The 71,250-nt window shown below is 39.5% G+C and overlaps 4 protein-coding genes and 1 non-coding gene across 12 annotated transcripts; 2 read left to right on the plus strand and 3 right to left on the minus strand.

The window, feature by feature from the left end:
* Positions 1 to 24,449: 24,449 nt before the first annotated feature.
* Positions 24,450 to 47,978, minus strand: brd1a (bromodomain containing 1a). 7 transcript variants are annotated; one of them, XM_034673031.1, is made up of 13 exons: positions 47,162 to 47,978; positions 39,995 to 41,402; positions 38,043 to 38,211; positions 37,641 to 37,772; positions 35,767 to 35,895; positions 33,243 to 33,555; positions 32,790 to 33,140; positions 30,297 to 30,893; positions 29,998 to 30,139; positions 29,763 to 29,896; positions 28,039 to 28,148; positions 27,425 to 27,579; positions 24,450 to 26,115 (listed from the first exon to the last, which is right to left on the minus strand). In XM_034673031.1, exons 2-13 carry the CDS (start codon positions 41,386 to 41,388, stop codon positions 25,932 to 25,934), a joined length of 3,810 nt encoding a protein of 1,269 aa, XP_034528922.1. In that variant the 5' UTR covers positions 41,389 to 41,402; positions 47,162 to 47,978; the 3' UTR covers positions 24,450 to 25,931. The 7 variants fall into 7 exon arrangements, with proteins under 7 accessions (XP_034528922.1, XP_034528926.1, XP_034528921.1 ...); XM_034673035.1 differs by having other exon boundaries at positions 38,055 to 38,211; positions 47,162 to 47,893; XM_034673030.1 differs by lacking the exon at positions 47,162 to 47,978 and adding an exon at positions 43,659 to 44,242.
* On the minus strand, positions 35,051 to 35,123 carry trnak-cuu. Its single transcript has one exon. It is a non-coding gene; the product is annotated as a tRNA-Lys (tRNA).
* On the plus strand, positions 47,188 to 55,766 carry zbed4 (zinc finger, BED-type containing 4). The gene is made up of 2 exons (XM_034673038.1): positions 47,188 to 47,385; positions 50,969 to 55,766. Exon 2 carries the CDS (start codon positions 51,161 to 51,163, stop codon positions 54,953 to 54,955), a length of 3,795 nt encoding a protein of 1,264 aa, XP_034528929.1. The 5' UTR covers positions 47,188 to 47,385; positions 50,969 to 51,160; the 3' UTR covers positions 54,956 to 55,766.
* Positions 55,767 to 57,335: 1,569 nt separating this feature from the next.
* alg12 (ALG12 alpha-1,6-mannosyltransferase) lies at positions 57,336 to 62,545 on the minus strand. The gene is made up of 9 exons (XM_034673508.1): positions 62,363 to 62,545; positions 60,214 to 60,346; positions 59,944 to 60,117; positions 59,668 to 59,862; positions 59,464 to 59,567; positions 59,138 to 59,361; positions 58,334 to 58,503; positions 57,877 to 57,952; positions 57,336 to 57,799 (listed from the first exon to the last, which is right to left on the minus strand). Exons 1-9 carry the CDS (start codon positions 62,519 to 62,521, stop codon positions 57,556 to 57,558), a joined length of 1,479 nt encoding a protein of 492 aa, XP_034529399.1. The 5' UTR covers positions 62,522 to 62,545; the 3' UTR covers positions 57,336 to 57,555.
* Positions 62,546 to 62,825: 280 nt separating this feature from the next.
* On the plus strand, positions 62,826 to 69,409 carry creld2 (cysteine-rich with EGF-like domains 2). 2 transcript variants are annotated; one of them, XM_034673510.1, is made up of 11 exons: positions 62,841 to 62,899; positions 63,131 to 63,192; positions 63,373 to 63,455; positions 63,870 to 63,980; positions 64,124 to 64,215; positions 64,347 to 64,523; positions 64,615 to 64,713; positions 66,150 to 66,233; positions 66,935 to 67,030; positions 67,277 to 67,417; positions 69,052 to 69,409. In XM_034673510.1, the coding sequence occupies exons 2-11, from the start codon at positions 63,172 to 63,174 to the stop codon at positions 69,105 to 69,107; spliced, it is 960 nt and encodes a 319-aa protein (XP_034529401.1). In that variant the 5' UTR covers positions 62,841 to 62,899; positions 63,131 to 63,171; the 3' UTR covers positions 69,108 to 69,409. The 2 variants fall into 2 exon arrangements, with proteins under 2 accessions (XP_034529400.1, XP_034529401.1); XM_034673509.1 differs by having other exon boundaries at positions 62,826 to 63,192.
* The last annotated feature ends 1,841 nt before the right edge of the window (positions 69,410 to 71,250 follow it).

The raw sequence follows: 71,250 nt of genomic DNA on the forward strand, positions 1-71,250 counted from the left end.
TGGTGCTAAAGGGCTGGGAGTGAGCCAGATCCTGTCAGACTGCAGATGGATGGGCACACAAGATGTTTCTCTGCCCAGCCTGGACTGGACTGAACTGGGCCGGCTTTTTAGAGAGCCATAGGAAGGCTAAGTGAGGCAACACGGCTGGGATTAAATCAAAATGCAAATGGGACAAGATTTAAATCACTTGTAATTACTTCAATTTGGGGCACAAAAATGTGTACCTATGTTTGTATAGCACTCATTAAAGATCCATGAATGGGCTGTAATGAATGCATGAGTAGGAACTTCAGGATGCAATCTTGAGAACTCAAAGAGTCTAAAACCTCCAGCTACTTGTCGAATGCAAAACAAAAATCAATACGGTATAAACAGAGAGTAAAAATATTTAGGCCTTCTGATCTTCCCGTGAAAAGAGAAAACTAATAAGATCCACGTGAGAGCTTCTTCTTCCCTCCTACAGCTCAAGAAGAAAGCAGAGGAAAGAAAAAACACTTTTTTTTTTTGTTCGACTGAGACATCATTTGTTGAAATTGGATGATGCAGCTCAATAACAGGGATGTAGTCTTTATATCACAAAGCCCTCGTAATATTTCTAAATATATTTCATCACCGGTGACATGTGTGGTATTATACTGTGCTAACTACAGAGCTAAATCTCATGCTGTTGTTTGTGAGAAGCCCTGATAAGAAGGGGGAAAAAAACAGTTCTGCTGTTATGTTCCCTTTGGAGGGCCAGCTAAATGGATTTTTTTTGTCTTTCTGCAGGAGGCAGTTACAAATTTCCAAACTGAACAATGAAACTGTCTGTGGCTGAGATGAGTTTCACACGTTCCTCACATTTCACACAGTGACATACAGCCGATCTTCAACAGTGGACAGCACAGCTGACGTGTTTGTTGAATTGGCTTGTAAGCGTCTTCTGCCAAATGTTTGCAACAACTTTGTTAAAAATTGAGACAGCAGAAAGCAGGAATCATATGATGGAAATGGCAGCGAGTCTGTGCTATTGATTTTCCCCTGAAAGGCCTAAAGTCTCGCCTTTTTTTTTTGCTGATGTTTCCACAGCTGCCGCGCTCTTCTACCTCGCAGCATATAAGCACATCAGATCAGAGCAGTCATCAGCCACCAGGAGCCACTCTGTCACTGAGAGCTTTTGTAAAGGAGTCATTTGCAGCACAGAAAATGTGCCACTGAAAGGTTTTGTGGGTGGGTGGGTGTGAGCTATGTTTTATAACCAAAGAAACACAGTCGTGAGGCTGGCGCCTACATAAGATTTTTTTTCAACAACACTTAAAAGGATGGAATGGAGTTTTGAGTGAGGCTGAATGAGGTATAGCTGGAAAACAGAAGCCCTCAGCCTGCGTAATGTACAGTGGCTGGAAATGACAGAGTAGCGGTCGACTGATGTCAGTCTTTCAATGGCTGATGCCTACGATTAGAGAGCAGGTCAGCTGGTGGCCGATACATAATGCAGATATATGACGAAAAAGAACAATTTAATAACATCCATTATTCCATCCACATTGAAAGCTAGTTGCAGTTTACTTAGCCAGCAGCATGTTTTAGATGCATTTTTAATTCATTCATGAAATAGAAAAATACATAAGGTTATGCTAGACTTCAGAACATGATTGATATTTATGTCAGAAGCAATATCAGTCTGCATTAATCTGTCCATCATAACATAATTTATATTAAACACTAGCCAATAAATGATTTAGAGTTGATGTGCTGTCCTTAACCAAAGGAAAATGTGCTTTCATTTAAAGAAGATGAGGAGGACTGGGGAAATATATTGCAGAACGCATAATTTAAAATGCTGAATAGTGGGGTGCTGGTGGCCTAGCGGTCTAAGCGCCCCACATATAGAGGCTATAGTCCTCGTCGCAGGGGTTGCCGGTTCGATTCCCGGCTGGTCGACCATTTCCTGCATGTCTTCCCCCGCTCTCTGCTCCCCACATTTCCTGTCTCTCTTCACTATCCTATCAAATAAAGGCAAAAAGCCCCAAAAATATAACTTTAAAATGCTGAATAGTAAAATGGACATAAGGGGAAGCGCCAACAGCAGCCATACTGACTATAAGCTGACTGCAATGGCTGCAGACATAATTTATTTATCTTTTTTTAATTGGCTTTGTGAGTTCAGACATCTGCCAATGTGGATTATTTATTTTAAAATGCCATTAATCGGTCTATCTCTACATTTAATCTGCCTAATAAAGATCAGCCTGGCAAAAACTGATCAATTTGAGTTTAGAGAAGATATTTTGACATAATATTTGCTGCCTTATGAACTGCAACACAGCCTTTTCCTTTCCTGCTATGTTTTCTTAACTTGTGTATTCCTCTGCATTCCAACCACCGTGTTTTACCAATAGACTGTACAATAAATGGAAGTAGTATCCGTGAGATCACCCATCTCTTTCTGAAGCGCTGTTTTGAAGGCGATCATCGGCGGGTGCCATATTGGAAATGCAGACATCAACCTACTATCTGTCGAGCTAGTGTGAGGTAGAGAGGCTCACCCCTCCCTACAGGATGTGCTGAAAGAGAAACAAGGTATCCAGACTACACACATTTTTTGTACCAGGCTGTAAACATGTTTATTTCTGCTGTAGAGATCAGCTTTTTTGAATGGGTGTGTATGTGGTTTCCGGTACTTCCAGAGCTAGCCTCAAGTGGACACTTGAGGAAATTCAGTTTTTAACTTACTGGACATGACTAAAACAAAAGACTTCTAGGATTTCATTGGCTTTTCCTTGAGACAAAAATTACCTGCAAACTTTTTAAAACGTTGCGCTGCAAGTCGGAGACGGAGAAGCGCACAGCGCAGGAGAAGGAGAACAGAGAGCAGAGAAAAGGACTCGTCTCTCTGAACCAGATGAGGGGCATGCATCCTCGTTGTCTGATATGTTCAATGAGATCCTTGATTTTAGTGAGGTTAGCACACAGTCAGAGCCACAAATGCAATGGTAGGGAAGACCAGGGACAGTTGTAACATTTTTGACATTTCTGTCTATAACTTTGAGCTCTTTTAACAGTGTTTTCAAACTGCTATACAAACTAGCTTCAAGTGTCTGCTAATAAATGGCCTAGAAAATGCCTGTGCAACACAAACAGAAAATGCATGGCCTACTCCCTACTAATAATTGGCATCATAATTTGTTTCGGTTTTCGGCAATGGTTTCCCCATTTTCGGTTTCGGCAAAGAATTTTCATTTCGGTGCATCCCTATAGATAATGTTACCCTTCCCCAGTTGCAGCCCTCCACTGCCACAGGTACAGCATCACCCTGCAGGACACACTGTTGATTTATGCATTACTTTCAGCTATTTCAACCTTATATTCTTCACTGTTACAACCTTAATATAAACATTATCCATACCTATTATTGATCCTTTGCAACTTATTTCTTCTGACTTTCCTCCTCATCTTCCATGCATTCCCATTGAGCTGTGTGTTAAAGCTTTCTCAGCATGGTAGGCGATGGTAAAATGAGGGAAAATCGCAGGCTGTGATCATGACTTTTTTAGTAACTTGGTAAAAATGCTTTCCCTCATTGCTGCGCTGCGGGATATTAATACACAATCTAGGAAGACCTCCCTCTGTGTCACCTTTAAACCCAGCCAATCCAATTCACACAACCACGCAAAACCCCATAAATCCATGAGCAAAGAGACCTCGAAGCCAAGAGTGCTTTCATTCCTTCTCGTGCAAAGTACTTGCAGGAGTTTAATCAGCTTTAATTAATTTTATGCAAGTATTTCTACTTAATGAGCTATAACATGCAAAACCACTACCCTTTTTCCCTCTTAAGGAATCAATATTTCCACTAAAGATTTTTCATTAGCTGATTTTCAATGGTCTCGCTCGACTTTTTCAAAGGATGCCATGATTGAAATTGTCGGGGAAGCCTATCTTATTCCCAAATATGGATTCTGATGCCGGGTAACATCTTCTGTTTCCTGTTTCAAGTGACAAGAGCCTCACTTAAAAAGAGCAGGGTGACGCCTCCAGGCAAGCACACGCAGACACACACACACACAACAGTATGCAGATGAAATCATAGCTGACATTAATAGTTAAACACACTAAAGTAAATAAACTCCATTAAAAAACTGACATGTTTAATTTAGCTGAGATTCCTGCCTTATCGGCTCGGCTGTGCTTTTGTATAAAGGAGAGAGGGAGCTGCGAGGAGAGAGCACTGCAGGTAATTATACTCCACATACACTCGTAATCTGGGGGTCAGCCTGAGTCCCTCCCCTTTGTTCGACAATCAATAGCCTCGGAGGAAGCGGTGGGAGAACAAGGAAGAGAGGCTGGGGGTGCGGGGAAGGGAAAGACAGAGGGAAGAGAAACTTGGTGGGTCTTTATATTCAGCATTAATCATTTAACAGCATGAGTGTGGGCAGGTGGGAGCGAAAAAACACACACAAAGAAAGCCAAACACTTAAGTAGTCAGGTGCAACAGGGAAATATCTGGTGGCATTAACGGGGCCCTGCAGGGAAAAACAGGGACTGTGCCGTGCAGAGGGATTGGTTGGAGGAAGGAGGCACATTAAAAGAGCTGAAGAGGACTGGAAAGAGAGAAAATAATCACTTTTACTTAATTCAGTGGTCTGTAGGGACCGGAACAGCAGTGACTTTATTGTCGCAATCCAGCAAGATAACTTAGTGGGTTTATTTGACAGGTGAACAGAGCCAGATCCAGTAAAAAGGAAAGGCGAGCAGGAAGGGAGAACATCAGTACTTCTCGTTTAACCTACTGGGGAGGCCATTCTTTATTTATCAACAATCCACCGTCTCCTACTTCTCCTCAAAATGAAGAATCCTGCTAAGTATTTAGTGTTGGAGTAATCCGACTGTATTTGAAATAGCTTAAATTATTTGGTGTTATTTTACACAATTGTGGCAAAATGCTGGGTTGTGTTTTCAAGTAATCAAATATTTGCTTGATAATAAAACATCGACGAGTTCATGTGGCTACTTTTCATCATAAAAATATGTTTCAGTCAGAAGCACTCTCATCCACTCCGACTTGGACCCCATATTTAAAATATTATGACAGCCGACAAGTCCCTCTGAATAGAAATGAACAATAGCAGAGTAGAAGAATGGATATCTTTTTTTTTTTTTTTTCCAACTTCAAATCAAATTCCAATTTCTTAAATTTTTAATTTTTTTTATTATTATTGTTATTTTTTCTTTTTAATTATTATTATTATTATTATTACTATTGGTTGTGTGTGTTTACTTATTTATTTTTGTTATTTATATTTTTACTAATGAATTATCTTATTTCCTTTTTGCTTACTTCGATATTATGTAAAATCTGGGATGTGGGGTTGAAGGGAGGGCTGGGGTGGGATTGGTTGGGACATGGAAGGGGAATGGCATCCTTAAATACTGCAGCAGCTGTTCTATGTTTTGGTTTTTTTTAGTATGTCTTAACCAGCAATGTATGCTGCAATCAAAATGTATCATGATTAAGTCTATATATGGAAAACTCAATAAAAAAAGTTAAAGAGAAGCACTCTCATTCAAAGAATTATTTACACACAATAAGCAATATTTGGAGGTATGGATCTTGTCTGTGTGCTCCCTGCCCTTCCATGTGCCCACGTGGAAGGGTAAAGCCTGAGGTGAGGAGAGCACACCTCCCTTCTTTTTCATGTGCTTACATGGAAGGCCGAGGCAGGGAGAGCAGCAGCAAAGAACCCCAGGGTGTACAGAACAGAGCAAGTATAGTATAGTGAAATGAGACACAGCAGAAAAGGAGGTGCCGGGGTGGAGGAAGGTTGCAAAGCAGTTTGCAGCAGTGTTAATTTCGTTAACGAAATTATGACGACAAATGTTCGTGAGTGACACATTTTTTCATGATGAAAACCAGACTATGACAAGCTGAAGTGCATCACTGATGATAAAAACTCTGACGAACATACAGTATGTTTGATTTTGTTGGCGGGACGAAAACATTGGTGGCCGATCGTCAGACATTCAAAATCCATGTTTTCCACGCCGTGCATCTTTAAAGATAAAAGTGATGACTTCCTGTGACAGGCTGAGTTATTATCTGAGGGGTGCAGTGTTAGCTTGATCACTACTTGCAGCAGGTGTGCTTTATGAACCATCTCTCATGACCTCCATGCATCTGTCTCATATTCACTGAGCATTTCTTACCCCTGGTGTGCGTTAGTGACAAAGACACAACCGGGCGACGTCTGTTTAATATTTCATATTTGCCGTTTTTTGCCACTATTACCGTCAAAAGCTCCGCGTCTTGAGCTTGATTTGTTCCACTTTGGTGAAACATCAGACACATTTAGTAAGTTTTGATCAACTCCTTGTCATCAAAGATGCAGATGCATTTCAGAGTGCCGTGAACTGTCTGTCCAGTGCGCCTTTCACTGCAGGTGCATTCAAGGACCGTCGTAAATGTGCAATGCAGTCCTTTCATGGCATTTTTCTGTGAATCAATAGAATCAAAATACAGTCCCAGTGGTCACATCAAGAATGTTTTGTTTTCTTGGTCTTGTTACACAAATAGAACACAGCACGGCGGCAACCCTCTGCGACCCAAGCTTCAGTAATGATTGTGGACACTAAGGGTTGCTTAATCATTAGTATCACCCCACGGATTTTTCTTTGGCATCATGGTGAGATGGTCCCTCTCCATCTAAGTGTGTTAGGTCTCTCTCTCCTTCTCTCTCCCTGTCCCTTTGTATATCCTTATGTAATCTTTCTTTCACTTTCTCTTATTTATTTATTTTTTTTGGCCCACCTAGGTGTGCACACCCTCTTTTACAGAACATGATATTAGCTGCCAATAAAAGATAGGCCAGAGTTCTAAGAGGGATGGTGATGGTTGCATGCACACAGTCACAAGCACAGAAGAAAAAGGTTTTCTTTCTTTTCTTTTGCTGCAAGAATAAATTGCATTAATATTTGACAGTTTGTGACAAACATGACACAAACCAGAAATATATATGCAGACAAGAGGAAGAAAAGAAAAAAAATAAAAATAAAAAAATAAAAAAAATTTTTTTAAAAAGAATGTTTTGTTTTGACATTTTAGCAGGGACAGGATGAATTATTTAACTTAAGATATTACAGAAGCAAAAGTGTTACTGTAAGGAGTGTTGACTATTTTAACACTTGGTATAACCCTGATACCAATATCTGATCGACTACATGAATTGTTTAAAGAGTGAAGATGTTTCGGCAAAAATCAAAGACTAAAATGTTTTGAGTTTTCATCGACTAAAACTTGACTAAAACCATAAAGGGCTGAAAAGAATAAACTTTGACTAAAACAGGCATTATCGTCTAAAGACTAAGACTAAATCTAAAATTAAATGAAGTTCAGGTGTTAACTTAAATTCGGGAGCAGGACCACACCTAAACCACACCCTCAATCACCTGACAAGCCTACTTAAACGTAGCCAGCCTACTCGACCATTCGTCTGTTACTGTTTAACCCACCCTCCCTCACCTTGCTCTGCTTCATTACCCTTTTTCTTATCCCTTACTACTCAACTTGTCTTCGCTCTTTTGTGCCCTTGTCTAATTCCAGGTACTGCCTGGGATCAAGATCAGCTCCGGCAGGATAACGCCGAGACGTAACCCCCACCCTGAGTCTCCATCTGCTGGGCTATATGACGCACAATAAATCATTACATGTTCAAACTCATATCCTTGTGTGGTGTGGTCCTTGCTAGTGAACACTGGTTTGCAGGGGGAGCAGCAAGAGTAGGCAGGCTGAAGCAGTTGAAATTGAAAACCCATTTTGCTATTTGCCAATTAGATGTGTAGATGTAATCAGCTGAGCTGTCAGCTGATAGGGGGCTGTCGTTAAGAGCAGCTGATTCACAGTCAGCCGAGCTTGACTTCATGGCCTCTCTGAAGTAACGCTCTGCTCTGTTTTTTCAGTTGTTTTCACTGGTTTTAATGCAGCCAGACAGTGGGTGTAGCACATATGAAAGCTGTGAAAAACAAAAGAAGAAGACAAAGAAAGCACAAAACCAGTGGAGGGAGTTGCAGAGACTTCTGCAGGCTTCAAAGATTTTTTTGTGGAACATCTTTTCCTCATAAAACTAGCTTATCTAGATCATAGCCACACAAATATCTGCAGTCATGGGTCTCTTCCTCTCTCTTTTTGTCTCTGAGTGCACATGGAGGGTACTACTGGTATAACCGTGGAATATATCCCAATAACTATCAAATAGTGTCCTTAATTTGGATCTCAGTGCCGCCCTGTTTAGGGGCAGAATTGTTGCCATTACAGTGTGTTATCAGCCAGCTTAAACTGCTTTTTTATTTCCTTTTCCTCTCTACATTGTGCATGAAAGGTGACCATGGGGCTTTTTAACTCACTGTACAGGCCTGCCAACAAGGTCCATAAACCAAATGGTACGTATTAAGGCCATAAGCAATTTTCATTGCAGATTTTCCAGACAATTACTCCCTGATTTGAGTTGTGTTTTCTTAAAACGGTGTAAAATGGCAATAAAAATTCCATCACGATTTCACAAGTGCGAGGTAATGTTTTAAAATCATGGCTGTCCTCAGTCCAAATATTTTAAATTTTCCGTGATAGATGACAAAGATGGACTGCTGATATTACAAACCATCAAACCGATACCAGAGAGTTCTTGGGACCTTACCCAAGAACAATTTATACAATATATAATTTCTTACCGATTAAGTTTTAATCAGACAATTAATTGGCTAATTGTTGCAGCTCTAGGTTGTTTTATTAGATTAGAGATGGCTCACTTATATCAAAAGCTTTGTTGGAGCTGTACACAGCCTGCAGGCAAACACCGCCTGAGGAGACAAGTTCTGGAGAGGCAAAACCCTCTCATCTGTAGTTAAAGAAACGTCTGTATCTACAGGATAATGCTTGTATTTCCTTTGACCTTTGGCTCATAAAAATGATTCTAAATTAGATTCATTTATTTTTAATTACTGTGTTTACTACTGAGACGTCTGCTATCTGACCTGTGTCCAAAGACATTTGATTTCAGGTTGGATTTCGGCTTTTATGGCCATGTATGGCTTTAGGCTGTGGTCGTGTTAGGTTATTTTTCAAATGTGATTTATTAATTAATTTCTGCATTTCTCTCTGACAGTGCAAATTGTCTGCATCCATGTGTGTCTTGTGTTGCAAGTAGATAAGCCTGGTGAGAGGAGGGAAAGAGACAGAGCGTGTCCAATTTAGCCTGCGAGGTAAACGGGCTGAGATGGCCCCAAAAAAGAAAGGTAAAAATGTAGTTTTAAGTTTTGTTGTGGGTCTTCGTTTTTGGATTGTGGATTGCTTTACAAAGTGTAGATATTAGCAAGTAATCTCCTCTTCTTCTTTTTTAAAGTCATATTTTTGGCCTTTTTTGCCTTTATTTGATAGGACAGCTGCAGAGAGACAGGAAATGTGGGGAGTAGAGAGTGGGTGAAGACATGCAGGAAATGGTCGAATGGCTGGGAATCAAACTGGCAACCCCTGCAACGACGACTGTAGCCTCTGTATGTGGGCTGCTTAGACTGCTAGGCCACCAGTGCCCTAGTAATCTTCTCTTTAAGGGGAAAAGTCATTAAAGAAAGGTAGATTTTGTAGCTAAAATTGTGTAATTGAAGACTGAAAGAGCTCCTTATATGTTCAAGCAATTTAAATAACGTGTCGAGCACTTTTAATAAACACGTTGATTACCAGGACCCTACAGAACACAAATACAAATGGCTTTTTGTGTATACTCTCCACACATGTATGAATGGATAAGAAGCCACTTCAGCTGTGCTTTCACATGAAACCAAGATAGATAGCCATTGTTTCCCTCCCAGCTGAAATGGGAATCTGTCTTGGTCTGCATTCTCCTCCTAAGCCTCCAAAACAGACAGAGATAAGGAGGGTTGCTATTGCAGTAATGTCAGTCTTCAGCCAAATGGATAAACTTGGATGGCAGGCTTTTCCCCGGCGATAAGGATGTTACTGCCACAGATCCGCGGGAGACAAGAGGCAGCTATCTAAAAGCCGGGGAGAATGTGGCTCACAGCTTCACAGCATGGAGCACGGAGAACCAATGCTCCAGTATTCAAACTTCTGAATGATATCGCTCTAACGACAAGCTCGAGGTATCTTTATTCTGGCTGTGTTAGGGATTGATAGTCGCTGGGTGTAAAATGCAGTCTCTTTATGTACACACTGACAGCTAATGTGAGTGTGGAGACCGCCTCAGACCCAGGCTCAGGTTGATTTCAGGCACTGTGCTGCCGTTTGTGGCTGTGATTTGGCCTTGATGTAAAAGAGGTGGGGAAAAAAAGTTTGCCTGTTACGCAACCGTGAGTTGCAATGCCACCCCCAACCCAGACAGAGCAAGGTGTGGCGCTTCTGACAAGCCCGCCACAAATCATTGTTTTGTTTCATCTCATCAGTGCTTTGAAGCATGAGGCCCCAGCAGGGGAAGTGCGATTATTCAGCTAAATTCTGCGAGGGAAATTACAGCTCTGTGGCAGCAGGTGCTTCTGCAATCACCCCTCTCTCATCCTCAGGCGTACAAACAGGCGCACAAATGTGGATGCATATGCTGCAACATACACCTGAACAAAAAATACATATGCACACATCAAAACGCGTGCACAGAGCTGCACCTGCTCTTTTTTTTTTCTCTGCTGTCTTCCACGAACATAAATCCTCCACTATACCCCGCCATCCCTGGGAGAAACACAGGCAGCACAATCACCAAGTGACACAGATCCGCACATGATCTCCTCTCAATGCAGCGTGCGAGCGGCAGGAGCTGCTCCACAAGAGGTAATTCTGTTTCTGTTTGTTCAACAGAGAAAAGGGAGGGGAAGATAGAAGTAAGGCGGGGGGTGTAAATCTAACATAGGGGCCCTGTGGCAGAGCCCCCAGGATAAAATCCAATTCTGGCAAGACACACATTAAGCCCCGTCAATCACAACTGTGTCCTTGGAATGCGGCAGAATGGTGATGAGAGCGGCGGGGGAGTCTCTTTTTCCACGAGAGCTGGGATGAAGCCACTTAAGACTCACATCTGTGCAGGCGCGCACAAAAAAGCTCACAACAGCCCGAGGGGGTCCCCGTATTTAAACCCGCACGCATACACAAAAGACGCACAAATGCAACAGTAGGACATGATCCACAAGCCTACATCTCAACTCAAGTATTTTTATACTGTGTATTTTTCTTTAACCACTTTAAGATGAAGATAAAAGAAGCCAGTGAGAAAGCTTTGCAACATTTTGACTGTAATGAAAAAATGTCAGAGAACAGAATTAAACAGTAAAAACAAATAAATATGAACATCTGAAAATAAAATAAATCTGACAATTTTTCAGACTTTTTTTTTGTGGTGTCTGTAAATTTAACAATCTTAATAATTTGAAACCATCAGATCATGTTAATAAGCAATTCTTTCAAAATGACCTTAAAGTTAGGCATGTCTGCGCTGTAACTCATTATCCCACACAGATAGTAAAGCTGGTATTGTTGTGATAACAAGATTATAATGAGAACCAAATCCTTCAGTAGAATATACAGAATATATCATCAGTTCAGCGCCGCAGATGTGGGGTTTTCTATGCCAACACCAAGGAGGAAAATGTACTAGTTGTTGCCAGGAAGCTCATAAAGTGAGCTGGAATAAAAATAGATCTGTAACATGTGGAGGGCACACTGATTTTATTATGGAAGGCTCGTTGTTATATCTAATACTATTAAAGCCACGGTAGTGAGTTTTCATGCTGTGTTGATTCTAGTGACCCCTTTGGTCAAAATTGGTAGCACAGGGTGCAGACGCTGGCTGTTTGCGAAACCGCCTACTATATAAGCAGTACATACTGATTTGGCTAAATTTAAGTAAGTAGTATGTGAAAAAGAGCAAAATCTGCAGTATGCCAAAACTCCCCGGATGTCTACTGATTAGGAAAAACTTCACAATATGCATCAGACCAGTCTACCTCGCGTACTGTTTCCCACAATGCACAGCGCTCGTTCCGCTTTTTGTTCTACTTCTTTTTTGACAGGGGCAATCAGTTTTTAGGTGCTGTGAAAATGATTAAATTCCAAACCACTTCTTAACTTTAAATCATAAGTGGATGCTAAGGAAGCAGTTTATCTATCAGCTTGATTACTTCCACTTTCTGAAATCGGAAATCCAGTGACGTCTGGCCCAGCATGCTGCAGACCAGATCCAACAGAACAGTCAGACTACATACTAAATTCAATGCAGTATGTAGAAGGCCATACCTACTGCCTACTACATTAGTAACTAGTATGTAGCAGGCCGTTTCGAAAACAGCCTTAGCCTAATGGTTAAGTTGCGCGCCCATGTAGGGAGCGGCCCCAGGTTTCGATTCCAGCCGGTGGTTCCTTTCCCGCATGTCATTTCCCCACTCTTTCCTAGTTTCCTACATTATCCACTGTCCTCTCCTCTATAAAGAAAAGTTTTAAAAGCCCCAAAAATATTTAAAAAATAAACAAATAAATTGGTAGCACTTTCCAGGACAAAGACTGCATTTCCCATGAGCAGCATCAACAACTTTGTGGCTTTTGCTAACATTTCTTTTAAAAGCCACAGATCTTTTTAATACTACTTACTTTGCTTGAGGGAACGCTGTGCAGGAAGGGATCAGGTCGTATCTATTTTTAGTTGTGTAAAATAACTAACTGTAACATAACTTTATGGACTTGGTTTTATTGGCATTAGTTAGCTAACAAAAGGTAACAAGTACATTTTGCTTTAAATGCCTAGGTTTCTCCGTCTAAAATGATACTTCAAAAGAAAACCTGTCTTTTTACTAATCCTGTTCCGATATTTGTGGTGATGAAAATTGTGAAAATTATCCAAAGAAAGAGAAACTCCTCCTGCTTGCTAGCTTACTTTTCACAACAAAAGTTTACCTGTGGAGTCCCGAACATTGGCACTTTGGGGTTTTCTATAGTATCAGTCCAGCTTCTTTTTTTCTTCTTCAGGAAATCCAACCTGAACACAGTGAGTGAAATTCAGAGTAAAAATATATCCAAACTTGTCACTGAAAATCTCATTTTACTATGTTGGTCATGTAGACTGGTTAGTATAAGAGTGAGACTATTTCATCAGACAAAAACTCCTCACCGTGCCTGTAATGTTATCAAGCAATCAAAGTGCTGCAGACAGTACTGACGACAGTGTTGAGAGCACTCTACACTCACCCTCCTCTTTGTTACATCATTCTAGATAACAATTTTAGGACAGCTAGTCATAAGGAATGTTTGCTTTTACTTCTTTGTATTTTATTTTGAAAGGGTGGTTTAGCATTGTCCGCCTTTAACGCCGATATCATTTTATTTTCAAACATCTTTCTTCCTTGTTCAAACCATAGACTGTATAGAATATGGACGTAGGATCTGTGACGTCACCCATCTGTTTCTGAAAAGGCCAATCGTCGGCGGCAGCCATATTGCTTCTGTCGAGCGATTGTGACGTAAAGAGGCGGAGCTTGAGCCTCCTAGCCAACAGCTACAGTTTTCCCGCAGTCAGCTGTGCCTCTCATTGGAAGACTCGTAAGCTCAATATCTTCAAAATTACCGAGTTAGAAAAAAATTCACCCCCCTCACAGTGTGTGCCGATCGAGAAATGACTACACTTGTCTTTTGTACCAGGCTGTAAACATGTTTATTTCTGCTGTAAAGATCGCCTTTTTCCCCATTCATGTGTATGTAACTTCCGGTACTTCCGGAGCCAGCCTCAAGCGGATCCTTGATGAACTGCAGCTTTTAGCACTTCCGCATTGGACTCATATTTTTAGACCAGAGGTTGCCGCTTGGTTAAAACCTGATGCCTTCATTACAAACTGATCACTGATCAGAGGAATTGAAAGTCGGCGTGTGTTGTGCTGGTAGCCTCAAATTACAAAGTAGGGCTGCGCAAATGATCCGAACTGTGTTATCGTGATGCGAGTGTGTAAATAGACAAAGCTTTCATGTGTGTATTTTCACAACATTTTGAAGCAGTCAGTGAGAGTTCAAGCTAGCTTTCAGGTATCCTTGGGTTAAATGGTGCTGATGTAAAGGGGAGAAAAAAACAAGTATTGTGGATGTATCTTGGATACATTTAACTGGGAGTCAAGGCTTTTCAATACACTCCTGGATCTTTTGTTTGTTTATTTATTTCACTTTTTATTATCATCTCAGTTATAAAAATGCTATAAGTGACATCACTGGCGGTAAGTAATCTCTTCTTTGTCTTCTTTGACCCTTTATAACTGTATTAAAACACAGACATCTCCACATGAATCCAAAGAGCAGACACACACAGTACATAAAGCAAACCTTTGCCCGAGTGCAACTCCTATATTCTAATTGAACCTTCAGCAAAGTGTAAAACTGCACGCTGTTTGGCTCACCGCTTGAGTTCATTCAGGCTACAGTGGAAGCGACAGCTAGCTTATTTACTTTTATTCTGGACTTTTGCTAATTATCTTAACTACACAAGTAATTATCTCTCACATCAAAGGGCCTCGCTCTGAGCCCTGCTGGTCCTCCCCCCAAGCAAGCAAGCAACCAACCAACCACCCCCTGACACACACACACACACACACACACACACACACACACACACACACACACACACACACACACACTACCACGTTTCCGGAGCCAGCTGAATCATGACATTAACAGATAATTAGACGCTCGCCTGGCTGCAGTTGATGGAGGCGCATGTGACAAGGAACGTTGAGTTCCTGAGTGAAAATCAGGAGATATATTATTCACAGATTTACAGTAGCTATTAGATCCCAGGTGTTAAGTTGCAGGCTGGGTGATAGGCTGTATACTTTGTTACAGATTAGCTGTAAATAAATGACATCCCAAGGGACCATTGATGATCTTTTCCTTTTTTTTTTTTTTTTGGCTTCCTGCGTGCTGAGCAGCTCTTTCATCTCATCCATTAGCAGTGCTCTTTCTGATCACAGTCCACTCTGATCAATGAGCTGCTGGCTTGATTGCTGCCCAATAGCCCTGACTTAATGGCCTGACTGTGAATACATAGCATATATTTGTGTGCATATGCTTTCATTCTCTACATCTGCTTAATTCACCGATGCCTCCGGGTTCCTGTTTCTGCAAACGCACAATAATCAGGTCATCTGGCATCAGGCGTGAATCCCTCATTAACAATCTAACGATAATCTCTGCAGAAACATGTGACTGTGGGAGAAAATTTACATGAACTGCATTTAAATTCCTTTGAAGTTGTTTGTTTTGCTCACCTTGGAAACACACTATTTCTATTTCTCCTCTGTGGTAAGAAGTAAACGCACCCCATAAATATGTATCTACCTAGGGCCTGTGCTATTCTGGCCCAGTGTTTTGAACATAGTCACTGGAGATTGGGCCTATCAGGGACCCACATAGAGGGAAGAGAGTGAGAGAGAGAAAGATGGAGGGGTTGGAAGGGAGTGGTGAGTGATAATGTTTGTGTGCGTGTTCAAAAAGGAAAAGTAGATAGTTAGGGTGATGTTTAATGCAGAGGGATCAGGGCAGGGTTCAGAGTGTGGTTCCTTTACGAGTCACCTCACACACCTCAGAGCTTTTAGTCACAAACAAGACAAGTCTCGGCTGCATTTTGAAGAGTTTCCCTGCATGTAGAGAACTATTTCTAGACTGGAATCGAAGTTAAAAACATTTAACTTCTTCGCCCCCCTGCTGATTTACAGGTCAATACAAACCCAAAGTTTGTTTCAACCCACAGAACTTTATCTTCTTTGAAGTAGAGATCCCAAAGTCTCCAAAAATACCAAGTCGGTCAGGCTGAATTTGGAGGCAACTTGTTTGAAGAAATGCATATGGCATATTGAATAATACCAGCCAGCAAAACACTGACTCTAGGGGTTGAATATATTAGATGTAAACAACATATTGCTAAAAAATATATATATTACAGAGGCAATTCTGAAGTGACATTTTTTATCATAAATCAATCTTCCCTTTCTTTTGAGGGTTTATTTTAAGTGTAAAAAAAAAAGCTGTCTAAGCCTCTAAAGCAGGGGTACTCAAATACAAATCTTAAAGGGCCACAAATACATTTTTCAATGAGCCAAAGGTCCATTTAATGAGGTTGGTCAGACCATATGCAATAATAATGTAATATTGAAAAAACAAAATGTCCTTTTCGTTCAAAATAACAACAAACATGTGAACTACAGTTGTGCTCATAAGTTTACATACCCTGGCAGAATTTTTGATTTTTTTTGGCAATTTTCAGAGAATATGAATGATAGGGGGAAACTTTTTTTTCACTCATGGTTAGTGGTTAGGTGAAGCAAATTATTATCAAAAGACTTTGTTTACTCATTTTATATCATAAAGACAACAGAAACTACCCAATAAATAATACATTCTGCCAGGGTATGTATACTTATGATCACAACTGTAAATGTTGTGTGTTTTTGTGTCATAGATACTGTATGTCAAGAGTCCTGCTTGCAGCTTGATATGATGATTTCAGTGCATTTATTTTGTAGTTCTTACCTCTGAATTTTGAGGAAATGTCTCTTCAAAATTCCTATGCTTCGTCTTATAATGCCGTTTCAAATTGGAAATCTTCAGCACAGCTATAGTCTCCTGGCATATGAAGCACATGGGTCTTGTGGTGGTTGGAGGGTGAGTGAACTCAAAAGTTTCACTCCATTCTTCTTTCAATCGCTGATTTTCACTGTCCAGTTTTCTTTGAGCAGTAAACTTGGAACACGCCGTTTTTGTGCATTCTAGGGTCCTACAGCTGGCAGAGTGCCAATCAGGGGTGCATCTCGCTTGGCTTGAAGTGAAGCTTTCAGCAGAGCGTCTGCCCCCTGGTGGCTGGCTGCAGTATAGGTAAAAAAATCTGTCAAGTCAAACTTTAAAAAATAAATACGTGTCATATGAATGTTTCTCACATCCATATGCTGTCGTGATTTGTAGTTAGTATTTGACTGTTTTGTGTCCAAGGCCTCTTTTTCCTGAAAAGTTTCTTTTTCGTTAGTTATTAGAGTTTAAAAAACAGGGTTTTACTTCCGGGTTTCCTTTGATTCACAGCCGCCATAGAGGGAAACTTTAAAGGACACACAGCATCTTGTGATGCTATGCTGTAGGGCGGAGTTCATTACAGTGGCTTCGCAGACTCTGGCTGCACAATGGCTGCGCCCAGGAGCGGGATTTTTCGGCTTCAGAACTGTTCAACGGGAAGAGGTGAAGCAACGCTGTCCATTTTTCTTTACAGTCTATGGAGCCAATATACAAACTGATCCATAAAAGAAAGTGAAAGTTAAAAATTGCACTCGAAGCATTGGACTCTAAGTGACCCAGTAACAGCCTGTCTGCGTATCGTTCAAATGGAGACAAGTCCCGGTAAACACGCGGTGACCCGAGTGAAGGAATAACAATTCGGGGGCCACAAATAGGCGACCCGCGGGCCGGGCCTCTGCTCTAAAGTGTTTATTCAAATCTTGAATTTCGTTAACGTAAAGCTCAGAAAAAAAGCTAGTTCTCACATTTGAAAAGCCAACTCTGGAGAATTCTTTCAACTATTTTTCCATCTTGGCTGAAGGTTCTTCTTGAGGTAACCTACCCTGGCTCAGGTGCACAATAAAAGAAGCCTCATGAATTGAATTAGCTAGGTGAGAAAAGCCCAAAAAAGTGTCAAGAAAACCTAATAAAAGGTGATCCCCCCCCCCCTCCCTTCTTCATACCACCAAAAGTCATCATGAATTACTTGCCAGATCTGCCACCAGTTTGCAACCCTGGCAATTTTGAACTGTCACCCCCTCTGACATAGGCGCCACACATGTGCTGGTGGCTCAAGTTCATAATAATCAGACACATGAATATGGAACACGCACATTTACAACTTGTGTAGTTCCATGTGCCTGCTGCCTGCTTCATAAATACATGCAGAGGAGTATCTGTGTGGGAACGTGACATTTTCCTCCCTGAACCCCTGTGACACCTAAGCACGGGTGGGTGGTGTAAAGGGGGGTTGGATTATAAATCTATGGGCCTGACACACACACACACACACACACACACACACACACACACACACACACCTACACACACACACACACACACACACACACACACACACACACACACATACAAACGGGCAGACTCATGCTGAAGCTCACCAGCAAGCTCCCCGTACCTTCAGAGCCCTCCACCTGGATGTTATTGCAGCCCGTGGCACCCTGCTCCACCTCTCTAATGAGCCCGCCTCAACTCTGTCAAAGTCATCTGATGACACTGATGTGAGAAGATTGATATTCACGCTTGACTCGCCGTCCTCTCCACTTCACTGCTGTGTTTACCTCCCCACACAATTAGTATCTGGAGAAGACAGACAGACAATAGAAGGAGAGAGAAGAATGGAGTCAGACTCTGCAGTGTGTTTTCGTGCGACTACATTAGCCCCAATTGTTTATAAAGATGGGAGATGTCTTTCAGCGTGGCTTGAAGGTGGCTTTCTTTATAACAGAGCCATTATTGGCTCATTTAATCCCCATAATGCTGCTTTACCTCTCTGAATGTCAGTAACTTCGAATAACAAAAGCGGGATTGGCTTAAGTAAAATGCATATTTCAACAGTTTTGGTTCGAATTTGCATCGAGGACGTGCCTCTGTTTGGCGTTTCATGATGCACTTATGAATGAACCCACGAAGCAAACTCCCCGAGTGTGATGGAGCAGGTCCAACTCCTGCCCACACAGCGCTGTTTACATTTCTACCCTTCCATCTCTGTTAGCTAACTTTCATCTGAATCTTAGCATACAAACAAATAAAACACTTAAGAGAAGAGAATTGTCTGCCCACTCTCTGTGAAAAAAAGAGAGAATGGAAGGTGTTGGGGGGGCAGTGATTGGCATGAGCAGACTTTCAGCTGAGCGCGAGGAGAGAGAGAAAGGCGCCAAACCAGCAGCCATGTCTTCAGACTGATTTAGCATTAATTGACATTCTCTCTAATCGGTGCATTCGCCATTTGAACACAGTGATGAAAACGGTTTATATGCTGAATACTGATGCCTAGCTGAGTGGGGGGAATGAGTGGAGCTGAGCTGATATGGCAGGTGGACACTCAGGTGCGAAGGGGCTGTGATCGATGTCGTGGTAGAACAGGGGGAAGGTTTATATGGAAACACAGCGCCCCCCTGTGGACAGACTGAGAACGACTGCTCCTTTGTGTTACACTGAGAGCATACCTAAGCTTTATGTCAGCTTATGAGGGAGGGACTCTAGCTGATTTTAACTACTTTATTCTTCTATTCTCCTACATTTCAGAGAAAATATCTGTGTTATTACATTATTATAACTGATGCTGTTTATAGGAGCTCCTGCTAACACATCAGATAAGTACGGTGGCCCTGAAGGACAAAACTAATTTACAAAAGATGAAACACTTTTACAAAGTTGGAGACAAATTTACATTTTGGAAAACATTTTTACATTTTATAAAACAAAATAACATCAGCAAAACACTTTTACCAAGAACAAAACAAGTTAACATTTAATACAACACATTTACAAAATCAAAAAAACACTTTTACAAGCAGTGAGACACTTTTACAAATGATGGAACACTTTTATTTTTGAAACAAATTTACATTTATTTTTAAGGGAATGTACCAAATACCGGAAGTGATCCGGGAGTGATCGAGTGATGGGTCATTTAGTTCAGTGATTTTCAACCACTGTGCCGTGGCACACTAGTGTGCCGTGACAGATTGTCAGGCGTGCCGTGGGACATTATCAAATTTCACATAATTATTTCAATTATACAATTAAAAAGGCAACTTTTATGAGAAAAAGAAATGGTGTCTGCGAGAGCTCTCAAAGCTAGCTACTGAGTAGCTGAACTCGTAGCCAAATAAAAAAAGCCACACACTGTGGCAGAGCAGTAATATTACCTGCAAAAGCCATTGTAAATGAGATGCTTCGTCCTGACACAGTTCCAGAAGTAGCCAAAGTCCCTCTCTCAGATAAATAGAATCATATATTGCGAGACTAAATGTGTCATTTTGTAAAACTTTTGGTTGGTGGTGTGACTCAGGATTTATTTTAATGCATGAAATGTTCCTTGGCTCAAAAAAAGTTGAAAAACACTGATTTAGTTTGTTTGGATAGAGAGAAACCAAATGGAGCGAGTTTACACAACGTGGATCCGTTTGGTACTGGATTGGTACCAGTACTCCGTATGGTACTGGATCACTTCCGGTTCTCTGTTTGGTACCGGATCACTTCCGGTACTCTGTTTGGTACCGGATCACTTCCTGGGTTTGGTACATTCCCTTTCCTTTAAACCTGAATGTAAATTTGTTTCAGGAATTGTAAAAGTGTTCCATTGTTTGTAAAATTATCTCACCATTTGTAAAAGTGTTTTTTTGATTTAGTAAATTTGTTGTCTTAAATGTTAACTTGTTTTGTTCTTGGTATAAATGTTTTACTAATGTAATTTTGTTTTTATAAAATGTAAAAATGTTTTCCAAAATGTAAATTTGTCTCCAACTTTTTAAAAGTGTTTCATATTTTGTAAATTTGTTTTGTCCTTCAGGGCCACCATACGTATCTGATGTGTTAGCAGGAGCTCCTGTGAACAGCATTAGTTATAATAATGTAAAAATAGAGATATTTTCTCTGAAATGTAGGAGAATAGAACAACAAAGTAGTTAAAAACAGCTAGAGTCCCTCCCTTAAATGTTTTCCAAAATGCAAATGTATCTCCAACTTTGTAAAAGTGTTTCATCTTTTGTAAATTTGTTTTGTCCTTCAGGGTCACAGTAGATAAGAGATTTTCACCTGAGACTCGTCTTGATCTTAAAAAATATATAATTCCAGAAACATAAAATTTACTTTTATATGACAAAAGAACAAGAATTACATAAATGTATACCAAAAAAAATGCAAACTTGTAGAGCTAAATATTGTATCATCTTCTTCCCACCCCCATAATCTCACAAGCTTTTCAACCCAAGATTTACTCAGTGGAGGTTTAACTGGTGCTGAGTCATGGCAGCCATTTCTCTTCATGGGTAGGCCTACTGCAGCTTTTAAAACTTTTATTGCATTCACCTATAATACTTGTACCTTTACTTTAGGCCTGTGGATTTTATAAGAGGAAATGATTATATTATGATCATTTCAGATTGTCATATAGATAGTTGAAAAAGTTAAAATCCACAGGTGTAATAAGTTCCTGATCTTTCCCGGCTCCAGGTTTTTCTATAGTGACAGCCAGCGATTAAATGTCTCCTGAAAAGCAGTCAGAAAAATGTAGCTGAATCGAAGAAGGGGAGCTGTTACGATCTCATTAATACAGCTCCTGAGGGTGTACACTTTTTAAACTCTAAATCGCGGCTTAAAGTAGACATGAATTTTTCTACCAGAGCCAAATTTAGAAACTCTGAATACAATACAAAGAGGAAGCATAAAAAATAATCACAGAATTTCCTAGCTGTAAAAAATGTAAGTGAGCTGAAAAGCTGCACAGCTTGAAGAGTGTGTTTTGACACTAGAAAAGCTCCACATACAGCATAAAACTGGGTGTGATCGCTCAATTATTCACACTTACAGGATACAGCTCATGGACATGAGAGGGTTTCTCAATTTGTCTCCTGGCAGAACTCAAACTCTAAATGCTTAATTGACAAAGTGCACAGTATACCAAAATGAGCTAAAAGTAAGGCTTTTCTAAGATTTTAAAATATTAGAGGCAGTAGGCGTAGCTGAGCCTGGTATACGCAGAAGTACACAGTGGTTGATTCAGAGGGAGAACAAATAAAGCTGTGTGCCTGAAGAAGAAGTAGATGAATGCTTGACAGCTGCTTTACCCTTGTTCTGAACCTTGTGACCTGACATCAAGGCTTTATTGAGAGAGCAGTGCTAACACGTGAGCTGAAAGGGTTCTCAGAAAAACAAGTTCATATTTTCTTTAAAAGTTTCTTTTACAATAGACAACAGCATACAACTTCAAGACTCCAAACTGGAATATATTACAAGGCAAATCTTCAAGTTGTAGACACAAAACAATCAAGGAGTCAGAGTGAAGCTTGTATGTCAGTAAAAGAGGGTAAACATTGGTTTACCTTGAGCTGAAATGCTGACCTGACATTATTACAGCTGTGTAGATTCTTTTAGTTGGATGCCAGACTTGAGAGGGTCTTGAGGAGGTTTTTTATATTTTTTCAAATGTTCTTTTCTTTTTTTTTTTACTATTATTTTATTATTGTAAGAACTAATATATTTATTATTATTATTATTTGTTAATTGCATGCCAGACTTGTTTACAGTCCAAATTTGGAGGGACTTGTTTTTTTTTCTGTTATTATTATTGTTTTATTTTTCACAATTTTTTTTGTGTACAAATATTATAAAAAAAAAATTGTAAAATTTGTGTTATTATGATTTTTTGATTGCATGCCAGACTTGTTTGCTGTCCAAATCTGGAGGGGCTTGGGGAGTTTTTTTATTATTTTATTTTTCACTATTTTTTTTATTTTTTATTTTTTACAATTATTTTTTTTTAAAGTTGGAAGTTGCCCACAAGACTTGTTTGCTGTTTGAACTGGGAGGGTCTTGGGGAGGTTTTTTATTTTTATTCTATATTAATGTTTTACTATTATCTTATTCTTTTTTTAAAGATATGTTCTTTGAGCATTTTTGTCCTTATCGCATTGTACAGCTGAAGAGAGACAGGAAATGTGGGGAGTATAGAGCTGGGGAGGACATGCAGTAAATGGTCGAGGCTGGAATCAAGCCTGCGACCTCTGCAATGAGAACTCTAGCCTCTGTATATGGGGCGCACACTTAGACCGCTAGGCAAACGGCGTCCCTATTATCTTATTTTCTAACTATTATTAATTTTATATATTACCATTATTATCATTTCTTTTTACTATTCATATTATTTCTAAGCCATATCATTGCTTGTTATCTACTTTCCTGTTTAATTTGGTTTACATTCCTTTTTTCCCTCTGTTAAATGTATTGGTTTCTTGTGCCTGTATTATATATTTTTGTTGGATCCCCGAAAACAAGATGATTCATCTCAAGGGCTTATTCCTAATAAAGGATTTCAAATTGAGTTGTACTATTACTCTCATAGACTTACATTAAAACTGTAATCTTCAAAAACTCGTTAAAAACTTGCCGAGTACACTTCAATACACAGCAGAAAGCGATGGCAAACATCTGCTCAATGAGCTTACACAATTTCAGATTTGTTTTATTAATCTTTCTCACAAATTGTTTGGAACTAATGTGATGAGTCAAAAGTGGCAGAATATAAATGATTACAAGCAGAAACCGCGGTGAGGAAAGGCGGCCCGTTGCCAGCTCAAACGCAGAGCGCTGCCCTGATCATAAATGAGAAAGTGCAGCGCGCTGTCCCAGTTCATAACCTCACCCTCTCCAACGCTTCCATAATGTAGCTGGCAACCTATAGGACACGATTTGCAATTTAAGTGGATGATCATCTGTTGAGTGGATGAGCAGTATACAGAGCCATATGGCAAGTTTTAGGTTGAATTAGTGTCTGCCTCTACTGACCATGTGTGAGGTACACATCTTCTACATGACACAGAGGGAATCAGAGTCCCTCTTCACTGCCAGATAAGATAGAAAATGTATATTTTAAAATTTTGACTTTCCTGGTGATTTTATTTGTAAGATTTTTTTGCAACACTTTAGGTGCATTTCGACCAAGAGTTCCAGGGTCTTTTAGCCCCCAGGGGGGGTAGTGCTTTTCAAAGGTCCTGGGACTTTCGGTTGAACGTAACGGTGTTTGTGGAGTTTACACAGTTGTTGAAACACAGAAGGAGTTCCTGAGAATGCAGACTGGTTTAGTTTTTTATTAACATTTCAAAATATTATTTAATATAATTTTTTTTCTTCATATGTCACTGGCCTGATTTGCACAATCTACCCGGGACTTCAGCCTGCGGTCGAAACACAGACAACAATGGGGGCACAGGAACCTTTTAGTTCCGGGGAAAGTAGTTCTGGGGGGATAAAAGACCCCACAACTCTTGGTCGAAATGAGCCTATTGTGCAAAAAAAATGATATATTAAATAATATTTTGAAATCTTAATAAGAAACTAAACTAGTATGCATTCCCAGCATCCCCCTCTGTGTCTCAACAACTGTGTAAACTCTACAAACATCGTTACGTTCAACCGAAAGTCCCAGGACATTTGACAAGTAATACCCCCCTAGCAGGGGCTTTTCAGGGGGGAGATTATCCACCCCTGAACTAAATTTAGACCCTTGTTCCTCCAGTCGAAAAGCACTTAGTTCAGGGGTAAAGTCCCTAGTTCCGGGGTAAAGTTCCTGGTGTGGAAAAACGCCTTTTAAAAGGTGTCTGATTCATGACGTTCCGCGGTAAAGAGGGGCTTTGAAGAAGAAACAAAGCTTCTCAAGTAATCATATTTGCATCTTTTATTTTTGATTTACTACAAAAACAGTCCCAGCAATATTTTGTATGACCTGATTAAAAAAACTACTACAGTTAAGTACAAAAGAAATATACCAAAACTACCCAATCCTACCCAGAAAAAATAGGCATAGTATAAAATGAAATGTCTTGAAGTCTAATACTACAAAAAAAGTTAGAAAAGGTTACTTAAAAAGAAGGCAAGTATCCACCACAAGATGTGCCAATCAACCACAATCAGTTTGCAGTTCTTTTCTTATGTATATAAAGTAATGCAGGTATTTTACAATAAGTTAACGCAGGCACATCTCCCTATTACTACAGCAAAACCAAGTAACAGTCAAATGTTTCACATAAAAATACACTTTACTTTTTGTCTTTTTTTGGCAACAATTTCACACGTCACGCAGGAAATCAGGAGAAAACTTCTGGGTAGCAACTTTTTGGTTTCTTGAGAACATTAAATGTTCCGTGTCCACAAACTGTATGAGCTCCAGAGACTTACATACTGTGTTATCGTGTATTCAAACCATATAAATATATATATGAACAAAAATATACCAGAAACACTTTTTTTTAATACAAAACGGATTAATGCCAAATGGAAGCTTACGATTATAAACTTCAATAACTTAAAAAATTCAAAGGGAATTTTGTTCACCTTTTTTCAGAAACGTGATACTTTAGCCCTAATCGTCTTAATACGAAGGCTTTTTTAAATCCTTCTTGATCATACAGCACTCAGTCTTCAGTGCCAAAAATGTATCAAGTATAAATACTAAAAAAAACTGCTGTACAGTACCCATTTACGTCAGAACTACAAAATAAGTTAGTGTCAGGCAAATATACAGATGTATTTACACTTTAAATACAAAGGAGGGGTTGTGTTTGTGTGTTTTGTGAATGTAGAGAACTTATATGAAAATGTGACACAGGCTTTGGTGAGAGCTTCAAAGCCTTGTAAATGATTTTGTCCATTTCAGCTACTAAATGCTCCTTTTGAGAACGTAACATAGAAAAGATGATTGCCTACCTGACAGAACAAGGGCCAAGTTATAAGCATTTTGGTAAGATTACCAAACTCTTAAAAAAAAAAAAAGAGAGAGCTCTGAAATGATGAAGGAAAATGAACAGCATGATTGTTGGAGTGAGGGAGAAGTCTTTACACACAGTTACAAGCCCGGAAATGGTTTCGACACATTCATTTCAGCAGCAGCCGTTTCCCATCGGCACAAGGTAGGAGTGTGTGCGAGTAGGAATGGATGAGGAAGAGACACCACCTGTTACAGCAGGTGTCCAGTAAACATTTGAGTCTCCTGCGCAGACAAGAGAGAGAGAGAGAGACAGAGACAGAGAGAGAGAGAGAGAGAGAGAAAGAGAGAGAGAGAGAGCAGGGGGAGGAATGTATTTGGTAGAGGAGAGGTACAAGTGTGTATGTGTGTGTGTTTGTGTGTGAAGAAAGAGAGTCAGCATTAGTCCACGTCGCTGAGGTCGCTGACTGGCTCGTCCTGCACAATGCTCAGGTGGTTCATGGCCCGGCTGAAGGCGATCTGGACTGCCTTGCGGATGCTGGAGGTGCGTCCTTCCATCATTTTGATTTTGTCTATGGTTTTGTCCATTCCCAGGGGGACCATCTTGGATCGAGGGAGCCACTGCCTGAAGGGGGGAACACAAGAGTGTGGGTTACAGGACCAGAACAGAAGCTTGGGTCGAGTGTTTATTAATCAAGTACTGCTGCTCAGGGATATGTCACTTTTTATACTACAAAGAGCCAAATCATTCAACACATTCAGTTTGGTTCTTACGAAGAACGGATAATAAGTTCTACTGTTGTGGTTATTCTTATTCATTAAAGGTGAAAAATGGGTTATTAGTGTTGTGAATAAGTGCTTAAGAGGTCACAATTTGAATATGAGAATAGTGCCGAGTGATATGGCCTCAAATCACGATCACAGAAATGTTTGAATTCTAAAATGTTTTTTAATGACAATCATATTATATTTATATTATTTGATTTATTTGCATTATTTTTTCAATGACGTTTTAAACTGCATCAAAAAAATAATCTGTCATTGAAAAAAGAAAGTGACATCAAATAAATATAATATGACTGTCATTCAAAAACATATTAAAATGTAAAAAAAAATCTTTAAATTAAATAACATAACATTTGAGGTGTGTGATTTTAACTTCAGTGAAACGTTTTCAATGCCAATACCTGTTTTGATGCCGTTACAATTTTTTACAATACAAGTGTTTCAATGTCAATGTTTCTTTTTTCAGTTTCAGGGTGTTTTCAATGCCAAATTTTATTTTCAAAACCAAATATTAAAGTCATTGTTTTGGCTCCATAAAAAACAGGGTTTTCAAAAACATTTCGTCTACAGAGGGGTAAATGAAACCTAAAGATTAGGGCTTAATTCATTTTTAAAATGTTTTCAATTATTTATTAATTTTATCTTGTTCATGTGTCTCTTGTCATGTTTTTCTCACTAATAAAAGTTAAACTAAATACATAAAAATAAAGCCCCAAAAAAGAATACTGCATTAAACCCTTAACATTTACAGGACTGTATGCTACTAAAAAACATCACATACTTTCTTTTAGTTCTAATGTCTAATTCATGTATGTGTGTATTTCTCTTTTACGGTTCTTTGAGACCACTTTGTAGATTTTTGCAGAGGTTCAGTTCTTTTCTAACCTCAGATAAAAGCTACCGTTATCAGTCTGCCATAAAGGCTCCTCCACCATCATCACTATTAAAGGCTGAAAAGCATTTCTCCACTGATGGGAGTCCAGGTGAAATCCTCTAAAGCCTCTTGAGAGCCAGAGTCGTTGGTTGTCACGTTGACACAAAGGAATAATGATCAGGTGATGGACAGGTTGACAGTCTAACCCTCGTTGGAGACCTGCAGCGGCTTTAAAAAAAAAGAGATCTCCCGCAGATCGCTGCTGAGCACTCACCAGCTGCGCTTGTTGTCGAAGAAGAGGACGAGGTAGAGTTTCTCTTCGGCTTTGTACTGCATCTGCTCTCCGATGCGGAGCACGTCCATGGGGGGCATGGGGATGGACACCCCATTGTGCTGGCAGCCCATGCGCGGCATGTGGGGGTCGATGATCTACACACAGCAGGGGGGTGCCAGAGGGAGTTAAACACATGCTCATGAATGCAAACGCATGGCAAACATACATTCACCTGGGAGGACAACTCAAGCATACCGTAACGATGTCTGTAATGTACACACACACACACACACACACACACACATACATACAAAGTCATGCAACACCAGCAGCTTGTGGAAATAAAGTGCTTTTCTCATTTGTCCTTTCATGCTAAGGTCAAACTAAACTGGTGTGCAGAGAAACGCTGCCACCTAGAGGACAAACAGGAGTGAGTCTAACTGTCCACTGAACAGCTGCAGTAAAACCACCGCCTCATTCTGCTGGAAAAGAGAGTCATTATCAGATCCCAACATGTCCAAAAGTACAGAGATGACAAGAAAACTTCAGAGGGAAAAAAAAAAAAGACTTCATTATTAATGATTGTCATGCTGTCTTCTCCAACAAACACTCACCAAAGCAGGGTAGGAAGGGTATCCACTACATTTGGCCCAAACTAGCTTTAGCGGTTCCAATGCAACTGTTGCAGCACTAGCGGGCATCCAAATATTGCTGTTGCCAACCTCTATGGAAGCGGGAACAACATCAAACAAGTTATGAGAGGGGTTTAAACACGACACAAAACACGTCTCCAAAAAAGCCGAGCTGTGAGCGCGGGAGCAGGGTGGGAAATTCACTTTTCTCTCTCTGAGCCACGACTGAATGACACATATCAAAATTTACCGCTTTTATGTTTTTTTTTATTAGCCAAAAGTGAATTTTGAGACGAGGGAAGAGTCTCCAGGTGCTGACTGGTTACATGCCATGATGGCAGGAGTAGAAAGGCTCACCAGCCACTGCCAGAAGTCACGCGTTATTGGCTGGAGGCTGCTGTTAATTTCCAACCCTGCTTTTAATGTGTATGAATACCAGGTGTCTGCAGGTTTTATCGAGTTACACTTTCAAGAGCAGATTCATTATGAAGATATAAAACAGGACCAGTGTTCCAGTGTCGTTTTTATGACCTGCAGACACCTTGTATATACACATTGCACTTGCTGTACAGTAAAAGTCACTGGACACACTGATTACAGGACCAGACAGAGAGAACAGGCTGCAGGACATTTTTGAATTTCTGTGATAAATCTATCAAAATGAATCATAAAACACAAATTTATCATTGTTTGTTTTTTAAATCGTTATATGGAGTAGCACCGCAGCACATCTCTTACCTCCTCAAGGTCTTTGAGGTCTGCTGGTCAGCTGATTCTTGAGGTCCCTAAGACCAGATTGAATGAGCATCCCGGACCTTTACCACCTTCTAAATCTCATATTAAAGTGTATTTGTATTCCTTGATTTCTAACCCAGCATGAGAGTTGTGTGGTCTATATTTCCTTTTTTTTTTTTACAGTGTTTCTAGGAGTTTTTAATTATTTTTACAGCGTCTTATTTGTTGTATGATAACTTTTGTTTCAGTGTTTTATGTTCTGTGTGTTTTAAGCTCTTTAAGCTCACTGTGTAGCACTAAGCAAACTTAATTCAGTCTTATATAAGTAAATAAAGTGGATTGGTAGATTAAGATGAGATAAGAGTGAGTTGTGTCAGTAAGAGGGGACTAGATCTTATCCTGCCTATATGTTGGGTCTTTGTTAATAATATAACAGAGTATGGTCTAGACCTGCTATGTTTGTAAAAGCATCATGAGATAACATTTGTTGGGATTTGGCACTATGTGAATAAAGATTGATAGGTTGGTTGGTTGATTGATTGATTGATTGATTGATTGATTGATTGATTGATTGATTGATTGATTGATTGATTGATTGATTGATTGATTGATTAATTGTGATGACATTTATGTTGTGACTGGTACGACAGTTATCTGTCTTGCTCTCCACTCATTTGTCGATACTGTGAATTATGTTATTTTGCATGAAGCATTATATGAAAGCCTAAAACTGTCAACCCAATCCTGTAACTACTGCAGTTTATGTCATGTCCTGCATCCTGAGATCCTCCACAGCAAGGTTGTCCTGATATTTTCTGGAGATTCTCAGGAGTGAATGAAAAAGGCTTCACACTCTGATTCAGGTACTAGCTGTCTAAAATGTATCATTAAAGTTCCTATGAGCTGATTGATATTGATATTGATATATGATTAATAAATATGTTGTCCTGTCCCTCACACAGCTGACTCACCTGCAGCAATCCTTGCAGCTTTTGCAAAATTCCCAGTTTCGATACAAGCGATTAACTCGCTCTTATCATCCACAGTGTTTCTCCGGACCAAGGCGGGTTTCCCCTTCCCACATTTAGGAAGACTGAGAATAGTGCTAGAAACAGAAAAACAACCCACAGTTAACCACAGACAACAAACATGAGTTAAAGTAGCAGCGTGTTGTTAACACCTGTAATAGATCTGCTCTACAGTCACCTGGTGCTTCCTTGTAGACTGCTACATGATGAGATGGAGGACTCAGAAGCACAGCGTCTTCGAGGCTCCACCGGCCTGCTCACTCTACTGGAGTGTTCTAGTTCCTTCTCCTCTTCCATCTCCAGAAAATCACTCGACAGGCCTGAGAGGACATGAAAGATAAATCATGAGCACTCTTATACATAAGCACCAATCTGAATCCACAATCTGAAATCTTAAAGTTAACCCCAGCTGTGAATGTTCACACCCAAAGAGAATCTGTTCTATAAGGCTCAAGTAGTTTTCTTTACACTTCTCACCAGTGTCAAGTCTTTTCACGGGGGACTCTCCCTCCTCTTCACGCTCTCCCTCTCCTCCCTCTTCCTCGCTGTCCCTGCTGCCGCTGCGCTTCCTCTTCTTGCTGTGAAGAAGCGTCTCCAACCGCGGTATCACCACCGACAGGAAGGATTTGGACCCCAGCTGCGCGCCGTCTTCATCCTCTTCCAGCTTGCCCTCTCTCCCCCCGACCCCTTCGTCGTCGTCGTTGTTGGCTCCGTCTTCTTCACCCCTCGCGGGTTTGTGAGAACTGCCAGTTTTTGATTTTCGGAACAGCACGGCGGTCCGGCGGTTGACCGTGCCAGCGGGCTCAGCGAGAGTCGACGTGGCCACCACACTAACGTCGCCGTCAGACAGGGAGTCCCGAGGGCTGTCATGGGAGAAGCCGTTGAGGCGGGGAGTGGAGGAGAGGAGGTCTGGTAGTTCTCTGTCAAATTTGAGGCGCTTGCTGTGAGTCTTGTCTTCACAGTCTGGGGCGGCGTCGATGGGTTTGAGGGTGGGGGGCTCGGGGTCTGTGTCTGAATGGATGAGGGGAGGGATGGAGTCTGACAGCTCCAGTTTGGGAGGAAGAGACTTGTCTGCTGTAGGGAAGAAGAAGAAGAAGAAGAAGAAGAAGAAGAAGAAGAAGAAGAAGAAGAAGAAGAAGAAGAAGAAGAAGAAGAAGAAGAAGAAGAAGAAGAAGAAGAAGAAGAAGAAGAAGAAGAAGAAGAAGAAGAAGAAGAAGAAGAAGAAGAAGAAGAAGAAGAAGAAGAAGTTTCAGTGTGTGTGGCACAAAGGCTGCTTTCATTGTGGGAAAGTTTTTGATAATTATGCAATCTGATTACTTTTCTGTGTTTTTGGTGCAGTTTTCTTATATATTTGTTTATTATTCAACATAAATACCAATCCCCTGTGGCACTACAGAAATAGTAGTATCATTTGAAGTATAATAAAGTGTAATGTGTTGTATTGTGATCAGAATTAGCTATGCAGAAACACATAATGAAATAATCTGCATCCTCTTTAAGAGACAAAAACAGATTAAAAATAGTGCCAATAAAAACAATACAAGAAAAGTCCATAAACACATCCTACACTATTACCAACTCTTATACATTGTCCTTGTTCTTGTAGAAACGCTGACACTGCAAATTCTCATATAGCTTTCGGGGTTCATCGTAAAAGTAAAACAAGGCGCTGTTTAGCATAACACCGAGACACTTATATAAATAAAAAATGAGAGCAAATGACTTCTTCCTTCCTCTCTTGTTCCCCTGTGAGCTCATTATAACACTATCTATTCAGGGATCAGTACCACAGAGAAACGTAGATTTACCAATAACCGCAACCCCCCCCTTTGCCTCCAGAGCAAAACCATCACATCTGTGTAATCCTAAAAGTAGTGTCTGTCTGATTCTGTGATTTGAAGTTCACAAAGGGGGTTTACGTGCCTCAGCAAGCCCTTTGAAACAAACAGTTCTGTAACTTTGCAGCACAAAGACCGAGTTTTGATTTTCATTGTTCTTGCAATACTTTTTGAAAATTCTCTCTTGTTATTAAAACCCTGTGAGTCACACTTGTGCCATTTGGGAACAAAAACAGTTCCTTCACCAGCAATATCCTTTTTCATCACCTGATCGTTGTCATTGAGTAAGAGCTAAAGGGACTTATTACCCAGCTGAGTTAAACAAGAGTCAACAAACTCGACGGATAATGTGTTATTTCTCAACAAAGTGGCGAAAGCAACAAACTGATCCCACATTTAAAAATCAATCTGCAGTAGGGGTGGGAATCGAAAACCAGATATGACTTAGAACCGGTTCCAATTGATCTGTACACCTGAAATGTTATCGATTCTTCTGAACGATTCATTTCCCAGAACGACGTCACGCCACGTCACGTCAAGGTACGCTGCATTATGTAACACACTCTGCGACACAGAACTCCTTCAACCATGAGGAAACATGGAAAGGAAAAGTGTTTCTCCTCTCCAAATTCAAAGTATTTTCCTCCAGTCTCCAGGACGTCAAAGGCGCACGTCCGGACTCACACGGTGCCAAAAACGAGGCACCGAGAGCGGGTAAAATACAACCGTGATAAGATGTCATGAACACATGCCAGTCTGCCTTTATGTTATGTTGTTTACATTGTTTTGTTAGAGCGATGCAGTTTGTATTATGTTTTTTATCATATAGTTGTAAATGATTTTCAAATGTTTCCATTAAACAAACTTTTTTCAATATTTGCTTTATGTAAAGGTGTTCTATAAATGTAAACTTGTTTTTCTACGCTTCAGAGACATTCAGTGTCAAACAGCATGAGATTTTGTACAGTGAGGCCATATTTAGGAGGTTGTATTCGAGGGATGGAGGATGATCTGTGAGCTCTGATTTGCACTTGTTGGCTAAGATATGAAGGAAATGTGAGCTTGATTAAAATATGTGATGTCAAACAGAAAAATCCACTTTCTCACAACGCTCAAACAGATCCATACATACCCTCATCGTCTGGAAAATGTCCATTGGTCCTCAGCCTCTCCTCTTTGGGTTTACTTGGCTCTGGGTGAGGGGCAGCTGATGAAGACAATGCTGACATGGATGCAGCTGAAGAAGACGAACGGTGATGGTGATGGTGATGGTGGTGGTGGTGATGGTGGGAGGAGGGATGGACTCTTTTCAGGCTCATTTCATTGCGCACGTCGTTGATGGTCTTCTTGAGCAGCTTTAGGCGCTTGCTGCGGGACGGGCTGGACTTCATGGAGCAGGTCAGGTCAAACTTTTCCAGGAGCTGCTGCAGCTGCTTGTCGACAGATAGATGCTCCCGATTGGCTGGCACTAGTAGGCGGTCCACTAAGGAATAAAAAAAAAACAGATATATGAATATTTGCATCTCTTTTCATGAATTCTTTGATGAAAACAAGTCACAGATAGCATCTTTGCTGCTCTCCTCACCGTCCTCCCAAGAAAACGTTGGTGTTGCTTTCATCTCAGGAGCTTCCGTCAGATGCATGCCGCTTTCCGAGTCAAAGCCGATTCGCTCCACGTCTTTTCGAGCCTTTCGAAGCAGAGCTCCGCCCTGGTCTCTGAGGCGAACAGCAGCCCGGTAGAAATAAGTGTCTTTTGAATTATATTTCATGCAGTTATCGACGATGAGGTTGAAGTCGCTTTCAAACTGCTCCAAGTTGTTGTAGCCCTGTGCGTCGATACGCTGTCGCATGGTGGAGAAGTCCATTGGGTGCTTGATATGGTCATGATAGTCAGGCACCTAAAAGAGAGATTAAATGTTAAAAAAATACACTCGGCACATGTTGGAAAATGTGAGTCAAATGTTGTTGTTTTGTGTTGCATTTAAGCCACATTCTGTAATAAGTACAGCTGCAGAATGTAATTATAAACTACATAATATTACTTATTAGGGATGTAACGATATATCGCAAATTGGTGAAAAATATATACAAATAGGGGTGGATTAAAAACAATTCAACATAATTTGTATCTGGATATTATTTTTAAACAGTAGAAGGCGCTTCTGCATTTCACTTTGCTTGATCAACATCATTAAGTCTCTTGCGCTGCTCTCTCGTTCCTCGCTGAGTGGAGGTGTTTTAAGTTTAAAGCATGTTTCAGAATCAGCTGACTGCGCTCAGCGGACACGCTTAGCTGGGGTCTGCGGCTGAGTGACAGGTCTCCACGAGTGCTTTTTTTCTCCGCCACCGGACTGATTCTGACCCGGTTGTGCTACTAGCTGACACATGACCCCGTTCACATGCTAATTTTTCTCAATAAGAACGAGTAGATAGAAAACTGGACACTGAGTCTGAAATATGATCCTCTTCAGTTGTCCTGTTGCAGTAAATCCACATGTTGTAGTCTTCACTCTTTGACCATACATCCACAGAGATTATTTCTAAGCCTGGTCCACATGTTGATATTCAGAGTGTTTAACATTTTGAACACCTCAATATGATCTGTAGCTGTTTAATACCATCAGTAATATACATTGTGTCGTAAGGGAAATTTTGATTTGGGTGGAAAAAAAACGCATTTGGCATTGTTTTTGACATGGAAAACTTTTACATTTTTTTAATGATTAAACGATAATTGATCGTTAACATTTCCAAAGATCGATCAAGGAAAATATTTAAAATGTACATCCCTAATTTTAAGATATTTACCTTGTTTGTTTTAATATTTAATATTTTCATTTGGGAATCGTTCACTTTCTATTTCTTGATTATTGTCCTGAAATATTCCAACAGGGTATTTTTGTATGGTGATTTTAGTTTTTTTGGAAGGTACTGAAAAAAGTGTGCAGGGGTTTTATTTGAGTTACAACACACCTTAAAAATGAAAAAGGATTACTTTGTTTACAAAGAAATATAAGAGAAAAAATATATATTGCAACTGTCCATACCTGAGAATTGAAATAAAATAATAGTTATTTAAATTTTGAGTTCAATCCAGTTTTCTTGAAAATCATGAGAGAATTGTGATTGAATCGTATCGTGAACCAAAAATTTGGATTCAAATCAAATCGTGGGTTGAGTGTATTGTTACATCCCTTTTACTTACAGGATGATATTATTTACAACACAATAATAAAAGCAAATATTATTCATAAAAATTAATAAAATTCCTGATTTTTCCAGGTTATGTTGTCTTCACTGGTAGATATCTGACTGCAAACTCACACCTTCCATGCTCAGCTAACCAAGGAGCTAACACTACAGATGTGTAACAAACTCTAAAGACATAAAGTGCGCCCAACGTGGGGCTCGAACCCACGACCCTGAGATTAAGAGTCTCATGCTCTACCGACTGAGCTAGCCGGGCTTATCAAGGGAGCAACCTCAGCTTCTTTTTCGAGCCACTGAACCTCGGTCTTACACAGTCTTCCTTCCAAGGAAGTCCCATTGCTCAACACTGTCTACACAGGCAGGCCAGGTTGATTTACGACCCGAGTCACCCTGATCAGATACTGTGACACGGAGCGAGCAGCTGTCTGCCGGCTGTAGTCTCTGTGGGTTCTTCAAATGCAGCTTTCAACTGATGTGTGGCGATACAAGGGGAAGAAAAGGCTGTCATTAGTCTCCCTTAAGTCTTCTGAGGTCTATTTGGTGTGTCAGTGCTTTTAAAGATTTGGAAAAACTAAGACAAAATACTCGACTAACACAAAAAGATTATGTTGTTATTTGATTATTTCCGTGGAAGCAGTTTTCTGGCTGAAACACAAACAGGTTTAACAGTTACACTGTACTGCTGTTAGTGGGTCTATGTCCTAACAATAGCACAATGGAAAAATGCAAACAGCTGTGTTGAAAAATGAACCAGAAAGTCCAGTTTGAGGACTTTGGATGTCCTTCTAATACCTCGTATTAGTTCAAAGGATTCTTGACAGGGTGTTTTTGTTGAACCCAAATCACAAACACAATAGAGAGTCTTAGTCCACAAACACAACTATAGCTAAGTGTTTTACCTCACTGTTATCAACCGGCTGGGTGAAGATCCTGGCCTGGTCCTTCAACTGGATCTGGTCCAAGAGGGCTCGTAGCAAAATACTGAAAGGAGTCAACTGCATCTCGAGGAGGGTTTCCTGCTGTTTGATCTACAAAACGCAGCAGAGAGATCGTTTAATCACATCAGACTGAATTTCTGTTCACACATTTTGCTGTTCAATCTGAGGCTTTAAACTATTTATCACTTCTGGTTCGGTAAAGAGCCACAACAAGTCTTGACTCAGCCTGCAGTAGTCTCATGTATTACCCCGGCTTCAGACTGTGAGTGTGAGCAGCATGTGATGCTTCATTTTGGTGTGTACTGTATGTTAACAGATCAGTGCCCTCACATTGCCAGCGTGAGCAGTGTGTCTCACACCCGTCTCACGCCCTTCTCATGCACCAAAAACCCAGACAATGGAAGGCTTGCCTATTTTTTAACCACCCGCTGTGTTCAATTCTCAGCCAAACCAGGCAGTTTAGTGACCTTGTATCAACAATATTTGAAGCACACAGTTTAGTTTAGGCTCTGATCTCATATCATGTGCCTCATCAATAGAGGCTATAGTCCTTTAAGGAGGTGGCATCCACTCAATTCCAGTTTGAGGCCCTTTTCTGAACGGCATCCCCCCTTCTCTCTTCCAAACGTCCTGCTCTCTGCAATGTCCTATCTCTAAACAAAGGTATACAGGCCCAAATAAACACAAAAACAAAAAATGTCCATGTCTACATCTGTTGAATACCTCCCAGGTGTAAAATATGAAGTACAGTAACACTTCTGGTATCATTTTCAAAATAAAAGGCCAATCCGTTTTTTTCCATTGAGGGGCTCTACTTGTTTTCATATTTCTGCTGAAGTGGTGAAGAAGGCCCAGCAGAGATTTCATTTCCTGAGAGTGCTCAGGAAGAACAACATCCCTCAGAAGCTGCTGGTGTCTTTCTATCGCTGCTCAATAGAGAGCATCTTGACCTACTGTCTCTGTGTGTGGTTTTCCAGCTGCACAGTGGCGCAGAGGAAAGTGCAAAGCCCAAAGCATAGTGCAGGATCGCACCCTGGTCACAATTTTTTTTGAACTGCTGCCATCAGACAGAAGGTACAGGTGCATGAAAAGTAGGACAAATAGACTGAAACATATATTAAGTACTGGGATATCTTGCCTAAGGGAATTGCGCAATGAATGACCCATGTAGATGTATGTGGGTTTGTCTGTCTTGTGGGTTTCTGTGTTATCTGAGCACTTTTTTTAATATTATCTATTGCACTGAAACAAGATTGCACTTAATTTCGTTGTACTTGTGACAATGGCGATAACGATATTCTATACTATTCTATAATGCTTTTATTTTGATTTTTTTCTGGGACAATTATTCAGAAATAACGTTGCATGCAAAGCTCTTTATTCAAGCCTCTGCTTAACTTTCTTTGAAACAAGCATTGCTGTAAGTCACAGAGGCCATGCGTACATTCATTTTGTGCATCTTACATTTTAAGGGTGTGCTCAATATATCTTGTGCGATCTCCCTCCTCTCTGAGCTGTCACGCAGTCAATATGCTGGCTTTATGAAGCCAGCCTTGCTTGTAAGTCAGTGTTTTATGTAAGCGTGGTTGTCGGTCAAACAATATAACACCGGCAACCAGTTTCTTTCTTAGTTTCAAGTCACTTCACTGTCATTCATAACTCTAGCTTTCAACTAGGTAAGGGAACTTAGTCAGCTACAAAGCATAAGTGTGCAGGACATATGTTGCAGTCCCTGAAGCCCTGCCAAAGTGCATCAAAAAGACAAAGATTCATAACTTCAAAGACACTTTGGCATGTGGACTGCATGACCTGGGATTGACTTCCTACTCTCCTACCTCCTCTCTCTTTAGTTTCTCCCTCTTGCGGATTAGCTCCAGCAGCAGTCGTGCTCTCTCCAGGTCGTGTCTGAGACGATGCCATTCCTTCAACTGGTCCTTCAGTGCTCTACTCTCCTCCTCATTCTGCTTCTGGAGAAGACATAATAACACTCATTAAAAAACAGACAACAACACAAAATGATCTGCATGCATTATGGGTACATGTTGCTCAAGATGTTACTTCTAAAACCACTGGTGTTTATACAATGCATAATCAAACATGTTGTTATAGCAGCATTTGAAAAGCATAATAGACAAAGCAGGCTGTTGAATAGAAATAGTACTACATATATTAAATCCTAAACTGGTTCGTATGGAAGAAGCAAAATGAAGACTGAATGTCTCCTGCGGTGGACTGACAGATAAACAAACCGCTTGCGCATTCTTCTGGGACTGCAGGCTTGTCTGAAGGCGTCTAATGAGGGGGACTCCATTCCTGGACTGCCTCTTTAGTGACCAGTAATTTAAGACCAGCTCCACGAAAGCTTTCTTCTTCTGGACTGACACCTGGTTCAGAATGGTCTGCAACCTGCGGGAGAGCCAGGAGGACAGGGTTGAGAAGATATACTGCAGAGAGATAGCAACAACAAGCTCAGGGATACATTTCAGAGAACAGAGCAGAATCAAACTTCAGAGCTGCAGATGGACTTTAAGCAGCATTTCAGTCAGACGTGAGCAGATCGCTGAAGTTTTTTTTTAAAGAAGCAAATATGGACAAAAAAAAATTACAAACAGTTGTTTGTCTATCAACAAAAATTAAGGTCACAATTTTCTATTATTATTATTCTGAGAAAAAAGACAGAATTATGACTTTAATCTCGGAATTGAAACTTCTTTCTCAGAGTAATGACTTTTTTCTCAGAATTTTGACTTTAATCTCAGAATTCTGTCTTTTGTCTCCCGGAAGAAAAATTAAGGTCACAATTTTCCATTATTATTATTTCGAGAAAAAAGACAGAATTATGACTTTAATCTCAGAATTGAGAATTTTTTCTCAGAGTTCTGACTTTAATCTCAGAATTATGACTTTAATCTCAGAGTTCTGACTTTAATCTCAGAATTATGACTTTAATCTCAGAGTTCTGACTTTAATCTCAGAGTTCTGACTTTAATCTCAGAGTTCTGACTTTAATCTCAGAGTTCTGACTTTAATCTCAGAGTTCTGACTTTAATCTCAGAATTATGACTTCAATCTCAGAATTATGACTTTTTTCTAGAATAATAATAAAAAATATATATATATATTGACATTCATATTTTTTTTTTATTTCTCTGGTGGCCCTAATCCTCTTCCGTAGATAAGACACCTAAGGGCTCCTGGAAGACTGTGTAAGGAGGACACAAGCACCAATTGAATTGTTGCATAAGTATTTTTTACCTGCTTTATTCCACTGATATAATTTTCCTTACAATAACGCCACCCCTTAGAACTGAAGCCTTGCATACTTTACATCATGTCTTTCTACTTTTTGAGTTTTTATTGCATGATATTGACAAACTGTCTGCATTTTATGGCTCTGACTAAAGTTAAACTTTATGCAAACTGGATGGTTTGAATTCACTGTGAGATAAACTACCTGAAATCTGCTTTTTCAAACAACGCTACAAAAACTGTTGCTTTTCCTGGCAAGAATACATCCATGGCTGATGTTTTTGAAGAAAAAAAAGGATGAAAAAAGTAGGTTGTGAATGTGTTTTGAAATTAAAATGCTGCAGGATCTGATTGGGACACCTCTCTAGGGATATTGTAGATCTCAGATCCTCCTCACAGCGGAGAAACTTCTTTGTATTATTACTGATATTACCCGTTGTAACGCAATGTGACGCACACTCTGCCGCTCGCACTCTGTTAGGACTCGGTGTTAGCATAACATTGCAAAGATACAAGCTGACACCTGGTCCAGCATTTAAGACCACATCGAAACATTTCCATTACTGTTATTGGGATCAGAACAGCTCTTTTATGCCCTATGTGAGAAAGAGCGCTTTCTTTAGCTCCATCACCTACAACATCTCTGTCCATCAAGTCTATCAAGTTACTGTTTTCCATAGTTTTTATTTCCCTGGTTTTATCAATAGTGTGTATCTGACCTTCCCTGATGCTTTTACTTGTTTTATTGAACCACAGTGTCTTTTAAGTGTCTTCCCTGTTTTTATTCTTACTGCCTATTTAATATGTCCTGTAGCACTTTGAGATTTGTTCAGAATGTAAAGTGCGTGATAAATAAAATGCATTATTATTATTATTATTATTATTACTGTCCCATCTCAGCTTCCCACACCACACCCACCATCAGTGATGGAACTCATACCTGTGAGTAGGAAAAGTAGGCACAGTAACAGGAGTTACATCTTCACTTTCAGGCTCCGGCTCCGGCTTCTTACTCTTACTTTTCTTCTTCTGCTTTCCTTTCGACTGTCCTTTCCCAGTGCCTCCCCCTCTTTTGCACAGTCCGTTTTTGACCTTGGCACCGTCATAGATGGTGAGAGGCCTCCTCACACACCCGTTCGGCATGTGAGCTCCACAGTAGGCAGTCTTTTTCACAGAGAAAGTGGGATCTCCCGAGTCCGTCACCTCTTTGATCGGCTCCATCTTCATAAAGAGGCCGGCCTTTTGGGCACAGCTAACGTGAAAGGCGGTGTAACAGTTTGCTTTGTGGCACTGGATGCATGCCCCAACGTTTTTTTCTTTGCAGAGGTAGCAAGTGAGCTTCCAGCGAGCAGGTGGAATGTGGCTGACGCCGTCGATGGGTTCAATGAAGGTGGTGTTTGAGAAGCCAACCTCGGGAACCCAGAGGGCGCACACGACGTGACCCCAGCGGTCATCGTCTGTCTTTTTCACCGCTCCTCCTTCATTAGGACAAAGTATGCAGTCTGCAGGCTGGTTGGGTGACTGGAGGCAGTGTCTGCAGAGCCACTGGCCCTCAGGAATGTAGGGCACACCGTAACATTCTTGGTGCACGGCCACGTTACACATATCACAAAACAGGATCGCGTTGCTGTTGTGACACTCTCCGTCCATGCAGATACAACAGACAGCGTCTTCATCCACTGTGACGTGCTTTTCGCTGCACTGATCGAGACTCTCCAGGTGTAACTCTTTCTCAAAGCGGTCAATGAGAAACTCAAAAACATTATAAGAGACCTGACTGACTCCTTCACTTTTCCGCTTTTCATTGACCAAATCCAGCCAGGCATAGTCTTCCTCATCCATGTCATACTCTGTTTCTTCATCCAGCTCTTCCTCCGTCTTCTCTGTGTATTTATAAAATGGGCCCTGACGCTTAGGAACTGCAGGGAGGTTATATTCTACTGTACGAAATTTAGGCTCTGGAAGCTTAGGACCTGCAATAGCACCAGCTTGAGGTCCTACACCCTCTCCTTGACTGGTGATGCCCAGTGCAGCGTTTCTCTTCTCCTGGTTGTTTTTTAGTCTGACTGACCTCAGGAGCACCTGCTGCGGTTTCTCAGCGTTCTCCTTATTGCTGGTGCACTCCATCATCTCCTGCACCATGGGGTCGTCATCCGAGATCACGTCCAGCTTGTCATAAACGCTGACTCGATGAACGCGGCCGTCTATATCGAACTCCACCATCCGCTGTGCCTGGGCGTAAGTCAAGATCTGTTTGTTGGGGGAAGGTTTGATGGGAGAAGGGGGCCTCTGCGGCACCGCGACCCGGTGCTGCCGAGCTTTCTTCTTCATCATGCCACTCCGTGTTGCTGTAAAGACACAAAGAGGGGATAAACAGTTTAAGATCTGATTGTATTTAATAAAGGGGTGGCTAGATTGAATTGTAGTGATCAAAGTGGAATCATTTATCAATGTGGCAATGTTTTAGAGGTAATGAAATACAATGATGCTACTCTAACACTCAGTCCTGAGACGTAATTATAATAAGAATAATTTTATGTGTAGAGCACTTTTCAAAACCGAGTTACAAAGTGCTTTACACGGGCAAAAAAATAAAACAGGCAGTTAATAAAAAATCACAAGTCAAGATAAAGATATAAAACAGATTTTAAAGACACAAAATTCCCCTAAAAGAACTCTAAAGGAGTACAATTATTTTGAAATATATTATTTAAGACGGTTAAAATAAAATAAAATAAAATTCAGATAAAATCCGGGAAGGCTCTGAGATACAAGTATGTTTTAAGAAGGGATTTAAAAGAGCTCACTGACTCAGCAGACCTGATCTCCTCGAGCAGATGGTTCTAATTCACATATAGCTGTTACTGATCCACAGTACACTCAAGTTTCATACAGCAATATATTAATAGCAATATAATAAAAAGTATATGATCTGAAAGTGACATAAAAAGAATGATAGCACTGAAACAAATTCTAATGAAAAAGGTAGAGAGTATATCAATGATAGCAGCTACATTACACATTGCCATTATACAATGGTTGACAGTAACAGGGGGGGTACTTCTTACTTTTACTCCACTACATTTCTATCAATGCTCTAGATAGATACTCACTACTTTAGCTTTGAAGTCAGCTCATGAATTTGTGGAGCAAACACAGAGCAAATTTCACTCAGATCTGGCAGTTCATTTAGAAGTGGTAATGATGGCTATAATTCTCCCGCTGAGCACCCATGTACATATCTTCAGCGCGTGTTACAGGTTTTTGAAATGAAGAATGATGCGTATCATTTGAAATGTTCTCCCTGTTTCCCACTCTGCCCAAACATACAAGTAATTCACAGTCCAACCTGAGAAAGTGTGTTGAGCTATAACGTTTGTTTAATTCCAGATGAACATTTCAAACTAACTTGCTTGGAGTAACTTGGTTTCTGTTTTTATACCATGGTAAAGTTTTAGAGATTTCAAGTAATGTTTTCTAAATAAACATGATGTAACAGAATGTACATTGAAAATACAGTGTTTTGAGATTTTTTCAAGAAGTACTTTGAATACATAAAGCTGCTGTGAGGAACTTTTAATTTATACCAATTTTGGTGCCCCATTGTGGACAAAGTAATACCTCTTATCTCTTGTTTTGTACATGCAAAAGTAGTGTTTTCAACAAAAACCTCACCCTGCTGTCTTTTAACAGCCAGATGTATCACTCAATGTGATTATTTGCCACGAAAACAGACAAAAAAAGGGTGTTTCTAAAGCCAAATATCAAACATGTGGTCTGAAACTTACCCCCTCTGAGTGGTTTAAGGCATTAAACATGACAACAGAGAAGGTATCAGTGTTGTTGTTGATGGTTTTGTTTGCTTTTGAAGGTCATAAAGAGGCATCAGTGTTGGTTTCAGTCTGTTTCTAAGCTGGTGGAGAAACTCCTCATAGTGCCTTTAAGTATTTTTGAAAGGAAGTACTCCAGGACTTTAACTCAAGTAATAATCTGACAGCAACTTTCACTTGTATTGGAGTTATATTTGACTTACTTTGACTTAAGTAATGAAGCTGTGTACTTTGTCCATAACTGCCATTATATTAGTGTTTCAATATTGAGAAATAACGTTTTATTTTCTAATTGCAAATGACCACAAAACACACAAATATGAAGTAGAAGGTCACTTTCATTGATGTAAGTGCTCTAAACTGCACTGAGACTCAGTGTTTGGGTGTCTCTGTTGTGAACTTGAAGATAGTAACCAGCTGTATGTAACAGTTGGGGCATTTAAATGTGGTGGGAGGCGGCCACCAAGGGCACTAACAACAACATGACTGCGCAGAAGTAAGCACTTGCCCATTTGGTGTAAAGGTGCATTTTGCTTTTTACACTTTACAACTCACAAAGTCACCAAGTTGCTAACAATAACATTAGCCAGCCAGCCAGCTAGCTAACTAGCAAAGAGGGCTACAACACCGAGCAAATGGCGTCTAAAGCGGACAAGAGCTCTTTAAATGTGTGTTAATTCGTATCAAACATACAAGAACACGCACATTTTGCACATGCATGGCGTGTGTTCTCTTTTTTTTTAAAGGGATAATGAATGAAAGAAATGAACATACCTCGGATCGGACAGTTTTGCTAGTTGAGGAAGACGGAAGCTAGCCAGCAGCCTTACAAAGCAAAGGCTGTACGGCCTGCTAAGTGGCTCTATATCCGTACACAGTGTTCTCATCCAACGGGCGGTAATGGGGTCTTTTCAATTACAAATAAAAAGGAGAAAGAGGCCTGCTAAATGCCTGTGAAGTTTCGATGACAAATTCGACGAAGAACACACAGTTATCTGCTTTGTGGACCCATTCAAAGGCTAGAGGCACTAGCTAGCCAACAGTTGACCAAGAGCAAATAGCAGTAACAGCAGCAGCTCATCCCCCAACACAACAATGCGTTTTACCAGACAACTCCCACCCGTACGCACTACACTACGTGTGACGCTGGAGGTCATGTTGGTGGTGAGTCGTCGATTTCACACAAAAGCCCATCTGTCACACAATCAATGCATTTGACATTATTCCCCGAGCACACAGTACGCAGACAAAGATCCAAACAAAGCGCAGCTAGGGAGAGACTGGAGTAAGGCTGGGACCCATGTCTGCATTGGCTCTGCAGACTGGGGGTGTTAAGTCATAACCAAAATAGTATGTGGATCATTCATTGCGTGGGTTATGCATACATCATCTATTATTTTATTGGTTTTAAAAACTCTTAATGATCTTGGCCCCTCCTATTTATCAGATTTGCTTTTATCATATGAGCCAGTGAGAGCCCTCAGGTCTTCAGGTAGTGGACTTTCAATTGTACCAAAACTAAGAACTAACCTGAGGATCTGAGGGCTGCACAGAGCATGAACATTTTTAAAAGCAAACTCAAGACCTACCTTTTTAGCCTCGCTTTTAACTGAGCTTTATTTTTATTCTTAAAAGTATTATTTATTTATTTATTTCATATTTTAGTCGCTTTTATTCTACCTTATTTATTTATTTAAAGTATAGCATCTTATGTTCTCTTAATGGTTTAATATGTTAGTGTTTTATTATCTTAGAAATGTATTTTATCTTGGTGATTTTAATTTCCTGTGTTGAGTTTTAACATCTTATTTTACCTCCAGTGTTTCATCATCTATTATTTTATTGGTTTTAAAAACTCTTTATGATCTTGGCCCCTCCTATTTATCAGATTTGCTTTTATCATATGAGCCAGTGAGAGCCCTCAGGTCTTCAGGTAGTGGACTTTCAATTGTACCAAAAGTAAGAACTATGAACTAACCTGAGGATCTGAGGGCTGCACAGAGCATAAACATGTTTAAAAGCAAACTCAAGACCTACCTTTTTAGTCTCGCTTTTAACTGAGTTTTATTTATTTATTTATTTATTTATTTATTTATTTATTTATTTATTTATTTATTATCTATTTCAAATTGTAGTAACTTTTATTCTACTTTATTTATGTACTTGTTTATTTATTTATTTTAAGTATAGCATCTTATGCTCTTTTATTGGTTTAATATTTTAGTGTTTTATTATCTTAGAAATTTATTTTATTTTGGTAATTTTAATTTCTTGTGTTGAGTTTTAACATCTTATTTTACCTCCAGTGTTTCCTCATTAAGATATCATGAGAGCGTTTCCTCAGTTCGCTCATCATCTTATTTTTTATTTTGTGATTTATTTTTATTGTTTTTATCACTATTGTTGTATATATTGTGTTCTTAATCTTAGGATTGTGGGGTGGGTTTCTAAATTTATTTCATTCTTTAAAAATGGCCAGCAAAGGATTTGCATATTTTTAAATTAACAGTATTTGTCATGGCACTTGTCTTTCAAGGGTTGCATTTTATATATAAAAAAAAAAATCACTGAAAGTGTCAGTATCGGTATCGGGTATCGGGTATCGGGTATCAAATAAATTGCCAAAAAAGTAATCGGCATCGTATGGAATCATAAAAGTGTGGTATCGCCCAGCACTACTTTCCTCTAGTCACAGAGAGAGTCAAAAAAAGGCAATAACAAATAGCCAACCCTGATGAGCACTTCACTCTTCACAGTACTGAGGTTATACGAGGAACCCAGTCTGTTTAGCTGTGTTGTGAGGATGAATGTTCCTAATCCAAGTTTATTCAAAGCTGTTGTACCGGACCGTGAATGCAACGCACAGCATTTTAGTCATGGAGCATTCATTGTAGGTTACCGTTTACATCTTATTCATTCAAAGTTCATTCATTATTTTTCAGTTCTTTATTAGTTTATTTCAAACTATTTATATGCTTTTTATATTTAGTATTTATATGCTTTTGGAAACATTGGAACAAATGCCTTTTTATGCTTTAATCAAAAGGAATGTGTAAATTGTTGTCATATGATCTTTTTATTTCTTGCTGGACCAGTATTTTATTTATTTTTAGTCTTTTATATTACTCTTGTGCTGATATGGATCTATGGTCTGAAATAAAGTCTATCTATCTATCTATCTATCTATCTATCTATCTATTTATGATATGTAAATTAAATTAATCACACATTAAAATTCAGCAACAACCCTGAACCTACCGATGTCAAGGCGAAACATTTATTATTATTATTATTATTTCATTTTTTTTAAGTCGTAGAAGTGGTAGTATTCGAAGTATTAGCAGTAATAGTAGTTTCAGTTGTTTATTAATTTTTGTAATTGTATTATTATTTTAATCATTGCTTTAACTTATATTTACCTGTTTATTTATAAAGCGATTGTTGGGATGTTACATCATACTTATCCTCAATGCTAGTTTGGTCCTCTGGAGCAAAACACACCAGGTCAACTGATTGGCTCACTCTCCAGGTTCCAAGAGTTAATTCTGAACTGGGTAGATCTGCCTTCAGCATTTTTGCACCATCTGCATGGAACTTACTTCAATGCACTAAAAGTGAATGCACTAGTTTCTTTTAGTCATTTTGAATCATTAGTTTTACAATTTTTAACCTCTGATTGTACCTGTTTTAACTGACTTGTGTAACATTATTTCAATGGTTGTAACATTGCTTTTAATTGTTGTCTCTTTTTAATTGATCATCATCTTTTATTTGCTTGTCATGCATTTTAATGTTTCTTTTATATACTCGTCGTCATTGTAAATGAGGGCTTGCTCTCAATGATTTTCGAGTTTAAATAAAGATAATAAAAATATTTCATAATTTATTTATCTATTTATTTCTTGTATTCATCTGATCTTGTTAACGCTAACTTACTTTTAACTTTTCTTTCCATTCTTACTAATTTTATTAATTGTACTGTGTTGATTTTATTTTATCCTATCTTTAAGTGTTTTATTTATAATAATGCCTTTTTTAATTTCACCATTGCTGTTGTTTTATGTCTCTGTTATTCTGTGAAGCACTTTGGGCTGCATGTTTGGTATGTATAAAAGGTGCTATATAAATAAAGTTGAGTTGTTGTTGTGTTACCAGTATACAAAGTTACAAAGTTACCCAAAATGCTTTGACCAATGATACATATTGAAACAAATTCCAAGTTGTATCTGTAAATGAGGATGTGCTGTGACATGTTCCGTGTAAGTCCTGCTCCTCACCTCTTTGCCCTACTGAAGACCTGAAGACCCTGCTGCGACCAGTGACATCATTAAAACATGTTCCTTCCGTCCAACGCTGTGTGGAGCTAGTCCGGCCGAACGTGAACTGCTAGCAGCCAGCAGACAAAAGCAACAAAGTGAACCCCCCTCCGGATCAATCAAATGTGTCATATTTAACTGTTTAGGAGCCGAAACCCAGTGATCACACGACCTTACTTCACACAGTGAGTATCTTGAGCGCATGTGTACGTCTTAAAAACGATTTGATGTGACTTGGACGTCGTGGTGAGGAGTGCTGGTCTGATTCGGATCTCGTGTGGTTCGTGTCTGGGTTCTGCCTCGCCAGGTTAGCTTGTATGTCCTGTGTGTGGCCTAGCTGGCAGCTAACCAGCTAGCAGCTGTGGTGCGGTCCGAAATGTACCTGATCAGGGCTTTTTTCTCACGGTTAGGTGAATGGATAAGTTGTAGACGATACTCTCTCGAGTATGTGTGCCACACAGCCATGTGACTGAAGGGCTGGACCTGGATGATGATTTATTGTGTTTATTAGCTTCGTGGGTAACCCAGTTAGCAGCAGGATAGCCACCGTGGTGTTTACTGATGATGTAGCCTTTCAGCCAGCAATATGTCATAATAATGTAAAAAATATATAAGTTTCTGGGGTTTGTTGACTTAAATGAAGCCACCGTGAGTCCCCCTAGTAAAGTAGTGTTTAAAGGTTTGTATGTAGTGTAAATATGGAAGCTATGGTTTTGTTAATTTTCTGATGTCCTCTCGCATCTTCCTGACTAGCGCTTTAGCCAAACCCGGAAAAACTGGCTGTCACTGCTCACGTAGGAAATGGCTTAACATCATTTGTTTTTTAAACCCTCCTGTTATGTTGCAGTCAAATTGACCCTTTTTAAAGTTCAACAATCTAAAAACAACTGTAGAGTTAATTTGCAAAAACAGATAAATCAGTTTTTTTAATACATTTTCAAAAAACACATTTCTTTTTGATCATTTTTATATTCCTAATAAAGTTACATTTTCAAGATACCTCTGAGAAGTGAAGTCATTTTGACTTATACAAAGCCACCCAACCTCAGTTGATTGATGATACCAAAATCTAGTAATAGAAAAATATGTTTTGGATTTTTTTTTTTTTAGTTTTTCAAAAGTGAGTTAAAGCTGGAATTGGTAGTCAGATTTAGAAACACTTTTTGTTATACTGGTTAAAGTGATCTTTATGTCCTGATGGCAATCAATACATAATTTGTTCTTAAAGCTGCTGTGAGGAACTTTTGATTCATATCAATTTTGCTGCCACATTGTGGACAAAGTAATACCTCTTATCTCTTGTTCTGTACATGCAAAAGTAGTGTTAGGGTTAGGGGTTAGTGTTAGGGGTTAGGGTTAGGGTTGGAGGGGAGGGGGTAAGGATGATCCGATCCTGGTATCGGATATCGGCTATATCGGACTCAAAAAGCTAGATCGGATATCAGTGACATGGGGCCGATCCATATGGCAGATCTATTCATCTCAGTTCTATGCTTTTCTATTGGTTATGAAGATTAACTCACCAGACTGCTGGTACACATTTATAATCTCTTGAATAATGATACTGGCAGTTTAAAAATGTTTACTTTATTTTGGTTGACAAAGTCAGAAAAGCCTGAAGTTGCCATAACATGATTCTATCCTCACATTACGGAATAGAGATTGTTCAATCAATACCGGGATCGGATCGGCTAGTGTCGGTATCGGCAGATACCAAAGACCAGGTATCGATGTCGGTATCGGGACCTAAAAAGTTGGATCGGTGTATCCCTAGTTAGGGTTAGGGTCAGGGTTTAGGGGTTAGGGTTAGAGGGTTATGGTTAGGGTTTAGTTTAGGGTTAGGGTTAACAAAAACCTCACCCTGCTGTCTTTTAACAGCCAGATTTATCACTCAATGTGATTATTTGCCATGAAAACAGCCAAAAAAAAGGGTGTTTCTAAAGCCAAAGGTCAATCATGTGTTCTGACGCCTACCCCCTCTGAGTGGTTTAAGGCATTAAACATGACAACAGAGAAGGTATCAGTGTTGTTGTTTTATGGTTTTGTTTGCTTTTGAAGGTCATAAAGAGGCATCAGTGTTAGTTTCAGTCTGTTTCTAAGCCGGAAGAAATGCTACATTCAAATTAATGCTAGTTTTCTATGACTACCAACCCTAGCTTTAACTGTTTTTGCGAATTAACTCTTCAATTGTTAAAAGTATTATTTCGCTATGAAACTTCTTCTGCTTGGTTTAGTTAGTGTAAACAACACATATATAAAAATAATACTAATTTTATTTGTAGAGCACATTTCAAAACCGAGTTACAAAGTGCTTTACATGGGCAGCAAAATAAAACAGGCAGTTAATAAAAACACACAAGTCAAGATGAAGAAACAACATATTTTAAAAGACATAAAATTCCCCTAAAATAACTCTAAAGGAATACAATTCTTTTAAAATATATTTCTGAAGACGGTTAAAATAAAGTCAAATAAAATTCAGATCAAATCCGGGAAGGCTCTGCGATCAAAGTATGTTTTGAGAAGGGATTTAAGAGAGCTCACTGACTCAGCAGACCCGATCTCCTCTCCTCATTTCACACATTTGCACTACATAAAAAAACAAATTCAAAATGGAAAATAAAATAAAATAAAATAAACAAATCTATGTCATGTAAAACTAATGAATCATTAAATATGCCCCGGGTCAAGTTGACCCAGGAACATTATTTCTGTCCCTAAGAAACGAACATAACAGGAGGGTTAAGTGCGTCTTCAGATGAAATAACTTGGTATCAATACAGGATACAATTGAGTATGATTATTGTCTTCATTTGTTAGATTAAGACAAATGAACGTTAGATTTGTATTGACCACTGATTAGCTACAAGATAGACTGTGTTTGTGTGGTACTTGTGTGCCTAAGCTAATGTCCTCAGAGCTGATGTGTGTCGTTGAATGCCTCAGTTTGTCTTCTTTTTCTATGTTAATGTAACCCAGGTAGAATGAGTCGCCCTGTCTAAGCACACCTTGTTTGACCTTTGATACTTGGTGTATAAAAATGACTATTCTGAAAGCAGAATTTGAGACTTATCTTTCATTGTAGAGTGAGTCTCTGGTCCTTCATTTTGGCCATGGTAATTATTCCAGTGTGGCAAGGTTCAATTTATCAAATATATCCTCAAAGCAGTGGAGAAAAAAAAAGTATTTTTCAAAATTTTCAAGGCTGTTTACATTAAGGGCTGTTTTGTTTGTCTGTATTGTTTAATCAAGGTGGAACTTATACACAGGTAAATAAAAAGATAAGCCTATTTTGCTAAATGTATTGAGCAAAGTAATTCTCATAAATGACTTCATAGTGGAGGGGCATTTTTTGTAACAGCATGGTGCTGATGATATTTTAACAGTCTGGCTTAACAAAATCGTTTATTCAAAAGGATCTTTATTAACTTTATTAAAAGACAAGTTCTCCTGATGACCTGCAGGCCGTGCTTAACCTACACATAATGAATGAATTGCGTATTAATGCTTAATAATAATAATAATGCTTGATAAATTAAAACCTTTAAAAAATGAATGCTGCAAATCTGCTTTCAAAATAAAAAGCACTGTGGTTGATAGAGGCAATAATACAGGAAATTACAGGAAGCCTGTGGACGGCAATCCAGTTGAATCTTCTCTCTCTCTTTTTTTTTTTTACAAAATCAAAAGGTATTCAAATGTTTTTTTTTTAAAACATTTTTGTTTTTATACGATGCTTCAAATGTTCTCTCTTCTCCCTTTCTGCAGATTGTGTGTGAAGAGGTGGAACTCCTTCCGGGCTAAATGGAGAGGGACATGCAGGTGCACTGTGTCCTTGACAGCCAGACTCTTACAACACCTGCTTAAGAGGTGCAGAATCAATGACTACACCTAGAAAAATTGATTACAGTTGACAGCACAGACTTTACTACCCTGCAAAAACCCCTTTGGGCTGCTGCAATGGATGGGGAGGAGGAGGTCTCTCACATGTATGAGGATATGGAAAGTGAACCCAATGGCTCCATCGATAACAAAAGAAGAGAGGCAAAAGGGACCTGCTTGAAAATCGAAGGCCAGGAAGGCTATGTGTTCAAATCCTACAGCATTAACCCTCACGAGGCTGCAGGCGCACAGTCAACTGCTGGCTCCTCAATAACACTGGATACAGACCCTCCCCCTGTTTTCCGTTTATCTCCTCAGTATGGAAAACCACTGGAGTCAGACCAATCAAGTGGGGCTGATCCAGCTTCTCCAGCTCTTTCAAACACAGGCCTAAACACTGATACTGAGAGGAATACAGAGAGTTACAAGTATGAAAACGATAATGATAATGAAGAAATTCCACATATCAAAGAGGAGATTGTGGAACCAAATGGACTGGAGGAGGAAACCCAGGATCACGAAAGGCTAGCTTTTGGTAGCTCAATTGGTCCCTTTGTAACTAGAGATGGCGATGAGTATAGTAATATACTAACTGGATACACAAGCACCCTTTATGATGTTGCCATGGATGCTGTCACCCAGAGCCTTTTGTCATCCATCAGGAGTAATACCAACCCAAGGAAAAAATCTCCTGCATGGAATCATTTCTGTATATCACCCCGAGACAGTACCAAAGCAATCTGTTTATACTGCATGAAAGAATTCAGTCGGGGAAAGAACGAGAAAGACCTCAGTACAAGTTGTTTAATGAGGCACGTTCGAAGGGCTCACCCTACTGTGCTTATACAAGAAGGAGATGTGTCCTCAAATAATCTGACTGGCTCTCTTCCCTCATCTTTGATACCTCCCTCCCCAAACTCACCAAAAAATGGAGACTTGACAAACAGCATCATGTCTTCTGCCTCAATGAACACTTCGCCGTCCACCTCCTCAGCTGAAAATGCAGATCTGTCATCCAAAGAAGTGTTACCCAAAGTCGAACCAAAACTAGAACCGTATGCCAACAATGACACTCTTTGCAGCTCGCTTTCAGCCTCACATTCCAATGAAAACATCCTTGAAGACATGTCAGACGGAGCAGGGCAAGACCGTCTTCCTGGGACCCCTAAAGGCTCAAGTTCCCGTCGCAGATCAGCTGTATGGAAACACTTCTACCTGTCACCTGCTGACAATTCCAAAGCAGTTTGCATTCATTGCATGAATGAATTCAGCAGGGGGAAAAATGGAAAGGATCTAGGGACTAGCTGTCTTATTCGTCACATGTGGAGGGCACACAAAGAGGTCGTCATCGAGGAAAATGGACAGGGCATCAACATTCCCCCTCCTTATACAAACCCACCCTCACTGTTGTCCCGCTCACAGCTACAGGATCCACTGGAGTTTAAAAAGGAATCACCTCTTCTTCCATCCTCACCAGATACCATATCTGATGAATTACCCCAAAGCATTGAGGAAAGCATGCATATCAAACAGGAACCTGTTGAGGCTATGCATCTCTCAGGGCAAGAGTCTGCTGTCAGTCTCTCCTTCAAACTTCAAGGGGATGAGACACCCATAACCTCCTTACCATGCGACCTCTCCGAAGGCCCCAGTCTCAGTCTCAACCTGGATCACTCAGTTTTCCAGCAAAACAAGAAGATCATGAAACGGGTGAAGTCTGAAGTGTGGCATCATTTCATAGTGTCACCAGTTGACCAGTTAAAAGCACTGTGCCGTTACTGTCCATGTGTCATCAGTCGGGGAAAACGGGGTGACTTTGGTACAAGCTGTCTGATGAGGCATCTCATGAGACGCCACCCAGATGTACTAAAAAACCAAAAAAGCACAAATGAGAAGGAACCCTCCCCTCATCCCTACACCAGTCTCACAGCAACGGATGCAGTTTCAACCAAAGAAACTGAGAGCCCTGCTTGTGAGAAAAAGACACAAACTCTGCCTGTTTTCAGTAAAAAGACATCAAAACTGTGGAACCATTTTTCTATCTCCCCTGATGACCCCACAAAGGTGATTTGTTTGCACTGTAGCCGCACAATTAGCAGGGGCAAAAAGACTACGAACCTCGGCACAAGCTGCCTCTTCAGGCACATGCAGAGGTTTCATGGACATTTTCTTGAAAGTAACAATACTAACTCAGGGGATGTGTCGTCTGCTGGAATACACGTTAAACGAGAGCTTATGGATACTTCTGTTTATGATATGGAACAGAACCACGTGAGGTTTGATGAACACCACCCGGTTGCCAAAAAAATCACCAAACTTATTGCAGAAATGCTCGCACTGGATCTTCAGCCATCAGCCATGGTGGAGAATGCTGGACTCAACAGACTACTAGAGTACCTCCAGCCTCAGTATTCTCTACCACCCTCTTCTTACTTTACCAGCACTGCCATACCAGATATGTATGAAAGGGTGAAAGATGTTGTTCTGACCCACTTAAAAGAGGCAGAATGTGGTGTTGTCCACTTCACAACTAGTATTTGGTTCAGTAGCCAGACCAGAGAATATCTGACCCTTACTGCCCACTGGGCCACGTACGAGTCAAGTGTCAGACCCCAGGGCCAGGACTTTCACTGCTCCGCTCTCCTAAGTGTCTCACAAATAGACTGTGATCACGATATGCATAACATCCCAAAGCAGCTTGAGTATCTATGGGATTCTTGGATCACCTCATCAGGGCTAAGAAAGGGGTTCACTGTAACTGATAACAACACCGTCAGAAACACCTTGGAGGACCATGGCCACGTCACCATGCAGTGTTTTGGACACACTATAGACCTCATTGTAAGCGAAGCCATAAAGAGCCAGAGAATGGTTCAGAACCTCCTGAGTATTGCACGAAAGATCTGTGAACGTGTGCACCGCTCAGCAACAGCCAAAGAGAAACTGGCTGAGCTCCAGAGGGTCCACCAGCTGCCAGAGAACCAACTCATCCAGGATGTTCCTTCCAAATGGAGGACCTCCTTTTTCATGCTGGAGCGGCTGGTGGAGCAGAAGAGAGCCATCGACGAGTTGTCGATCGAGTGCAATTTCAGGGAAATGATCAGCTGCGATCAGTGGGAGGTGATGCTGTCAGTCTGCAATGCACTGAAACCTTTTGAAGTCGCCTACAGGGAGATGAGTAACCGCACTGCCACTCTGGGACAAGTGATTCCACTCATTCACATCCTCAACAGAAAGATAGACCTGCTGTTTGACGAGACTGTGGGCATAGACAACATGCTCAAGTCTTTAAAGGAAGCCATGGTGTGCAGAATGTCTACAACTCTGCACGATCCGCGATACACCTGGGCGACCATGCTGGACCCACGATACAAGACTTCATTGTTCACAGAGGAGGAAGCGGAGCAGTGTAAACAAGATCTAATCCGGGAGCTGGACTCGTCATCTTCTACCTCAGTGGCAGTTACGCCTCTACTGCCCAATGGCTGTAACGAGGCTCCTGTGTCAACCGACTCCCCCAACTCAAACAACGACAGCCTCTGGTCCTTGATGGCTGATATCCGACAGAAGATAAAACACGAGGAGAAGCCAAAGTCCTCAGAGCTGTCAGTGCTGGAGTACCTTGAGGAAGATATACTTGATCAAAGCTGTGACCTCCTTGACTATTGGAACCTTAAAAAGTTCATGTGGCCTGATCTTGCCAAAGTAGCCGCCCGTTATGTGGGCTGCCCTCCCAGCATCGTCCCAGCAGAGACACTGTTCAGCACTGCTAGTGTCAACTGTGCCCTAAATCAACCAAGGCCTTTGTTGGAAAACATGGAGGGTCTGCTGTTCCTCAAGGTTAACCTCCCTTTGATTTATTTTCAGTACTGATTACTGTTGAGCATTGACTTGAAAACCCTTTATCAAGGACCAAGTTGCATAGCTGTGAAACGGGGTTGTTGAGCAAAATGTAAAATATCGATTTATACACTGATTATTCTGGAGGCCAGATTTTGAGGTTTTGTTGTGTTGTGTACTACTGTTAAACACCTTTGAGCTGTTGTGATGAAAAGTCTCAGTCAAAAGTGTATCAGGGAGGGAGGGTTTTTTTCTAGCTGTAGGGGTTGGTGGTAATGTGTTTGCTTGTAAATTAATGTTTTCGTTCCGTGTCTACTCTCTCCTTGTGCCTTATCCAAAACTACTTCAGGTCAAAATGCTGTAAATATTTTGTTAAATTGCGCAAATCACTTCAGGATGCTTTTTGATAATTATGTATAACAGATAGATGCAGAGTTGTTTTTTTCTGGATGAAAACATGGCCCAAAAATAAATGCTGTGACTGAACGATGTTTTAAGTTAATGTTATTTAATTCTCATTGTGAACTTGTGGCTCATGGTACTGTCATTTAGATAATAGACCTTTTTTTACTTGCTGAAATGTTTTTAATAAGATCATGTATGATATTGCTGTATTTTCAGAATAAGCAGTTCGTTTGGGAAATATAATTTGTTTCTGAAGCACAATTTAAGTTTTATGTCCAGGGGTTTAAATTATGGGTTTATTATTGAGTAAAACAATGTACTGTACATTTTTATATTACATGACTTCTGAACCTAATTTGATAAATGTTTTAGCATTGAGACTGGAACCATGCAAATTTTGTGGTCATTTGTAAATAAAGGTTTTCCTTATGCAAAGTTGCAGATGGGTCTTTCTTGGTTGTTAATTCAAGGAATGTGTTATTGTATCACCAATCAGTCAAGCTTTATTTATAGAGCACCTTTCATACAAATCAAATGCAACCCAAAGGGCTTTACAGTGATTGAAAAGCAAGGAAGAAGCAGAAATAAAAAAAAAGGCAAGACATATTAGGGGAAAATAAGAATAATAATAATTAAAATAAAATAAAGAAGAAAAAAGGGTAATTAAAATAAGTTAAAGCATCAAAATTAAGAATACAAATAGTTTAAATAAATAAATTAAAGATAAAAGTTGAAAATAAAACTAAGTCTAACAATATCAATAAAACTGAATAGATAAATCAAATAAATGAATGAATAAATACAAGTAGAATAAGATAACAGTTAAAATTACTAAAATAGTAATGCAACATTTAAATCAATATAACAGTAAAAGGTAAGAAATAAAATGACTAAACCCTACATAAAAGCCAGACTGAATAAATATGTTTTTAGTTTACGTTTAAAAGTCTCAATATCTCTATCAGCTCCTCTCAGATCCTCCAGCAGGCTGTTCCATAGTTTAGGAGCGTAGTGGCTGAAAGCAGCGTCACCAAATGTTTTTTTTTTGTACAGGTGGTTGAGTTTACAGTGTAGTGTCATATATTGGCTTAAAACAAACGGCCTGTTCCGTTTTATGAATCTACAAAGTGTATGTACTAAAACAATGCAAAACATTGGCTTACCTGCATGCACATGGGACTGTTTCCTGTGCTGTTATGAATTAACTTGTTGCTACTGATGCTTTTGTTCATTAACTGTTAACTGTTTATGCTATACCTCAAGGGGTTCCCAAACTTTCAGCCTGCAACCCCCAAAATATAGGTGCCAGACTTGTGACCCCCACTGTCACTCAAAATTATTTAATGTGGCTTCATTTAGCTGGTCTGCAGAAAATGACCCTACCTACCTATATGAGCATGTGGCTGTTTCCTGTGCTGTAATGAATTAACCTGCTGCTACTGATGCTTTTGATAATTAAGTGTTCACTAACCCTAAACTTATGAGTCATCTGGCAAAAAGGCTAAAAACTCATTACATTTTCTATTTTCAAGGTTTTATTTCTTGTTCAGCTACTATTTTTGTTGATATTTGTACTATAATGGGTCAAATGTACTATTTTTAGATAACCAAAAAAGAAACATTCTAGAAGACATCTCGTGACCCCCCCAGGGGTCCCGACCCACACTTTGGGAACCCCTGCTATACCTAACCCGAGGAGTCATTTGGCCACAAAAAAAGCAGAAAAGTAATGAAGAAATGTATATATGCAAGGTTTTATTTTAAATGTAACTATTTAGTCAATATTTTTACAATAATGGGTAAAACAGACCATTTTAGATAACTACAAAAAAAAAAAAACATTCTGGAAGACATCTCACAACCCCCCATTTGTTTCTTGCGACCCCCAGGGGGTCTCAACCCACACTTTGGGAACCCCTGGTCTAAGGTACAGATTACAAACCTGTAAAATAATTATTAAAATTTTTTATGCTATTCACAGGGAACACATGTTAAGAAAAGACAACACTGAAGAGTGTAAAATATTTATTAACTTTTTAAATACTACAACATTTAATCTGTGGTGGAATGTAACGGTTGATTTGAATGTCCTTAAATTTGTTACCAGAAAAAAAGCAAACCTCGGCACTCCAATCCCTCCCATTGACATCCATGTTCACCTTTGGTCTTGTGCTATTTGGTCACCCCAAAACATTTGCATCATCACTCCCAAATTTTTCTCCATTGGGTCACTCTTTCATTTGTCCAGATGCAGTTTTTCTCTCCATCAGCACAGTTTTTCTCTCCAACCGCACACTGATGGGAGGGAAGTGAAACAAGTTGAAGGCAATGTTGCTGTAACCTTCAACGAAGGCCAGAGGCTGATGAGTGTCCTGGAGTAGTTGCATCTTTGTGACGTTAGCCTCCATCAGTAAGTGAGAGTACATTTTGAACTCAGGATCTGTGAGACTTAGGTCCTCTCGTTTGTCATACCTGTTTAAAAAAAAAAAGAAACCATTACTAGAAAAAGGTACCATTAGTGAAGTGATAAAATAGTTTTACACATTTACCTCCAGTTTGTGTTCTGCTCCAAGAAACGAGAGACTCCTGTTTCAGCTGCATAGGTGTCAATATGAACAAAGACATCTGAGGGAACAAAGGCATTGTTCAACCATGTGCTAACTTTTTTACTGGACAAACCAATTTAGCATGGTTTGATTTATTATTATTATTTTCATATTAATGTAGAGTCATGCAAAATTATTTCAATACATGGGAGAAATAAATTAAGTTTACGTATGTTCAAATAGACAATGCAGGAACAGGTGAATCTAAAAGGCAATTGAAGTATCCACAGGATGTGTATTAAAAGCATAAACAATCAATAAGATCTACTTTTTTAGTCATAAGTCTTTGTTATGTTCTCATTTGCTAGCCTTTCAGAAAAATAAGTAGCATTAATAGTGTTTGTGATCTTGTTTTATAAGCTTCTTTCAAGGTAAAAAAGTGTTGAAATAGATCCCAAACCTGCTGTGACTGGTACCAGCCTGTGAAGTTGCAGCATTCCTCTTCCCCCTGGGTAGTTGTGATGGGAAACATAGAGACAAATACTTGTGTACGCCGCATTAGTCAACAGCTGGCCCACCACTACTGCAGAGCCCAGTTTATACATCCAGGATTTCTGGTAGTTACACAAACTGAAAGGACAAAGGAAAAAGATGGTATGCATAAATGTTTGGGGTCACAGAAAGAATAGCTCATTTAACACGTTTATACTACCAGAGTGTCTAAATTAAGCTCATTTCATATGAATATTTTATGGGGGTTTTTTTGTTTTTTTTTATAATGATATTTTTTATTTTCATTTCTTACCGTCAAAGTAGATCATTTTTGCTCAGTTATTATTATTTTATTTTTTTTACATTGTATGCAAATAAAGGAAATAAAGACAGAACAAGTAATATATATTACAATATAATTGAAATTTACAGTTTGAAAATAAATAAGACAAATCTAATAATAATAGCAATAATAAGAATATTAAATCAAGAGGATTAGAGCAGAAAAAAAAATGTGTAGTCTAACTTCACAGTGAAAATTAAAGAGAAAGCAAACAACCATAACAACAATAAAATACAAAAACAAAAGAAAAATTAGAGAACAGAAACAACTACATAATTTATGTTTTAATAAGTAAATTATTTGTTTTTTTATTTCTTAAAAATTGGCAAATGCTCACCTAAGTTCATATTTGGTCCCCAAAGAAATAAGAGAGTCTTGTTTATGTTGGAATCTATCAGACCAGCATTGAGGTTATGTGTCTTGACTTACATAAAAGAACAGCCTCTAGCAGCCACCAAGCTGAGCACAGGGAAAGTGTAAATGATGAAGCGCATCTCCTTGTGGGGCAGCAGTGAGTAGATGAGGATGAAGCCCACAGTGGGAAGAAGCAGCATCCTCATTCGCCTGTCAATTAATCCGAGCGGGATGAAGAGCAGCGTGCAGCCCAAAGCCCGAGGCAGAGCGGAGTAAAAGTACCAAAGAAAGGGAGAGGTTTACTGGGGAAAAGAGAGTTAAGGAACATTTTCAGTCATAGTAAAAGGTAAAAGTGGATGCACATGATGGCTAGAACACAAGTTGAGTAAATGAAAGGATATTCCCCAGTTGGAACTTTTGTTGAGAATAGTGTTGTACCACAGAACCTGACCTTCAGGCCACAAAAGCTTCCTCCAAAATAAAGAGTCAACGGCCACTGTCAGAGCTGTAAAAAATATATATATAATTAAAAAGGAGAAAATGAAATTCTGTTTGCAATGTACATAAAGTACTGACTATTTATATTTTGTATATTTGCGACTCACCCAGTGACAAGATCCCAGCAGGGATAGCATAATAAAGCAGCTGCAGCAGTCCCAGCCTCCTGCTCAACAGTGATATCAGTAACATAAGCCCCATGAAGATGCTGAGCTCGGACCGAAACACGATGATGGCTAAAGCAGACATGCTTACAAAGTGGCCGTGTTTTTGAGCCATCCAAGATGTGAAAGCTACCAGAACTGGAACGAAAAAAATGCAATGTTATTTTAAAAAACACTCAAATGAAAGTGAGTCTTTGGATTATTACAACCATATCTTACCGATTGGTAGTGCAAATACATTAGGTAGAGTTCTGGTGCTGTAGAACATGAGGTGAAACTGAGAAGCACACATCAGACAGAAGAGTCCTGCAACTGTGGAGCCAAACTGCCTCCTGACCTCGCTCTGCATGTGCCATAGTGCACCGACAACACACACCCCCAGTGAAGCTCGGACTGCACATGAAACATCAAGAGAACAGGTTTTTACTTGAACTGTGCCGTAACAGTGGATTAAAATGTGTCAAACACTAATAGATACTAGTGATTTACTTGTGAGCTGAGTGAAGAATTTTGGTGCATCCAGCAAGGAGGACAGGAACACAGCAGGTGAGGAGATCAGTGAGAGAAAAACGGGGCCAAGGAAAGTTCGTGGTACCACTCCAGGGAACTCATGATGGTCATACTGAAAGACAGGACAGGGTCAGATCTCAATGACAATAATACAACCAGACACCAAATAGACAATTGGGCAATATCCATGTATGGATGAGGGCTCAGATTGCTTTCATGATTATGGTAAATGACAACAAACATGTATAGTCACAGTAAAAACCCATATGCAGAATAATTATCTGACATAATGGTGACAGTTGTCTACAACAGGGGTACCCAAACTTTTCAGCCTGTGACCCCCAAAATATAGATGCCAAAGACTCGAGACCCCCACTGTCCCTCTAAGTGATTGAATGTGGCTTCATTTAGCTTGTCTGCAGAAAATCAGCCTACCTATACGAGCATGTGGCTGTGTTTCCTGTGCTATTATGAATTCACCTACTGCTACTGATGCTTTTGATAATTAAGTGCTCACTAACCCTAAACTAAGGAGTCATCTAAAGAAAGGCAGAAAACTCATTACATTTTCTATTTTCAAGGTTTTATTTCAAGTTAAGTGACTACTTTTGTAGATATTTTTGTACAATAATGGGAAGTAACAAAAAAAAAAGAAGAAAAATAAATAAATACAAAAAAATACAAAAATAATGATAATAATATACAAATAATAATAATTCACAGTTCAAACAAAAAGGAAAATAAACATGAGAAAACAAGGTAAATAAACAAAAAATGTTAACAACAATAATAATAATAATAACAATAATAATAATAATAATAATAATAATAATATTCATAGATAACTTCTTTTTTAATTCTGGAAAACAAAAAAAATGTTTTAAATATAAACTTCACTCTTAGATGACATGGTGATATACAGCTCTAAGATTGAAGGCTGTTACTTAAAAACAAAAAATACTATTTATATCCCTCACGACACAAAAAAGAAAAATTTCCTCTTATTTATATTTAATATTAGAAATGGCTTGAAGAGCATAGCGCAGTAATATACTAAACACCAAACACAGAGCTACTTTATTGGCTTTTTATACGGTTTTGTTTCGTATTCACATAAGTTATCTTTACACTGTGTTGCATTTTTTTGAATATTCTAAAAACTATGTCAACAGTCATTTTCAAAATTGTCAAGAAGTCAGATAGCGAATATTTTTCCTCAACTGTTCGGTTAAAATTATGCTTTTCAGTCGGGTTGAGATCAGGTAAGCAGGCAGGCCAGTTCATGAGGTGATCCTCTTTTGTATTTTCCTCCATGGAGGAAGAGACATTCAGCTAAAGTGAAAAAAAAAGCTAGTGTTCATGCATGAGCACAATGCACCGTCACATGCCTCACGTTATTCCCAGGACAGGATGGCATCTCAGGGCTTTAAAGAGGATCGCCTCATGAACTGGTCTACCTGCTCACCTGATCTCAACCCAACTGAGAACTTGTGGTCAATAACAAAGGAGATAATTTACAGTAATGGCAAGAAATACTGCTCAAAGAGCATCTTTGGAAAGCCATACAAGGCACAGCTCACGGTGTCAGCAGAGAAGTCATCAGAAACCTCACTAAATCAGATTACAAGTGACCTCTGACCCTCACTGAAAGAAAAGGAGGTTATATTGGACATTTGAGAAACACTTTAGATTTGAAATGTTTTAAAGACATCAACAGTTTTATTTTATATACAAATCTAAAGAAAACTGTTGTTTTTGTTGAAGTTTGAATACAGCTGTTGTAATTATTATTATTTCCAATCAATTGAACATAAAAAATTGTGCCTAGTTCTTAATTTTCACAAGTTATATGCTCTTATCACCAACTTGCATAATAATTTGGCATTTTATTTAAAAATACAGCCGAAAAGCATCATTTTAACCACACAGTTGAAGAAATATGTTCACTATCTGAACTCCCAACAAATTTGAAAACGACTGTTAACATAGTTTTTAAAATATTCACAAAAATGCAACTTGCATAATAATTTGGAACGCAGTGTAGAAATCATGGCTCATTCATTCACTCATGCTGTACACAGGTAGGTTGTTAGCACTTTTAGTTCCTGCATTTTTAACACCTACGTACCTTGTCAAAGTTCAGTCTGTGATATAGAATATCATGCGCCGCTTGTAAATTAAAGCTCTCTTCAACTTTCGTAAACGGGCAAATAAATAAATGCAAGAGTGCCACAGCTATCAATAAGAACAGCAGTGGAAGCCCCAAAACATTTCCTTTTTCAGCCATGACAGCTGAAAGATACTAATCACTTCCGGTCATGACCGGAAGCGACCTCATCAACATGATTCAACATCGCTACAAAATATTAAAATCAGTTTCCATAACCAAATGAAGGCATGGTTTAGATAATCTTTCAAAATCTACCGTCGGAAGTGAAAATACAAATTGTTTTGAATAATTGTGATCGGAATTCGCGTTTTTCCCACGTGGGGAGAAAATCGCTTTGTCCCGAGCGTGGCGGCTTGTGATTGGTTGAACAGTTGATTGACAGGGAAATCAAGCCAATCAGCGCAAGCCACAATGCTACCAAGAAGCTGACGCGGAAATCTGAAACAGCTTGGTTTTTTTTTTTTTTACAACACCCGGCATGTAAATAACACTTTGGTGCGCTTTGCATTCATAACGCTTTTTAGATTTAATGCTGATAAATATGTGTTAGAACAGTGCGGCACTTTCATATCAGTTGAAAGCCTGTTAAGAGTCGCTGAAGCGTGTGTCCTGATATGAAACTGTGTGTGAATTGACAGGCAGAGATGCTGTCTAATGGTCCAAAGCTGCAGCTATTGCAGCTATTGTCTTGTATAACTCTTGCTTTACTTGTTCATGTCACTGAAGCTAAGAGGGATTTAAAAAGCAGCTGTTCAACATGTAAGCAAATGACCGACAACTTCGAAAAGGTAAGACAGCATTTACAAACTTCTCATGTGTCCATTTTATTAAGATTTTGCATTAATTGTATTTTCAGTCGTTGTTGTGATTTGTATACTGCTTCCTTGTATAGTACCATATGCTGAAAATGTCTCTAACTGGTCTCAGGATCACCTGTTTCATGATCAATTGTACCATCTTATTTTCAGGGGTTTGACAGAACAGTAAAGCAGAACTTTGGTGGAGGCAACACAGCCTGGGAGGAGAGAAAGCTGTCTAAATATGAGACCAGGTAGGACACTGCATCCTGTCCTGTGCAAATTATAGGTCACCCTGCCCCTGAGATCAGTCATCAGGGCCCATGTTTGCTTTCAACCTTAGCTAGAGGTTGTTGGAGTTCAATTTTGACACTGATGTTTTAAGAGAAGTTAAATGTTTTAGAGCTGGTTGCAAACTTCCAAAGTGCACCTTTTGGCAGATATTTGGTGTAAAATACTCAATCTTTCAGGACTTATAATAAGTAACACGTCGTTTTCCAGCATCTAAACAGATGTATTGTAACTTGAACTAAGTTTTGGGAAACACCTGTTAGTTTCATTACACCCTTCATGTGGTGGCACATACTAATTTCTCCCCACACCCCTTTCAAATTTATTTTCATTCATTTCAGTCAATGACTTATGTTTGTCCAACGCTTCCTTTACAGTGAGATTCGTCTTGTGGAGATCCTGGAGGGGCTGTGTGAAAGCAGCAGCTTCGAATGCAACCATATGCTAGAAGAAAACGAAGAGCATTTTGAGACGTGGTGGTTCAAAAGGTGGGTGTTGGCCAATGTAAATATTTTCACTGACAGAAGTATCACCACAGGGTTTTTTTTGTGTGTTTATTGAACAATCATTTCACTTGGTAAAACTTGGCAAACCTGATCTATTTTGTTTTCTGTATCTCGCCACAATGCAGGAAAACAAAACATCCTGACTTGCATAAATGGTTCTGCATTGAGACCATCAAAGTGTGCTGTCCAAAAGGAACATTTGGACCGGACTGCAATGGTGAGGAAAAGTTTTCTATAGTACATTTCTGTTTCGGTCACACTAGGGATAAAGAAGAATGTATTTATTTTAATAACCTGTCACTGCAATTAAAAGTTCTCTCTTACTGCTGTTGGATTAACTGATAACAGCCTGTGTGGGAGGCTCTGAGACTCCCTGTCATGGAAACGGACAGTGTGATGGTGATGGAACTCGTGGAGGAAACGGACAGTGCAGCTGTGACCATGGTTACAAAGGGGACTTCTGCCTGGACTGCATCGAAGGCTACTTCAACGAAGAGAGGAATGACACAGCCTCTCTGTGCACAGGTACAAATCGGCACAATTAATTATAAACGCAAAGAAAAATGTGACTTACAAAATGGCTGTGAACCTGAACCTGAGTTTGTGACTCCATCAGAATGCCACTCCTCCTGCAAAACCTGCACTGGAGCAACGCATCAGGACTGTGATGAGTGCAAAGACGGCTGGGAGGAGGATGACCAGGAAGCTTGTGTTGGTAAGAGTGCTCTTAAAAAGTCTCTATGTTAATGAATATAAAGGAAAAACACCTGCAACATAAGAGGAAGAAGCTGTCGTTTTTTTCAGTTATGTCATTTAAAGACTTCTTGTGTGACTAAATACTTTCCTGCAGCTCCATAAGAGAAGCAGACGTTGATTAATTGTAGTGTTTTGGAAACTGTTGAGACTGTAAATATGAAGCTCTTGATTTGATGCAGAGCTTTAACATAAAATAAGTCACAGCAACAGACACATTGTGCACACTTAAATACAAACATAACCTCACTGTCAGGCAGAAATCTTGTAACTCCAAAAGCACTATTTTCCAGGAAGTAAAAAAACCATAATGTGTTTCATAAGCTTTTTAAAATTATCTTCATCTGTGACATTTTAGAAAGCCTACACACATAAAAGGAGTTGAGTAGCACTGATTAATGCAAAAAGAAATTCAAATGATGATAAGTCAAAGTCCAAGTCTTCTTTATTGTCAAAAACTGCAGTATGCGCCAGACACACAGAGGATTTGATATTACGTTTCTCTCAAGTCAAATCAAGTCAAGCTTTATTTATTAAGCACGTTTAAAACAACCTCAGTTGACCAAAGTGCTGTACAGTTATTAAGATACAATATAATCATACACAAATATAACAATAAATAAAAACAGAAAGAATAGTAAGAGCTCAATTTAGGAAATAAAAAGAGTAAAAAGTAAAAAAGCCAAGGATTCTTGCTTAGCTGGGACTGAACGCCAAGGAGAAAAGATGGGTTTTCAGCAGCGTTTTAAAGTTCTGGACAGACTGTACAGCTCTAACCTGGAAAGGTAGGCTGTTCCACAGCTTTGGGGCAGCCACTGAGAAGGCTCTGTCCCCTCTCAGACCCTAGCAACGACAACACCAGATAAACATAAGAAATAGCTAGAAAAAGATAAGCTAAAATTAAAAAGAGTAAGCTAATAAAAAATAATAAAATACAGTTGTTAAACAGTAGAACAACTTTGCTATAGTGCAATTTAAAATCAAAGTGAGTATGTGCGTTTCATTCCTGAGGAGGACAGACCTCAGCGTTGATTTGTGGGTGGGTCAGTGACTGGGTTAAGTCTGTGAAGCGGGCACTATGGGAAGAGGGGGCAAAACAGGGAGAAAGTTCAGCATCCTGACTGCCTGGTGGATAAAACTGTCCCTCAGTCTGCTTGTTCTGGCCCGGAGACTGCGTAATCTCCTTCCTGATGGCAACAGGCTGAAGAGGCTGTGAGATGGGTGGGAGGGGTCGCCTGCTATGTGCAGGGCGTTTTTTTTTTATGAATGGAGATACAAGTTTTCTGCACATTCTTGGCTTTTTTTTCCTTATCTCATTCCTTTGTGATAAAAGGAGTAATGTATTAGACATAAACTGTACACACTTAACCTCACTACAGTCCACGTGTTGTGTCACAGATGTAAACGAGTGCTCCAAAGACGTTTCTCCATGTGAAGAAGATCAATACTGCCTCAACACAGATGGCTCCTACTCCTGCAAGGGTAAGAAAACATGTGTTGCAAATGTTAGCTCATCACTCTTCTTTGCACAACACTTTGTTTTTTTTTTAGCATTTGACATGGCAGGAGGTGTGGTGAAATCACTAAAGCTTGACAAATACACTTTTGGGACTTATTATGATGGCTATTGAAGAGGTCAGAGTTGTAAAAGCTGCTTTTTTTAAATCAAATGGTTTGAATAATGATATTTCACATTGTTGACTGATTCAAGTGTTACAGTCGGACCACTCTCATCAAAAGAATGTGTACAATAAGTTAAATTTGACAGTATGGCTCTGTTCTTGGAGCTCCCTGCCCTTCTATGTGCCTACGTGGAATGCCACAGTCTTAGGTGGGGAGAATATACCTCCCCTCTCTTTCATGTGCACAGCATTGTTTCCTACGTCACATGATCTTTAAGACCAGTTTTAATACCAGGGTACATAGAGAAACATGCATGCTGAGTGAACATACAAACTGTATATGTGAGAGGCATGTGTTGGTAAAAGGAAAAAAAAAAAGCTCCCTGAAGGTTCACTGTTTATTTATTGCAACAGTTGTATTTATACTGCCAGATATAATATAAAATACATTCAGTGTTGCTTAAAATTGAATGACTGAATGAACGCAACCTACGATAAGCATCATGACTGTTTGTGATACTCAGCTAATGCACAGTGCTCTTGTGTGTTTGTCCTTCACAGCCTGCAACAAAGAGTGTTCTGGCTGCACTGGAGAAGGTCCTGATAATTGCAAAGCTTGTGCCAGTGGGTTCGAAGAAACAGAGGGCTCCTGCACAGGTATGTATGCAATTCAGTGTTTTGAAATGTGCCTTGTTGGACAAAGGTCTGCTAAATACACACAATTACCAAAATATGAAGAAGATAAAAATACGAGGCAGGTTTTCAAACTGAAATAAAATACTGTGCTTGTCTTTTCTTTTCTTTTTTTTAAGATTCTTAATGGTCTTTGGGTAGCAAAATAACTGTGTGTTCAAAGTTGTCTTCAGTGAGGTCAGTGTATGATTGTTGCATTACATTTTCCAGATATTGACGAGTGCTCGCAGCCAGAGTCAGTATGCACTGAAGAGAACCAGGAGTGTCTTAACACCAAAGGCAGCTACTCCTGCATCTGCTCGGTAGGATTCGAGGAGCTAGACGGCAAGTGCGTCCAAACGCCACAACCAGGTGAGGATGAGTGTTGATTCAAAAACAGGTCATAGACTATAAAATTTAGTCACAGTGATGACACTCATCAGTTTCTGAAGAAGGGCTATGAAGCCTATAAAAGCTGGCTTCAGCTAACTTCATACTAACCTAGAAACCACTGAAGAGGTGGAGTTGAGGCCACAGCCTAGCTGATGGGCAAACCGATACAATATACCCCACCTATGCTTGACTCCTAACCTGGAAATAATCAAAAAGGATGAGTTCTAAAAAAAAATATGTAGATTTTTAGTACAAGAACATTAAAACACAAAACATAAGATAAACAGAAAAATAAGAGACACCACAACGCAAAACAAGATGCAAGTTTGGAGAGCAGGATACATTTTGTGAATACCTAAGGGTACATACCGGGGATGTACATTTTAAGTATTTTCCGTGATCGTTTTTTGGAAATGTTAATGACAAATTATCAATTAATCAATACAAAAAAAAATACATATATATATATATATATATATATATATATATATATATATATATATATATATATATTATTCTGATGTGAAAAACAAGGCCAAATAAGTTTTTTCCAACAAATTTTATTTTCTACAGCAACAAAATGCAAATAACTGACGGTATTGAATACGGGTGTTTAACACTGATTATCAAGGATCAGGCTCATAAAATATTCTCTGTGGACATAATCTTATAATGTGAAGGCTCATAATACTAACAGAAACGTACTTCAGTCTCACTGTACAGTTTTCTGCCTACTCATTCTTATTGAGAAAAATAAACGTGTGTATTCGGTCAGGTGTCAGCCGGGAGCGCAACCGGGTCATAATCAGTCTGGCTGCAGAAAAGCCCAGACGGCTCTGATGTTGCTGGTCTGCAAACATAGCGTACGAGCAAATCCCACCAGTCTGTTGGCTTTGTATCTTTAGGTGGGGAGATGTCCTGTTTATAGTTGTTAACCTTCGTGTCCGTGTTGTTGTTGGCAGCAGTTGCGTATTGATCCTCTTTAAAAAGCGTAGACCTGTCACTCAGCCGCAGCCGCCAGCTGAGCGTCTCCGCTGTGCGCAACACCTTTTAAAAGCTGATTCACATCCAAACATGCTTTAAACTTAAAACACCTCCCTGATAGATGAGTGTAATATGAGACCACATGATGTTTGTTCCACGTGACGGAAAATTGAAAACAAAAATGCGTGTTTTGAGTAATGTCTTAACAATCAATTAATCAATGAATTGTGTGCATCCCTAGTACAAAGTTATTCTCACTTTATGATGAGTGAATTCAGATTGATACGCCCAGGAGGCTGAAAGGCATTAACAAGAGCAGGCAGATAGCCATGAGAAATAACTTTATTGCAGAGGATTTTAAACACACAAAGCGCACAGTGCAAAACTCAAAACCACAGAAATTTCCTGACAATCGCATGTTTCCTTCTCATGAAAAATGGGCACTTTGATTTGGAGTCAGCCTATGTATTAAAATGAAGAGTCAAAACACACATTCACATTTATAATGACATAAGATTGACGTCAAATTTTGTTCAGTTCACTTATGGGAAAAGCAAGTATCACTTTTAAAACAGAGTATGTAAGATTGCATCTAAAATGTATTGTTTGTTTATTCTTATTGTCACCAGGCACAGAGGAGGACTCTGCTTCTGAGACAGACACAAGTCCACACAAGGAGCTTTGATGTAAAAAGTGGGACCAATGGGAGCAAATCGGGAAGATGGGTTGAACACATTTTAAAATTTCCCACCACATGCACTTAATGTACCAGCTGAACTTGGAACCAACTGAAGCAGTCCAGACATTGACATCCAGATGTGGATCATGGATTAAAGGACAAGAAGAGACATTTTATGCTCTGAGTATGCAGGCCATTGTCGCTTTTCTCTGGTGTGCTCCAAAAACCACTTGTCTTTATTTGTTGTACGGTTTTAAAAATCGCAAGTGTTTCAATAAAAGTGAATTATGCTGAATTTATCAAACCTACATCCGTCTGTTTCCTCATGCAGTTTTTATTTTTGAGCAGAAAATGCAGTGTAACGTTAACAGGAGCAGGTGGCTTTTGGATGACCGGTTGTGTTGTTATGTTGCAGTGTTCACGGATGACCACATGGTGGCAGTCTAATCATGTTCAATATGTCTTGTTCAAAGCAGTACAAAGCAAAGTGCCTCATTGATCAAGAAAGGTGTACAGTGTGTATTTAACTGGTTTTAATCACCTTAAATTGCTTTGTTATTTTCATGCATGGTCAGATTTGAGCTTCTTTTTACCATCAGCATCACACTGGAGCATTTTACTGTTTCCTTCCTCATTTTCATCACTACTCCTCAAACAGGGTATTACCCAACAACAACATCAGTTCTTCTAAGGGACCTTGACTTCAAAACGTGATTTCACCACTGACATCTCTCGCTCTTTTGAATACCAGCCACATGGTCATCACTGGGATTCTTCTTTGGAAGGACCTTCCTCACTTGGGAATGTTTTTCTAACCCAGGTCTCACCTTGCAGTAAGGCTTCCTATGGCATGATGTCAGCTGTTTTGACTCCACAGTCTTGCCAAGATGGAGGAACGGCTCGTTGAGACCTGTCTGAGTTGGTAGTGAGACAGCAGAGATGCAATCTTTCCACAGGCTTCCCTCGGCAGCCCGTTCACTTTTCACTCTTGGATGCTAACTCTACTCAATGGAAAGCTTTTATCAGGGAAGAAGATCCTGTAAATTGAGAGCCATTTCAGATGACTCCTAAAAGAAAATCCTTTTTGCTAATAAAACAATCCTGTGCTTTTAACCCAAATATGCAGTGCTATCAGTTTGCTAGGGGACATTTCAAGCCAAGTTAGAAAAAGATGCATCCTTTAACATATACCCCAAACTTTGTAGATGCAACACATCCATTATGTTTCAGCGAAATTTGTTTATCCCAATACTGAGAAGAATAGTTTTACAGTTGGAGTAAGCCTTACTCTAGTTCAGGGGTTCCCAAAGTGTGGGTCGGGACCCCTTAGGGGGTTGTGAGAAACAAATAGGGGGTCATGAGATGTCTTCCACAATGTTTTTTTTTTTTTAAGTTATCTAAAATTTGTACATTTTACCCATTATAGCAAAAAAATAAAATCGAAAGAAATAGTAACTAAACTTGAACCTTGAAAATAGAAAATGTAATGAGGTTTCTGCCTTTCTTTGTTACCAGATGACTCCTAAGATTAGGGTGAGTGAACAGTTAATTATCAAAAGCATCAGTAGCAGTAGGTTAATTCATGACCACACAGGAAACACAGCCACATGCTCATATAGGTAGGCTAATTTTCTGCAGACCAACTAAATGAAGCCACATTTAATCACTTTGAGGGACAGTGGGGGTCGCAAGTCTTTGGCACCTATATTTTGGGGGTCGTGAGCTGAAAAGTCTGGGTACCCCTGCTCTAGTTTATTTCTTTATAAACTAAGAAGAAACACTGCTTTCTTGTAACCATGAAGCTACTTGAGAAGCTAGTTTAGCAAAGAGCAAATACTGGAAGCTGTGAAATAGCTAGCAAGGCTCTGTGACAATGTGAAAATCTTCCAACTATTGTACATCATTCTCTAAAAACAGATTAAACAATTTAAGGTATAAAACTTATCAAGCGAGTTTCCGAATTTCTGGCTGTATGATTTTTGGATGCTGTTTCCCCAGTTTCAAGTCGTTATATGCTAGTTAAGCTAACTGGCTGCTAGCAGGGCTTTGTTATTTCACTTTAGAACAAGTTGCAACATTCTTGTATAAACCTCAGAAAGTCTCAGCAAAAAATAGAACAAATTGATGTATGTATTCGTTTAATTGCTGT

Source organism: Notolabrus celidotus, chromosome 21, assembly GCF_009762535.1.
Source record: "Notolabrus celidotus isolate fNotCel1 chromosome 21, fNotCel1.pri, whole genome shotgun sequence".
Taxonomy (NCBI): Eukaryota; Metazoa; Chordata; class Actinopteri; order Labriformes; family Labridae; genus Notolabrus; species Notolabrus celidotus.

Bases quoted from the DNA above. Each gene is read 5' to 3' on its own strand.
- brd1a (XM_034673031.1), bottom strand. From the start codon at position 41,388: ATGATGAAGAAGAAAGCTCGGCAGCACCGGGTCGCGGTGCCGCAGAGG. The intron at 38,212-39,994 runs GTATGAGTTCCA...GCTCTCCCGCAG, and splicing joins CCTACTTTTCCTACTCACAG to GTTGCAGACCATTCTGAACC. The intron at 29,897-29,997 runs GTGACTGTAGAG...TTCTGTTTCTAG, and splicing joins AGTCTACAAGGAAGCACCAG to CACTATTCTCAGTCTTCCTA.
- zbed4 (XM_034673038.1), top strand. From the start codon at position 51,161: ATGGATGGGGAGGAGGAGGTCTCTCACATGTATGAGGATATGGAAAGT.
- alg12 (XM_034673508.1), bottom strand. From the start codon at position 62,521: ATGGCTGAAAAAGGAAATGTTTTGGGGCTTCCACTGCTGTTCTTATTG. The intron at 59,863-59,943 runs GTAAGATATGGT...TTTTCGTTCCAG, and splicing joins TGTATTTGCACTACCAATCG to TTCTGGTAGCTTTCACATCT. The intron at 58,504-59,137 runs GTAAGTCAAGAC...TTGTCCTTTCAG, and splicing joins GCTAGAGGCTGTTCTTTTAT to TTTGTGTAACTACCAGAAAT.
- creld2 (XM_034673509.1), top strand. From the start codon at position 63,049: ATGCTGTCTAATGGTCCAAAGCTGCAGCTATTGCAGCTATTGTCTTGT. The intron at 63,981-64,123 runs GTGGGTGTTGGC...GCCACAATGCAG, and splicing joins GAGACGTGGTGGTTCAAAAG to GAAAACAAAACATCCTGACT. The intron at 66,234-66,934 runs GTAAGAAAACAT...TGTCCTTCACAG, and splicing joins TGGCTCCTACTCCTGCAAGG to CCTGCAACAAAGAGTGTTCT.